This window comes from Lichenostomus cassidix, chromosome 23, assembly GCF_008360975.1.
Source record: "Lichenostomus cassidix isolate B80296 chromosome 23, HeHo_3.0, whole genome shotgun sequence".
NCBI lineage: Eukaryota > Metazoa > Chordata > Aves > Passeriformes > Meliphagidae > Lichenostomus > Lichenostomus cassidix.
In genome coordinates this window covers 4,772,428-4,842,295 of record NC_139503.1, presented here as the reverse complement: position 1 = coordinate 4,842,295, position 69,868 = coordinate 4,772,428, and the positions used below count along the sequence as shown (strand labels likewise).

Below are 69,868 nucleotides of genomic sequence, written 5' to 3'. Positions count from 1 at the left end.
TTCAGGAATCCAGCTGAAAGACTGGGTTAAAAATGGGATAAAACTGAACATTTAATCCCATTGGGATTTCAACATCATATTTCAATGTTTTCCCGAATCCCAAATCAGGAATCCAACTGAAAGATTGGGTTAAAAATGGGATAAAACTGACAATTTAATCCCATTGGGATTTCAACCTTGTATTTCCATGTTTTCCCAAATCCCAAATCACCCAGCCCCACATTTCCCTCCCTGCCAGAGGAAAGCTGGGATGAGAGCCTTTGGGATTTCTCCTATTTGGGATTTTTCCTATTTGAGATTTCTCCTATTTGGGATTTTTCCTGTTTAGGATTTTTCCTGTTTAGGATTTCTCCTGTTTAGGATTTGGGAATGAGGTGGGACTCAGCCAGAGCTCATCCTGCTGCAGATTCCCCTTGAATCCCAAAAAAACAAACGAGGACAGTTTGTTCTCAGAGTGCAGGTATGCCATGTTTGCATTTCGTCTGGAATTAATTCAGTCCTGTCTTTCAAATGCAAATAGCCAGGGAAGAAACAAGCCCAGATTTTTGGGGAATGTGTATAAATAACAGAAATAAATATATATATTTATTTATATCTTTTTTTTTTTTGGCCTTAGATAATGCAGGGAATGGGTTGTGCTGGAGAGCAGCTGTTTGCAAACCCTCAGCCCCACAACATTCCCAGGTGAACAGGACATGGAAATGTCCTTTTTCCTCATCCTTAATAAATGTGGAAAACTGGCATTGACTGGAGACAATTCTGCTGTTTACCCCCATTTTGATTTTTCCTCGTCAGCTTCCCAAAAATAAAAAAAATGCTGAGATGGAAGGGCTCAGGAATCAGGAGCCAAACATCCCAAAAATCAGGCAGGATCTGCTAATTAGTGCTTTTTGCACAGCGAGTTGGAGGCTCTTGGCTCTTCCCACTGGAGCTCACCTGGAATTCCTGGAGGCACAGCAGTGTTTCCATCCCCTTGGATGTGATATTCCATGATATTCCCATGAATATTTGGAATTTTTGGAGGCACAGCAGTGTTTCCATCCCACTGGATGTGATATTCCATGATATTCCCATGAATATTTGGAATTTTTGGAGGCACAGCAGTGTTTCCATCCCATTGGATGTGATATTCCATGATATTCCCATCAATACCTGGAATTCCTGGAGGCACAGCAGTGTTTCCATCCCATTGGATGTGATATTCCATGATATTCCCATGGATACTCATTTTTTGGGGAAACTGAGGCACAGGGAGCTGCTCCCAGCCCTCAGGTTGGGAAGCACCACTGCCTGGAACACGTTTAGGAAATTAGAAATTTTCCCTTTCATCCACCCCAAATATCCTGGGATGTCAGCAGGCTCCCACCGGGATTCCTCCTGGAATTCCCTCCTGGAAGGAATTCTGACCACCCTGGGAGTTATCCCAAATCCTGCTTTATCCCAAATCCTGCTTTATCCCAAATCCTGCTTTATCCCAAATCCTGCTTCATCCCAGGCTGATAATTGGGGTGTCCCTGAACTCATCCATCCTTCTCGAAAAACTCAGGAATTTCACATCCCAATTTTGCCTCAAGATCTTCATATCCATGGAGAATCCTCTCCTTTTTGGAGAATCCAAAAACCACCCTGTTGTGGTTTCTGTGTGGATTTCCCTTCCCCGAACTCATCCCCTAAAAATTCATGGCAGGAATTTGACCCCCTGATTCTGCCCAAGGATGTTCATATCCATGGAGAATCCTCTCCTTTGCTCCCCTGTTGTGGTTTCTGTGTGGATTTCCCTTCCCCGAACTCATCCATCCTAAAAATTCCCCGATCTCATCCCCTAAAAATTCATGGCGGGAATTTGACATCCTGATTCTGCCCAAGGATGTTCATATCCATGGAGAATCCTCTCCTTTGCTTTCCTCCCTTCGTTTGAATACTCCTGGGGCAGAACTGGAATATTCCCGGGTCAGAATCAGAATATTCCCAGATCAGGATATGAATATTCCCAGGCCAGGAAAAGAATATTCCTGGATCAGGATAAGAATATTCCTGGGTCAGAATTGGAATATTTGCAGGTCAGAATCAGAATATTCCCAGATCAGGATAAGCATATTCCCAGGCCAAGATAAGAATATTCCTGGATCAGAATCAGAATATTCCCAGGTCAGAACTGGAATATTCCTGGGTCAGAATCAGAATATTCCCAGGTCAGAACTGGAATATTCCTGGGTCAGAATCAGAATATTCCCAGGTCAGGATAAGAATATTCCCAGGTCAGAATCTTCCCAGGCTAGGATAAGAACATTCCTGGGTCAGAATTGCAATATTCCTGGGTCAGAATCAGAATATTTCCAGGTCAGAATCAGAATATTCCCAGGCCAGGATAAGAATATTCCCGGCTCAAAATCAGAATATTCCTGGGCCAGAATCAGAATATTCCCAGGTCAGAATTGGAATATTCCTTGGTCAGGATAAGAATATTCCTTGGTCAGAATCAGAATATTCCTGGCTCAGCCTTTCTCTGTGCACACAATCCCATTTGGATCACAGTGCTGATGAAGGAATTGGGATGGAAGCAAAGAGATTGAGATCAGAAAGAAAAACCCAAAACAACCCCAAACCTGCAACCCCAACCCTTCATTTTGCTGAGGATTAATTTGAGCTCAGCACCTCCTGCCCCATTCCTGGCTCCCGAAAATCAGCCTAAATCAAGATTTAGGCTCCCAAAAATCAGTTTTTCCCCTAATTCCCTCCCACCCTCTGTGTCCTTCCCGGATCCAGGGAATTCCAGCTGAATTCCCAGCCTGGGGCTCAGAGCCAAGAAAAGCTGTGAGAGTTCAGGGAGAAGCCAAAGGCTGATTCCCAACCCAACCCTGGCGCTCCAAACCTGCTCTGCAGCCAAACTTCTCACCTCAGCTCCTGGCAAAAGAGGATTTCGGGATGAAAATGAGGGGTTTTGGTGAATTTTGCTGGAAATTAAACCCTGGCTGTCCCAAATCCCAAAAGTTTTCCAGGCTACACAATAATGGGAGGTGGGCAGAGGGGAAAAGGCAGCATTTTATTGGGAAAAATTGATCCCAAATTTCTGCTCCTGTGGAGCAATTCCAGACAGTACTCCCAGGGTAGGGAATCCTATTTGGGATTTCTCCTCTTTAGGATTTCTCCTATTTGGGATTTGTCCTATTTGGGATTTCTCCTATTGAGGATTTTTTCTATTTGGGATTTCTCCTATTTGGGATTTCTCCTATTTGGGATTTCTCCTACATGGGATTTTTCCTATTTAGGATTTCTCCTATTTAGGATTTCTCCTATTTGGGATTTATCCTATTTAGGATTTCTCCTATTTAGGATTTTTTCTATTTGGGATTTCTCCTATTTGGGATTTGTCCTATTTAGGATTTCTCCTATTTGGGATTTGTCCTATTTGGGATTTCTCCTATTTAGAATTTTTTCTATTTGGGATTTCTCCTATTGAGGATTTTTTTCTATTTGGGATTTCTGCTATTTGGGATTTCTCCTATTTAGGATTTTTCCTATTTAGGATTTTTGCTATTTGGGATTTTTCCTATTTAGGATTTCTCCTATTTGGGATTTCTCCTATTTGGGATTTCTCCTATTTAGGATTTCTCCTATTTGGCATTTCTCCTATTTGGGATTTCTCCTATTTGGGATTTCTCCTATTTGGGATTTTTCCTATTTGGGATTTCTCCTATTTAGGATTTTTGCTATTTGGGATTTCTCCTATTTGGGATTTCTCCTATTTAGGATTTTTCCTATTTAGGATTTTTGCTATTTGGGATTTCTCCTATTTGGGATTTGTCCTATTTGGGATTTTTCCTCTTTAGGATTTTTCCTCTTTAGGATTTCTCCTATTTAGGATTTCTCCTATTTGGGATTTCTCCTATTTGGGATTTCTCCTATTTAGGATTTTTCCTATTTAGGATTTCTCCTATTTGGGATTTCTCCCCAAAGCCTTTCATGGTGCCTTGGATCCTTTCTGGGGCTGCAGTTAAAGACAGCATCGATAAAAAGGCAGAATTGAGGTGGAAATGACTGAAGAAAATGAGGAAATTTGGGGTTTTTAAATAAGAATTGTATCTTTTCCCACTGAGATCTGACCTGCAGCAATTAATAATTAATTAATTAATTAATAATTAATTCCACCTGCAGTGAGGCTGGGTTTGACCTTTTGGAACATCAGAAATTCCCTACGGAATAAAACCTCATCAGCTTGAACTTTCCTTCCAGCCGAGGAAGGGAAGGGAAACAACAACAAACCCACAAAACATCAAGGATTTGGTGAAGTAAAATGACTTTTTATGGCTTTATTTGGTCTTTTTCCTTTTAAAAATTCTCCCTGCAAGCAGAACCCCTGATTGGAAACAAATCCTATTTCATTTCCCTTTCCATGGGCAATTGAGTTCCATTTATTTCCCTGATTTTTTTTTTTACCAGCCTCATTTCCTTTTGGAGAGAGTTCGAGTCGTTCCTTTCCATTCCAAAAAAAACCAAAAAAAAGAGGTTCCAGTCTTTAATTCCTTCATTTGAAAATCTAATTTCATCACCTCAGAGCAGCTCCCTCTCTTATCCTCCCCAGCTGGTGAAAATATTGGAGATACAGAATTGTTCTGGGGAAGAAAAACCAGAAATAGCAATGGATTTGGAGCCAAAGTGGGGAAATTGTGGTTTTTCTGGCACAAAACCACAGCGAATCCACTTTTTTTTGGGAGGATAAACTGAAGTCAGGGAGGTTTGGGTTTCCAGTCCTGGATTTGGTGGCCTGGAAATAAATAAATAAATAACTAGCACAAATAAAAGCAAATAATGGGAAATAAACAGAAATTTGGCCCCTCAAAAGCAGATTTTTGGGATAAATTGGAGCCCTAAATCGGGGCTGTGGTGGCAGGGAAGGTCCTGATGGGGTTTGCGAGGACAAAACAGCTCCTGTCACCCTTCCAGGACCTTTGGGTCTTTGGGAATGGGATGGGGATGGGAATGGCAGGTCAGGGATCCTCCTGGAATTCCTGTGATGGGGATTTGGGATCCTCCCTGAGGTGGCAGTGGGACCTGCCAGGAGAGTCATTTTGGGGTGTTGGGGTTTGCCAGGAGTGTCATTTTGGGATTTTCCAGGAGTTTCCTCTTTGGGGTTTTGGGGTTTTCCAGGAGTGTCATTTTGGGATTTTCCAGGAGTGTGATTTCAGGGTTTTCCAGGAGTCTCCTCTTTGGGGTTTTGGAGCTCTCTAGGAATGTCTCCTTTGGGTGTTTCGAGGCTTTCCAGAAGTCTCCTCTTTGGGGTTTTGCAGTTTTCCAGAAGTGTCCCCTTGTGGGATTTTGGGGCTTTCCAGGAGTCTTCTCTTTGGGGTTTTGGGGATTTCCAGGAGTGTCATTTTGGGCTTTTCCAAGAGTCTCCTCTTGTGGAGTTTCAGGCTTTCCAGGAGTCTCCTCTAAGGGTGTTTTGGGGTTTTCCAGGAAACTCCTCTTTGGGGCTTCAGGCTTTCCTGAAGTCTCCTCTTGGGGGTTTTGGGGTTTTCCGGGAGTGTCATTTTGGTTTTTTTCTGGAGTCTCCTCTTGGGGGTTTTGGGGTTTTCCAGGAGTGTAATTTTGGGGATCTCCAGCAGGATCCCCTTGTAGGGTTTTGGGGTTTTCTGCGAGTCTTCTCTTGTGGGGTTTTGGGGTTTTCCAGGAGTCTCCTCTTGGGGGTTTTGGGGTTTTCAGGAGTGTAATTTTGGGGATCTCCAGCAATGTCCCCTTGTAGGGTTTTGGGGTTTTTTGGGAATCTCCTCTTGTGGAGTTTCGGGTTTTCCTGGAAGTTTAATTTTGGGGATCTCCAGTAGTGTCCTCTTTGGGATTTTGGGATTTTCCAGGAGTGTAGGTTTTTGGGGTTTTGGAAATCAGCTTCTCCATGGTTACCCAGGAGTGAGGAGAGAGCAGCTCAGGGATTCCCAGAATTCCCACCCTGACTCCTCAGCTTGGCAGGGGTGAAGCTCTCCCTGGCAATCAGGAATTCCTGCAGGAAAATCCTCTGGTGACACCAAACCCTCCCTGCCAGAGCTTTGGGATTTTCCTGAATCCCAGCAGGAAAATTGGGCTCCCTGATCCCAGCCCTGCAGCACATGGAGCAGGACATGGATATTTGGGATGTTTGGCACTTCCAGCCATTTCCCTGCAATCCCTGCAGGGTTTTGCAATGGGATGTGGATAGTTGGGATGTTTGGCACTTCCAACCACACTGCTGGAATTCCTGCAGGAATTTCACTGAAATTCCTCTCCCTGCCCTGTCCAGAATTCCTGCACAGCCACACCTCCCTCTGATCTAAGAGTCCAAATGACTGAGGAAAAAAAATCCCGTTTATTCATGGCACAGCTGCTTTAGAAGAACAAAACCTTTCCCCATAAGAAATTTATTCCAGGCTTTAAAAACTGAATTTCCCAAATTTTTCTTTTTAACTCAGTGCATCCAGCAGGGAAGGGAACAGAGCCAAAGGCTGGATTGGGATGCCAAGGGTTGGATAAACCCAGAGCTTTCCTCAAGTTCCAAAGGCATTGGAAAAGGAGGAATTGCCAGAATTAAATCCTTCCCAGGCTCCTGGGCTGAAATTCCAACTCTGGGGAGAAAAGCTGGAAATCAGTGCAGGGTTTTGGAGAGGCAGCAGCATCAGAGGAAACTCCCAGCTGCTGGGGCTCCTCTGGAGCTGCTCCCAAACCTATGGGAATTCCACAGAAATTCCAAATTTCCCAAGAAATCCGTGGGAACAGCCAATGGATAGGCAAGGAATGGATTTTTCATTTGGCCAAACTCCCCATCAGCCCCATCTCTGGAGCATCCCTGCTGTATCCATGGAAAACAGATGGAGTTTTCAGTGAATCTGATGGAATCTCCACTCCTTTTCCTGCTGGGTTTATACAAATCTCTTCTCCCATCATTTTCCTTGGAATTCAGGAAGGAGAGGAAGCAGCAGCTCCGTGGTTTGTTCTGCTCAGGCTGTGGAGCTGCACAAGAATGGCTCCCTGATTGCCAAATGTTTTCTGCTCTTTTCCTCCTTTTCCTCCCCTGAAATCCTAAAAAGAAATATCCAATCAACTCCACGACTGCATGGAGAAACTCTCACAGAAATCCCTTTCAAGTGTTCTGAAGAACTTCTGATCACGATTTTAAAATTCCCGGTATGAATTCCAAACTCCCTGCAATCATCGAGGATTATTTGAATGATTATTTGAATGAAACTCCCTGGGACCGCTGAGGTTTTGATCCCAAGGTTCATTTGAATGAAAATTCCTGTGATTATTGAGGTTTTTAACCCTTTCAAGTTCCATTTTAAGGAGGAATTGTTTAACTCTGGGAGAGATCCAGTCTGGGGTGACATCTCCACCCCGCCTGACTCCAGCTGGATTTTATCAGAACAATCCCTGTCCCAAAATTCCCCATCAAATCCCATTTTCTTCCATTTTCACCCTTCTGTTTTAAGCTAAAACACTAAAATGACTCAAATAAAGGTGCCACATGAGGGCTGAGTGCTCCAGTCCCACAGAATCCTTGATTTTTGCTGGAAAAACTCCTCTTGGAGTAAAACTGCCCCACGAAATGTCACCCAAATGGAGATTTTCAGGCAGCAGAGAATCTTCTGCCCGAGAAGAGTGTCAGGGTGAGCTGGGACAGGGAAGGTGGCACTGCCTGGGCAGGGAAATTCCAGCCATTTCCCCGAAATCCCTGTGGGATTTTGCAGTGGGATGTGGATATTTGGGATGTTTGGCACTTCCAGCCATTTCCCTGGAATTCCTGCAGGAACTTCACTGAAATTCCAGCCATTTCCCTAAAATCCCTGCAGGATTTTGCAGCAGAATGTGAATATCTGGGATATTTGGCACTTCCAGCCATTCTGCTGAAATTCGTGCAGGAATTTAACTGAAATTTCAGCCATTTCCCTGAAATTCCTGTGGGATTTTGCAGTGGGATGTAGACTTTTGGGATGTTTGGCACTTCCAGCCATTTCCCTGGAATCTCTGCAGGAATTTCACTGAAATTTCAGCCATTTCCCTAGAGTCCCTGTGGGATTTTGCAGTTGGATGTGGATATTTGGGATGTTTGGCACTTCCAGCCATTCTGCTGGAATTCCTGCAGGAATTTCCCTGAAATTCCAGCCATTTCCCTGAAATTCCTGTGGGATTTTGCAGTGGGACTTGGATGTTTGGGATATTTGGCACTTCCAGCCATTTTGCTGGAATCCCAGGCATAGAAATTCCAGCCATTTCCCTAAAATCCCTGCAGTATTTTGCAGCAGGACAGGGATATTTGGGATATTTGCCACTTCCAGCCATTTCCCTGGAATCCCTGCAGGAATTTCACTGAAATTCCAGCCATTTCCCTGCAATCCCTGCACAATTTTGCAGTGGGAGATGGATATTTGGGATATTTGGCACTTTAGGCCATTCCGCTGGAATCCCTGCAGGATTTTCACTGAAATTTCAGCCATTTCCCTGCAATCCTTGTGGGATTTTGCAGTGGGACTTGGATATTTGGGATATTTGGCACTTCCAGCCATTTTGCTGGAATCCCAGGCATTGAAATTCCAGCCATTTCCCTAAAATCCCTGCAGTATTTTGCAGCAGGACAGGGATATTTGGGATATTTGCCACTTCCAGCCATTTCCCTGGAATCCCTGCAGGATTTTGAACTGGGACATGGATATTTGGGATGTTTGGCACTTCCAGCCATTTCCCTGGAATCCCTGAAGGAATTTCACTGAAATCTCAGCCATTTCCCTGGAATCCCTGCTGGATTTTGCAGCGGGATGTGAATATTTGGGATGAAGGATGAGGAGAACAAAGACCAGTTCTCTGCACAAACCCCAGGGCTGCACCTGCTTTTTCCAAAACCCAAACCCAATTCCAAATCCCATCCCAAGGCCTCATTAACTCGGTGGGAGCAGGAATTTTGAGCTCAGCCCCTTAATGAGGACAGGCACAAGGGACAGCAAGATAAATCCCATTTGTTTCCAGCCAGGATGAAATTAATCTCCAGGCAGAAAATCAGCTTAAAGCTTCTCCCCGACTTCAGTTCCTCTGTAGTTCACTCCAATCAGCACTGATTGGGTTCTTGAGGGATGGAGAGAAGCTCTGGCTAATTACAGCCTCAAAAAAACCTGAACTTTGGGCCTCAGGCAGTTCTGAAATTCGGAATTAAAAAAGGAAGAAAACCAACCTGAAAGGGAAGGCTTTAAACGTGTGGTGTCTCGCAGAACCAGGCTGTCAAAACCTGGTCAAGTGAAACATTTTGATTTGATTGCTGCAGGGTTTTTTTCTCTCCCAGATATAACTCTGAGCCATACTCCGAGGTCAAATGTTTGCTCAACCTGAGGAGGTGAAACATCTCGTTTGGAAAACGGAAAAACAAAATGTTCCCGTTCTTAGATTTGTGGGTGGAGGATTTTTTGGTTTTTTTTAATTTAAATAAAACTCAGCAAAGTTGTCATGCTTTTGTGGAGAGCTCCAGCTTCTCCCTAGCTGAGTTCTGGGCTTCCAATATTTGGGTTCTTCAGCACTTTCTGTGCCTCTCTGCCCTCAAATGAGGTGAATTTGGCTCTGGGTGGGAATTTCTTGAGGTGTTTTGCCTGCTGGCCTGACCTGATCCCTGGGCTGGAACAGGACAGCATTCCCAGCATTCCCAGTCTTTCAGAGCCCAAAGGATGCTCCCAGGGCTGTGCTGGTGCTGCAGGGCTCAGAGCTGTGCTCCTGCAGCGTTTCTGGGGCTGTGGCATCATCCCTGTCCCAGCCCCTCTCAGGCACAGCCTCCCAGCCCTGAGGGGATGTAGGAAACACTCAGAGCACCCAAATCCTCCCTGTTTTGGGGCTGATGTGGTCATGGTTTGCTCAGTGATGGAGATGGAAAAGGATCCTCTCTGCCAGGCAGTTATTGATGAGTGAGGTGATGATCCAAGCTCCTCATCCAGGCTCTGCCAGCCAGGAATTGCAGAATCACTGAATCACTGAACCACTGAGTCACAGAATCACACAGAATCAGAGTCAAAGAATCACAGATTCAAAGAATCACAGAATCACAGAGTCACAGAATCACAGAATCAATCACACAGAATCACAGCATCACACAGTCACAGAATCACAAAATTACAGAATCACAAATCACAGAATCACTGAATCACAGATTCACAGAATCACAGAATCACACAGAATCACTGAATCACAGAATCACAGAGTCACACAATCACAGCATCACAGAATCACACAGAATCACAGAACCACAAATCACAGAATCACCAGGTTGGAAGAGACTTTCAAGCTCACCCAGTCCAGCCCATGCCCTAACACCACCTCAGCTAACCCATGGCACTCAGTGCCACATCCAACCTTTTGTTAAACACACCCAGGGATGGTGACTCCACCACCTCCCCAGGCAGATGATTCCAGAACTTTATCACTCTTTCAGTAAAAAACCTTTTCCTAACATCCAACTTCAATTTCCCTTGGCACAGCCTGAGACTGTGTGCTGTTGTTCTGCCTGGCAAAAGAGACCAAACCCACCTGACTACAACCATTCAGGTAGTTGTAGAGAGTGATAAGGTCTCCTCTGAATCCCAAATATCTCACATTGGACACTCTGAGTGGGAATCAGCTCCAGGCGAAGGAGCAGCAGTTTGGAACAAGCTGGGACAGTGGAAGGTGCACGGGATGGGATTTCACATCCCTTCCCACCAAAACCATTCAGTGATCCTAAGAAGCTTCCTGCTGGGAAGTTGAACCCAGCAATTAATTTCATCAGGCTTTATGGAGGTGGGAGGGATCTCCCCATTAATACCAATTCATCAGAAGCTGTGGTTTATTGATTTATCCTCCTTGGGTGAACATTGAGGGGAAACTGCTGCCTCCTGTCAGCCCAAAGGATCATCCTGTTCCTGCAGAGCTGAGTGAGGAAAGGCTGAACCAGCAGCTCCTTCCATCCAGCAGACTGAAAACAATGGATTTCATCTCTGTGAGAACTCAAATATCCTCAGGATGATTATTTCTGATCTCTGAGGAAGGCAGGAGCTGGGCAAGGGAATGGATAAAGCACAGGCAGGGAGATCCACAGGGAGGCTGTGTGGTCATCCAGCATGGCAAAGCTGATATGAAACAGAATGAAGGGATAAAGCAGGGATGAGAGCAGCCATGAATCCTGGGGTATGGAATAAAGCAGAGCCCAGCATGGGGAGAAAATGAGTAACAAACCCACAGCAGCACAGGCAGAAAGCAGAAGGAGCTGCTGGCTGAAAGTCACATCAATGGAGAGCTTCTCTTGTCCCTCCCAATTAGCAAAATGATCATTTTGGGTTTGGAGCCCTCAGAGCTCCTGGCTGCACAGAGCTGTGGGAGGGGTGGAGTTTCTTCCTCAGAAATTAATGATTTCTGACATTTGCAAATCCTCCTGTTGAATGTTGGGAGCAGCACTAAAACCCTGCCAGGCTGGGAACCTTTGGGGTTTGGACAGCAGGACAGGCTGGGGACACAGGGCAGGGACAGGACAGCAACTCCAGGAGAGCTGCAGAGGGACTGGGGACAAGGGCTGGAGGGACAGGACACAGGGAATGGCTTCCCAGTGCCAGAGGGCAGGGAGAGATGGGATCTTGGGAAGGAATTGTTCCCTGGGAGGGTGGGGAGGGGCTGGGATGGACTTGCCAGAGAAGCTGTGGCTGCCCCTGGATCCCTGGCAGTGTCCAAGGCCAGGCTGGAGCAGCCTGGGACAGTGGGAGGTGTCCCTGCCATGGCAGGGGTGGCACTGGATGGGATTTAAGGTCCTTCCCTTCCCTTCCCTTCCCTTCCCTTCCCTTCCCTTCCCTTCCCTTCCCTTCCCTTCCCTTCCCTTCCCTTCCCTTCCCTTCCCTTCCCTTCCCTTCCTGTGGATATTTTCATGGATCTGTTTATGAAATCCAGGATTTAGGGGAATACAAACCCTCACAAATCCCTGCTCCCCTCCCATGCTCACAGAGCTCCCCAAATCCATAAAACTGCACCCATCCTTTTATGACCATCCAGGGTGAAATAAAACCCTCCGATTTGGGAGTTTAGCCCTGGAGCTGTCTGGGTTGGGGTTTCTCCTGTTTCCCTGCCCTGCACACAAGGATCTCTTGGTGCTCCCAGCTCTTCCTCCCGTGAATGGGGAGCATTCAGAGCCCTCTGTAAATGAAGCCTCTATGGCCGTTCTTGCGGGGAAAACACAAAGCCGCTCTGTGTCATTTCGCTGTTAATTAGCAGAAGATAAATACCTTTCAGGTGGAGATTTTCACCAGCAGGGCTCGTGGCACACAAGCAGCATTAAAGGCTCGAGGAGAGGGCGAGAGGCAGAGGTGTGCTGGGAGCTCTGGGGCTGCATTGAGGCCTCTGCAGCAGTTGTGTTTATTTTTAAAATATGAAACAGCATTTCTCCCCCCAGGCCCCCGAGATGGAAAACACTGCAGTCAATATTTCAGGAGGAAAATATGCATTTCAAGCTCTCGCCCAGGCTGCCTGCAAGGCAAACACCCAAACCCTTCCTGGCCATGCTGTCCCCAGCCTGGCCCTGCTGCTGCTGTGCCCTTCCATGTCCTGACCCCAGGAGGGTTTCCCTCTCCTCCAACACCCTCAAACCCAGGAATCCTCACTCCAAAATTGCTGCTTTCAAACACCAAATCCCCACTTTTCTTCCACTGAGGGATAACCAGGAGATTCTCCTTGCTCCTGCTGGAGGCCAAAGGTTCAGAGTGCTCTGTGCTGGGCATTGCTGAGGTCACAGCTGGGATTTTGGGGACAGTTTTGGGCTACTCAGGACAAGGAGGACATGGAGAGTGTCCAGGGAAGGGAACAGAGCTGGGAAGAGTCTGGAGAACTCCTGAGGGAGCTGGGAAAGGGGAGAAAAGGGAGCAAAGGGGCTCAGGGGGACCTTGTGGCTCTGCACAGCTGCTGCCAGGAGGGGACAGCCGGGGGGTCAGGCTGTACTCCAGGGAACAGGGACAGGAGGAGAGGGAACAGCCTCCAATCGCCCCAGGAGAGGTTTAGGGTGGATATTTGGGAACATTTCCTCAGGGAAAGGGCTGTAAAGCACTGGATCAGGTGGAATCACAGAAGAGTCCCCATGCCTGGAATGTCCCAGCAGTGTGTGGAGGTGACCTTTGGTCAGTGGTGGTGCTGGGGACAGGAGGACTCAGTGATCCCAGAGATCTTTTCCAGATCTTTTCCAGCCTCAAGGATTCTGTGATTCCAAACATCAGGAGAAGCTCAGGAGCTGCAGTTTGTCCTCCCCAGCATGGACAGAAGGGAATTATCATCCTCATCATCACCACCCTCATCATCATCATCCTCTGCACCCAGGCAGGAGAGAAATACAGGATAAATAGGAGAGAACTTTGGTTTCCCTTCGCTTTCAAAGATTCCCCAAATTCCCCATGGTTTCCTCATTGTCCTCCTTCAGATCCTCCATTGTTTTCCAGGCAACTTTTCAAATTTTTTTGGGTTTGCAAATTCCTGGTTTGCCAATTCCCACTGACAAAATTCCTCTCTGCTGGATGCCTTCACCTTTAAAGTGCCAAATCTGCCAGCCTTGGGCCAGGAAAAGCAAAGCCCAGCTGAAGGATAAGTCCTGAAAGTACTAAAATTCAAACATCAAAACAAAAATTACAGCTGGGAGAGGTGGTAACTCCTCATTTGTCAGCAGCCAAACAACTCGGATGGAATAATCGAAATAAATGGAGATCTTTCTCCACCACAGCCCTTCCCAGGAATGTTGATCAGCTGGGAAAAGCCAGGAAAAACACCATTTGATTTTCCATGGGACAGACAGCATTTGTTCTGAGGTGGCATTTCACTCCTTCTGTTCGAATTTTAGTTTAAAACTGCATTTTGGCTTTGGATTTCCATATTTCCAACGAGCACAATTTAATATCTCGGTGTCAACTCCACAGTGCTGTGAGTCCAAATGTCAAAATCAAGATGCAGCAGCCTCTGAGGCACTGCCATGGGAATTACTCAGAAAAATGGGAAAGTTTTCTGGGGAAAAAAAAAGGGAAATCAAGGATCTCATGATGTTTCCAAACTCCCAGTGGAGCTCCAGCAGAAGGCAGGATGAGGAAATCACCTCAGGCTGGGCCAGGAGAGCTTCAGGTTGGATATGAAGAAAAATTTCATCGTGGAAATGGTTGCAAAACATTGGCACAGGATGCCCAGGGCAGTGGTGGAGTCCAATCCCTGGAATTCCTCAAAAACGTGTGGATTGGGCACTTCAGGACGTGGTTTAGTGGTGACCATGGCTGGACTTGAGGATCTTAAAGGGCTTTCCCAACCTTTATGAGACCAGGAGTTAAATATTGGATTTTTCTCTTTTTTTTTTGAAGCCCTGGAGGAAGAATTCTTCTCGGAGGGAGCCAGAGGGTGCCTGAGTCCCTCTGGAGAAGCAGCAGAGCCAGGAGAGGGTGGGAAGGGACAAGCAGCCAAATTCTGAGTTGTTTCTGTCGGTTTTTATTTCATTCTAAACAAACCCGTGAGTTGTAGTAAACACAGCCCTCCTGCCCTGCAGCCACCAGAGAACTCCAAGGTTTGACAGAATTCTCTGTCATTTTCTCCTGTTTCTGGCTTCGTTGAAGTTCCAGATGAATGTTCCAAGCTGTATTCCCAGCTCCACTTTCCACCCCCTCAGAGAAATGGTGACAAATCTCCAGTTTTGGTGTTTTACCCCAGAATGTTTCTGTTTTGGTTGGGCACAGGGCTGCAGGGATTTCTCCCAACCTCCTGCATCCCCATTTCCTGCCTTGGGAAAGCAGAAGTCCAGCAGTGGGGACAGAGCTCAGCATCCACCCAGTGATGCCAGTGTCACTGAAACTGTGGGAAAAACAAATCCCTCCAACAACATTGTTAATATCAGAGAGTCAAGGCATTACTTTATTATCTGGCCAGGATGTTGCTCTGGCCAGGATGTACCACAGAAATCATCTCATCCACACACAGCCCGGCTGTGCAGAGAGAATCATTCCATCACACATGGATTTTACTGGATTTTTCAGATATTTTATACAGTAAAAAAACACAGAAATGTATTGGGTCAGTGTTCATTGGGCCAGAGCTGAGCAAACCCCCAGGATTCAGTTTCCCATTGGATCTGAATCTCCTCACCTCTGATGTTAATTCGATTTTTCATTCTCCAATTTCCCTCTCAGTCCTTTCCTGCCCAGATGTCTTCAGCCCTGCTGCAGGTAGCTGTTTGTAGATAGCCACTGCTGGCTGCTGATGTTCTGCTGAGAGCTCTTCATCTTTTGGGTTCCTCCAGTCTGTTGATCTGTTGAGTTCATCAGACCTCACCTGGTAGAACAATGCCCTGGAGAGAAACCTAAAATTCCTTTTCCCGGGGTAAAGACAAACAGAACCCTTTGACTGAAGTTACACAAAATTTTTAAACTGCTATATTTTCCAACACCAGGGGATGCAGGAAGGACTTTAAAACCAAACAGGATCAAAGGAGCTGCTGTTTGTCCCCTCAGCTGCACAGGGCTGGCAGAAATCCTTGGGGCTGCAGCTGGAAATAGCAAAAGCTGTTTGTGGCTGGGCCTGGTTTGTGTATTTATGGGTCACGCTTGTTTCACAGGGATCACTTTTGATTGCCCACAGCTTCCCCTGGGACTGAGTTGCCTCCTGGGCACAATTCCTGCCTCTCCTGCTCACCACCTGCGAGGCTCTGCTCTTCCATCCATGCCTGGATTTCTCCACCTGTGCAATTCCTCCATCCTGGAGCCCCTGAGGTTGTTTCCATGCTAGGAATAGCTGGTGTGGCTCAAAACCTTTGGGCAGTTTTGGCTGTCACAATAGGAAAAAGGTCTAAAGATGGTGGAGAGCAGCAAAGGAGGGACAGGGAGATGGGGAAGGGTTTGGAGGAGCAGCTGAGGGCTCTTGGAATGTCCAGTTGGAGCAGAGAGCTCAGGGATCTGCAGCTCCTCCCGAGAACAGCTCTGATCTCTGCTCTGGGACAGGACAGGACAGGGAATGGCTGGAGCTGGGAACTGCCCCGGGCAGCTCAGGCTGGAGATCAGGAAAGGTTCTTCCCCCAGAGGGTGCTGGCACTGCCCAGGCTGCCCAGGGAATGGGCACAGCCTGAGGCTGCCAGAGCTGCAGGAGCCTTTGGACAGCACTGCCAGGGATGCACAGGGTGGGATTTGGGGTGTCTGGGGAAATCCATGATCCATGGGGGGTCACATTGCTGCTGCAGTCAGGACCTTTTTATTAACCTGTGCTGAGATCCTCAGCTCAGAGCATCAATTCCATGCTCTCTCTCCATCAGGGAGTTGCTGCTCCTTCCTCCTCTGCACTAAAACCCACGTGGAGCAGCACTGAGATCTTTGTGTGCTCAGCCTGCTCACACTGCCACCAATAAATCAGCTTGGAGAGGCAAAACCAGAATAACAGGGCTGTTCAAAAGGGTCTTTTCTCAGCCCCAAGCCCTGACAGGGCCATGGTGGGACTCGTGAGCAGCCAGGGCCGGGCTGGGCTGGGTTTGTTTGGGACATTGCCCAAAACCAACCCCAATTCCTGTCTGGAGCTCAGCCCTGCCCTGGCTGGGAGCTCACAATAAATCCATACATTTTATGGGGTTTGGGGCGTTTGGAGCCAGGCTCTCCCAGGGAATTCTGGAATGCTGAGCCCTGGAGATGCCCCAGGCCAGAGATGGGCTGGTTTTAGAGCTCAGCTAGACCAGACTGGGTTTAAACCAAGCCCTAGACACGCCCTGAGCACATTTGAACAGCTCCAGCTCTGTCATCAAAGTCAATTAAAACAATTTAAACAATTAAAACAATCAAGAGGCTCAGGGACTGATTAAACAGCCAAAATTCCCCATTATTGGTGGGAATTTAATCAGAGGGAGAATCCAAACCATTGGAAGAGACGGAGGAGGGGTTGGAACTGGATTTGGTAGGATCACAGTGCTGGGTTAGGAATTGAGGGAATTGCCAGCATTTCCCTTCTGGGCAGCCCCAGGTGGTGGGAGGAATGTCCCAGAGCTGTCCCACAGCATCCCAGACTCTGACAGGGAATATTTCGGGCAGGATGTGCTTTCTGAAGGGAAAAGCTGGAGCTGGTGAGAGATGAGAACAGCTCCAGCCAGGTCCTCATGGCCCCAGAGAAGTGTGGAAGGTTCTGGAGCCAACTGATCATTCCCAATTCAAAGATCATTTTTAATCTCTCCCCAGAATAAAGCAGGAGGCTGGGCTGGTCCTTGAGGCAAGAATCTGGGTTTTTCTGCAAGATTTTCTGCTGGAATTCCAGGTTAATTCCACAGTTAAACATGGGGGCAGAAAAATCATTTTCTTCTCGGGTGATTGCAGTGGTTTGTGCTTTTGGGGGTGATTTTGGGGTGTGTTTAAAAGCCCTGGAGCCACTGGGATGATGTTTGGGGTTCCCTCCCAGACTCCAGGGGTGCTGTGGAGCATCCTGGCGCCCAGAGCAAGGAGCTGAAGCAGAGAAAAAGGGAATTAGCACCCCTTGATGGGAAAAATCAGCTCAAAAATACACAACCAACATCATCCTCTTCATCCCCTGTGACAGAAATGCACTGCCAGGGAAAAGAGCAGGAGCAGCACCACATTTCTGGTTCATCCTCTGTGAATATCCCCTTGAAGTTTGCTGTTAAATATTCCCAGGAAGCCTGGTTTGTGCATGAGCCTGGAATGGTTATCACCAAGCCAAGCACACTTCATTCCCACTGAGATGTCTGAAAAGAGCAGGAAATGATCCTGAAAGGGCAGGAAATGATCCCAAAAGAGCAGGAAATGATCCCAAAAGGGCAGGAAATGATCCCAAAAGGGCAGGAAATGATCCCGAAAGGGCAGGAAATGATCCCGAAAGGGCAGGAAATGATCCCAAAAGGGCAGGAAATTATCCCAAAAGAGCAGGAAATGATCCTGAAAGGGCAGGAAATGATCCCAAAAGGGCAGTAAATGATCCCAGAAGAGCAGGAAATGATCCCAGAAGGGCAGGAAATGATCCCAAAAGGGCAGGAAATGATCCCGAAAGGGCAGTAAATGATCCTGAAAGGGCAGGAAATGATCCCAGAAGGGCAGGAAATGATCCCAGAAGGGCAGCAGGTGCTGAATTCCAGGTGCATCTGCAGGGCTGGGTCTGAGCAGAGTCCCTGGGAGCAGCAAACAGATCCCTATTGCCGCTGAGAAGGCAGAAAGAAGCAGCTTTGGAGAGGAAATTAAATGGGAAGATCAGCTTTTCCTTTGTGAGCAGCACAAACACGAGATAACCTCAGGCCAAGGTCGCAGCACCTTGAGTTTTTTGCTAACTCATTTTTTGAGGAATCAAACATTCCCTCCATCCCTCAGAACCACACACAGGTTGGAAGCCATTAACATGTTGATTTTAATTGCAACTTGCCTTCCGAGTCCCGCTAAAAGCAGGAGGGATGCAGTTTGGGGTGTGAAACGGGCAGGCTGGATGTTCTGGGTCGCTGTCACTCAGCACAAGCAGGGAAAGAGCTGCAATTCCTGGGGGATTCCTGGCTGATCCCTTGGCTTTGGGAATTCTGGCTGGCAGAGCTGCAGGGCTGGCTCACCCCAGAGGAAATCCCTTCCTTGCTCACCCCCAGTTCCACCTCCTGAAGGTGCCAGCTGGGAGAGGTGACAACAGAGCCACCCTGAGCCCAACAGCAGCCAAATTCCGGGGATGGGATCAGGGCCAGGGCTGGGAAATCAGGAACAGGGGCTTGGAAGTGCCAAGGGTGAGGTGCTGGAGTGGGATGAGGGTCCAGGGGCTGCCCAGCAGGACTGGGATAAACTGGGAATGGCCCTAAAGGGAGGATTGGGAATCTGCCAGAGTGGGATGAGGGTCCAGGGGCTGCCCAGCAGGACTGGGATTAACTGGGACTGGCACTAAAGGGAGGATTGGGAATCTGCCAGAGTGGGATGAGGGTCCAGGGGTTCCCCAGCAGGACTGGGATAAACCAGGAATGGCCCTAAAGGGAGGATTGGGAATCTGCCAGGAGGGGAGAGGGTCCAGAGGTTCCCCAGCAGGATCCAGCAGGACTGGGATAAACTGGGAATGGCCCTAAAAGGAGGATTGGGAATCTGCCAGAGTGGGATGAAGTTCCAGAGGTTCCCCAGCAGGATCCAGCAGGACTGGGACAAACTGGGAATGGCCCTAAAAGGAGGGTTGGGAATGTGCTGGGAAGGGATGAGGCTCCAGCAGCACTCGAGTCACCACCCCCCAGGCAGGGCTCAGATTGGGATGTAGGGAGGGGGAGGTTCCTTGGAAGGCAATTCCAGGGGGGAATCCTTGGAAGGCAATTCCAGAGCTTCCTCATAGGATGGCAGCACGGCCTGGAAGAGAAGAGCAGAGTTATGGGGTCATGGGGATTTGATTGGTTATGGGATCACAGGATTGGATTGGTTGTGGGATTACAGGCTTTGATCAGTAGTTATGGGGTCACAGGATTTGACTGGTTATGGGATCACAGGGTTTGATCAATGGTTATGGGGTCACGGGGATTTGATTGGTTATGGGATCACAGGGTTTGATCAGTAGGTATGGGGTCACAGGATTTGACTGGTTATGGGATCACAGGGTTTGATCAGTAGTTTTGGGGTCATGGGGATTTGATTTGTTATGGGATCACGGGTTTGATCAGTGGTAAAGGGGTCACAAGATTTGATTGGTTGTGGGATTACAGGATTTGATCAGTGGTTATGGGGTCACAGAAACCAAAGTGCATCTGGAATGAACCCCAAATTCCCCGATCAGAGATTACAGGAGATCAATTCCCATTCATCTACCAAAGCCTGAGTCTCACCTTCCCTACAAATCGACTTTGAAAGATTTTATACTGAAGTAAAATCCAAAGGCTCTAATGTAATTAAAACCTTAATTAGCACCCGGTTGGGAAATCCCTCAGACCCCAAAAAGTGGGGATAAGGATCACCAGGAGCAAATTCACTTTTCCTCACCTTTTCCACTGCCTGTGGATCCACTTGCTGCTCCTCCCTGTTGCTGGCTCTAATGTACCTAAAGCAGCTCAGGACACACTTGAACATGTAGGCCTGGAAAAGAGGGAAAGGGAAGGAAAAGGGGAAGGGAAAGGGGAAGGAAAAGGGATTTTCCCATTGCACTGCAGGTCCAAAGGGACATTTCCACCTTTGCCACCAGCGTGGGATTTTCTTGCTCTTTTCCCTGGAGGGAGAATGTTGGGATTGTGATCCCAGAGGTTGAAATCAGCCTCTCCATCCTTGACCAGGAATGTGGAAATTCCATTGTTTTGGAGCAATCAGTCCCAAACCAGTGTGGGACTGAACCCAGAAATCCAGTAAATATAAAGGGATTAATCATAAATCCCACTAAATAAAACATTGGACACCTTGGAAAGCACAATATCCCGAGGCAGGGAAGGAACTCAGCACTTTGGTGTCACAACAGAGATCCCAAAAAGTTCCTTCATCCAGCAAAACTCCATCCCTGCAATAATTCCACTGCCCTGCCAGCACCTCCTGGAGTTATGGGATGGGATGAATGGGGCTTGTCTGGGAAAAAGGGATCATTGAGGGGCTGTGGGGTGGGGAGAGAAGCAGAGTCTGTGGGAGCTGCCCTGGTAAATCAATATTTTCCTGCTCCGAGCAGTCGTGTGCCTGGTGTTTGTGTTGGCCTGGGAGTGTGCTTGGGAACAGGCGGGATTTGCAGGGAAAAAAATCCCTGAAAAACACAGGAGGTACAGATCCCAAAGCCACGGGGGGAAATCAGGGACAATGAGGGGTGTTTGTGGTGGCACAGAGACAAGGCAAAGAGAAAAGGGATGAAATGGCTGAGCTGGGAGAAATCCGGAATTCAAGGGATGAGGAGGTAAATCCAAACTTTCAGTGCCTTTTGGGAATAGTGTAAAACCCTTCCTGCTTCCAGAGCCTCTTCATCCAGAGGGAAATATGGAGCTGTCCTAAAACTGGATAGAAACCCCCACTCACCAGGAAAACAAACCCAGGAAATTGAAAAATTAAATTAAAATCAATGGCATTGATTTCGATCAGTTTTCTCTGTCCATTAAATAGCAATGATTTTGATTTTAAAGTGAATAAAAATCATAAAACAAAGGAATGCATTCCCTGATTTTGGTTTTGAAATAAATTAAGATCATACAACAGAGGAATGCATTCCCCAATTCTGATCCTGAAATAAATTAAAATCATAAAACAAAGGAATGCATTCCCCAGTTTTGATCCTGAAATAAATTAAAATCATAAAACAAAGGAATGCATTCCCTGATTTTGATCCTGGCAGGGTTTGCTGCAGTGCCAGGTTGGTGCTGCACTGCATTTAGTGCCATTTAATGATATTTAATGATATTTAATGCCATTTAATGCCATTTAATGCCATTTAATGCCCTGACCCCTGCAGGCAGAGGCTGCCTGGAGCAGAATCCATCAGCACAGAGCCATGGGAAGGCAGGGAGTGACCTTGGGCTCATCCAGCCCTAACCATTCCATGGATTTGGGATCACTTGTGGATACTCAGATCAGCCCAGGGAATCGCCTGAATGGTGCAATGCCAGCACCTCCCTGCCCTTGGAATACTTTTTTCCAAGGAATTTTGAACAGCCGATCTTGTTAGCACAGAGACAACCCTGCACTGCCAGAGGAGAGGAGAAAATTCCAACCAGGATACTCTCCTGGCACAGGAGGAGAGGAGAGGAGAGGAGAGGAGAGGAGAGGAGAGGAGAGGAGAGGAGAGGAGAGGAGAGGAGAGGAGAGGAGAGGAGAGGAGAGGGAGAGGAGAGGGAGAGGAGAGGGAGAGGAGAGGAGAGGAGAGGAGAGGAGAGGAGAGGAGAGGAGAGGAGAGGGAGAGGGAGAGGAGAGGAGAGGAGAGGAGAGGAGAGGAGAGGAGAGGAGAGGAGAGGAGAGGAGAGGAGAGGAGAGGAGAGGAGAGGAGAGGAGAGGAGAGGAGAGGAGAGGAGAGGAGAGGAGAGGAGAGGAGATTCCCAGCTGGAATTCTTTCCTGCTGGAAGGTTGAGCAGAGCAGTCAGAGGGGCAGGAACCTCTCTCTTCTCCATCTGAACCCCCTTTAGCTGAGCTCCACCCTGGGGTGGGATGCAGATCCCAATTTGGGGACAGCAGATCCCCATTTGGGGACAGCAGATCCCCATTTGGGGACAGCCAGTGTCAGTTGCCAGGGAAGCAGCAGCAAACACAGGAAGGTTGCAGTGTCAGGGCAATCACTGCTCGTGCTGCCTCATTAAACATGGTAATTTATGCAAAAATCCTGTCCAACACGATTTAAACACCACCTCGGTTTGGGGCTTCAGTGAACTGAGACCAATGTGCCCCAAATGGGCCAAGTGGCCTTTTTAGGACTGAGGAGTTTGGTGTTGCTGCAGGAACAATCCTGAAAATGGGTTTGTTGTCCATGCAAGAGGAGAGGACTGGGATTACAGGATGGAGCTCCTGATGGGATTCCTGATGGGATTCCCGATGGCTTTTTGGGGTTTTCAGCAGCTCAGGAGTCCTGGGGATTCATTATCCCTCCCATTACAACCCCAGCACAAGAAGTCCTTGCAACTCCAGCAGTTTTGTGGGAGAAGCTGTGCAAAAATTCAAATTACACCATTTTCCAGCTCGGGGAATTTCTGCCAGCTGGGGCTCAGGGTTATCTCCACTGCCACTGCACACTGCAGGCAAATATTCAAAGATATTTTAAAGCCATGGCTGAAGTGCATCCATACAAAACTCTCTACTCCACGCTGGCTTATCTGGAAGTCTCAGAATATGAAATGTTTTCCAGCTCACAAGCAGCATTTTTGCTGCGGCAGAATCTGCCCAAGCACCTGGAAAAATCTGGTTTTCTTCGTGGGGCTGAAAGCCCTCAGTGAAAAATCAGTTCTCTGAGCCACTGAAGCAATAAAAGAATAAAACTCCTCTCGCAGTGGAGCTTCCCGAGGCACCAGCAGGGTTTGGCAGCTCCTGGTTTTAATTAATTTGGGGAATATCAGTGTGGATAACTTTGCTCCCCTCAGTGGGGGCACAGCCACTCACCCCAGTGGGAATCTCCTCTGCTGCTCCATAATCTCATTTATTTTGGCCCATTCTAGCAGAGGACTTTGCTGTGTTTGCTTTCAGCCATTTCATCCCTCTGGGCAGGGGGAATTTTTGGAGATTTGGCTTTATAACTCACCTTTGAGGTGTCAGGGGAGAGATTTGGACAAACCCCACTGAGGAGCTCCCACTGTGCCCAAGGAGAGCCCAACGAGGTGGATTTGGGAGAGAATTAAAGCCAATTTTCCCAGGTGAACCTCATTCCAGCCTCTCCAGAGCCTTTACCTTGAGGAAGAGCACAGCGAGGAAGGCGATGGTGAAGGTGATCATCACTTTGGTGTATTCCTCTGCTGGCAGCTTCTGCAGGGTTGGCAGGGAGCCCTGGGGGAAAGGGACAAAGTCTCAGCCACAAATGTCCTTTTCCTCCTGCTGTTTGTGGGCAAAGCCCTGTTGAACTGAGAGCTAAAAGCATGGCTGTTTAATAAAGATGAAATGTGCTGTGTTTTCCACACAGGCAGAATCCTTTTGCTCTGCAGTTTGCATCCATCAGGTTCCTGCAAGGAACAACAAGGTGGGTTTTCAAGGAACATGAAAGCTGTCAGGCAGGAGAACACGGAAAACCCTCTTTGATGCCAAACTGAGCAGGTCTGGCTGCTCCAGAGGGGTCAGGGAAGCTTCCCAGCCATGGAATGGAATTTCCAGGAGTTGCCAGCATGGAAAAGGAGCTGAGCTGCTCAGACCTACCCCATTGTCAGCAGGCTGCAGGCTGAGGTAGGAGGGAACCTCCATGTAGGAGCTGCACAGCGTGAGGATGCTCAGGCAGAAATCCAGCAGCTGCAGAGCCAGCAGAGGCATCCTGGAATGGCCCTGCTGAGGGGACAGGACTGGGTTATAGTGGGGACAGGATTAGGTTACAGAGGGGACAGGAATGGGTTACAGTGGGGACACTATTGGGTTACACTGGGGACAGGATTGGGTTACACTGGGGACAGGACTGGGTTACACTGGGGACAGGACTGGGTTACAGTGGGGACAGTACTGGGTTACACTGGGGACAGTACTGGGTTACACTGGGGACAGGACTGGGTTACAGTGGGGACAGGACTGGGTTACAGTGGGGACAGTACTGGGTTACACTGGGGACAGGACTGGGTTACAGTGGGGACAGGACTGGGTTACACTGGGGACAGGATTGGGTTACACTGGGGACAGGACTGGGTAACAGTGGGGACACTATTGGGTTATACTGGGGACACTATTGGGTTATACTGGGGACACTATTGGGTCACCCTGGGGACACTCTTGGGTCACTCCTGTAGATGCTTCACAGGAAGTGACCCTTCATTCCAACCTCAATGATTCCATGAAGAACCACAACCCAAGGTAATGACCCTTTATTCCAACCTTCCAGGATCCTAAAGATCTTTTCCAACCTAAAGGAATCCATGAAGAACCACAGACCAAGGTAACAACCCCTTTATCCCAGCCAAAGGACTCCATGAAGAGCTACAGCCCAAAGTAACAACGCTTAATTCCATCCTAAATGATTCCATGAAGAACCAAGAACCAAGGTAGTGATCCTTTATTCCAACCTTCCAGGATCCCAAAGGTTATCTCCAACCTAAATGATTCCATGAAAAACCACAGACCAAGGTAACAACCCTTAACTCCATCCTAAATGATTTCCTGAAGAACCACAACCCAAGGTAGTGATCCTTTATCCCAACCTTCCAGGATCCCAAAGGTTAACTCCAACCTAAGTGATTCCATTAAGAACCACAGCCCAAGGTAATGACCCTTTATTCCAACCTTCCAGGGTCCTAAAGGTCTTTTCCAACCTAAAGGATTCCCTGAGGAACCACAACCCAAGGGTGTGATCCTTTATTCCATCCTAAGTGATTCCATGACAAACCACAGCCCAAGGCAGTGACCCTTTATTCCATCCTAAAGGATTCCCCAAAGAACCACAGCCCCAGCAATGCCCCTCATCCCAAACATCCCCACCTGCTGGGACACCAGCAGCCCCAGAGGAGCTGTCACCCACCGTGTGGCGCAGGGAGGACACCGAGATCATGGCTGGCACCTGGATGAAGGAGCTGAACATGGTCAGCAGGCTGAGGAGGAAATCGATGACTTGCAGGGCCAGGAAGGGGATCAGGAACTTCTCCCTCTTCTGAGGAGGGAAAGCAGAGCTGGTTATTCCCGTTCCAAGGGGGAAATGAGAGCAGCTCTCAGCACCTGGAAGGACTTCAGTGCTGCTCCAGGAATAAACCTGTCCCTGGAATGTCTGCAGCTGGTTTCAGTGCCAGCTGATCCAGAGGAAGAAAGGGCATCAACACCAATGTTTTTCACCCCTTTGGAAAATCCCTGTGAACTCTCACTCTGTGACATTGGCACTTGATCCTGTCAGCTTTCATTCTGCTGTCCCTAAAACTGACCTCTGCAGAGGGAGAACTGCGTGATTTGGGTGGTGTTTAGTACTTAGAACTCTACTAGCATCAACTTCTGGGGTTTCCACCCCAAGCCCTGCTCATTCCTCCTTCCAAACTGGGAAATGAGTCCCTGGTGTCACAGGGCAGTGACAGCTCTCTCATGTGGCCAGCACAGACCTTTCCCGTGAGAACTTTTTTCTCTTTTCTTCCTGCATTTTATAAACAAAGATAAAGTTTGGATTTTATTAAAAACAGTTTCTTGGGATGTGGCCAGTCCTGGCCAGTCAGGCCTAGGGGGAGGTTTCTGACTGACCAATCCGGGTGACCTCTGAAAAATCTATATAAGATGGAATTAAATAATAAAATTTTCTTCTGGATGCCACTTTGTACCCGGGTCTTCTTACTCTGCTAGTGGCTCAACAGCGACACTCTCACAGGACCTGCCTTGCTACAGAGCAAGGAAATGAGGCAGGAAAACATTTCTAAACCATAACATCTCCTTTTCTTCACACCCAAACAGGCTGGATGGAAATGTTGCCCAGATTTGGTAAATCTGGGTGTTTGAAGTTCTTCACAGGAGCATGAAAAACTTCTCTCCCACTCTCTCCCCACCTCTGGAATCAGATTTTTATCTGCTTTTTTTCCCCTCTGTGTGATTCTGTGATTCTGGGGGGTTCACCTGCTTTTTTGGACCACAATTCCAGTCAGCCCCATCCAAACCCTCCCTCCTGAAATGTCCTTTGTGGCGAACTCACCTTGAGCACGCCGACCAGGAGGTGGACGCTGATGACAAACAGCATCAGGATCAGCAGGAAACTGGTGGTGATATCAGCTGGAAACGACAAAGGAAAGGACAAAAGGCAATGCCACGTCACCAAAAGGTGTCCCAGCTCCATCACACCTCTGAGGGAGAGTTAAACCTGGCACAAAAAATGGTGTCTGTGGAGGAATTCATGCCATGCAGCTGAGTTCACCCTCTTTCCCCTTTTTACACCCATTTTCCATCTCTCTTTGAAGTTTCTGCATCCACCAGGCCACGCAGGTTTTGAGCTCAAGGGAACCAAGGGCTGAAATGTTCAATATCCCAGGCTGCAAAATTAATTTAAAAATAACCCTGAGAAGCTCTGGAGAAGACCTTGCTGAGCCCCATCTGGGCAGGTGGCACCAGCAGTGTCACCTCTGCCACCTCCCTCTGCTCACAGAGAGCTCATTTCAATGCCACTTCAATCCACTTCGATTGATACAAAAGGGATTTTTAATTCCTCTGCTGACTCTCCTCCAGGAATGAGCTCTGCTGACGGGAAACCTTCGGTGTGGAAAGCAGAACTTCCTCCCCCAGCACCAAGAGCCTCTTCTTTCCTCAGGGAAAATCCCTCTGGAGAGGCTGAAATGCCTTAAGGAGCCGAAAAAGCTGCTCCTGAGGTGGGAGAGAGCAGCAGGGCAGGGGTGGAATACAAGGGAATGATCCAAATGATCCAAAAACCCACTTAGCCTCCATGGGGAAAGGAGGCTTGGGATGGTGCAATCCAGGAAAAAAGGTTTTCCTCATCACCTGATAAAAACCCCAAGAGCAGGAGCTGTTCCTCCCCAGATTGCGGGAATTGAGACACAGAGGAGGAAGAAATGTCGGGAAGGAGCTGAGAATTCCCAAATCCAGCAAACCCCAAATGAAAGCAGGGGGGGCTGTGGGGAAAGGGCTTTGCCTCGTGGGGAAAATCAGGAGCCCAAAGGGCAGCTCATTCCACAGGCAGCCACTGCTGCTTCCCTTCTGCTCCCAGGGCTGCGGAAAAGCTAGAATTCCAACAACAGCCCCACCTTTGAGGAGCAGGGAGCAGAACCAAGGCTGGGATGTGGTGCACAAAGAGCTAGAGATTAATGGGAACAGCAGAAACCCTACAGAAACACAGCTGGGCAAAGGAGCCAGAGCCTGCCTTTGTGGGACTGGCCCTAAAGGAGCCAATCCCAATCCCAATCCCAATAAATCCCAAGATCCTGCAGCCTTTTCCTACAGGATCCAATCCCAATCCTATTAAAGCCCAAACTCCCAAAGCCTTTTCCTAAAGGATCCAATCCTAATAAATCCCAAACTCCCAAAGACTTTTCCTAAAGGATCCAATCCCATTAAATCCCAAACTCCCAAAGCCTTTTCCTGAAGGATCCAATCCCAGTCCCAATCCCAATCCCATTAAAGCCCAAACTCCCAGAGCCTTTTCTCTAAAGGAGGCAATCCCAATCCCAATAAATCCCAAGCTCCTGCAGCCTTTTCCTACAGGATCCAATCCCAATCCTATTAAATCCCAAACTCCCAAAGCCTTTTCCTAAAGGATCCAATCCCAGTCCCACTAAATCCCAAACTCCCAAAGCCTTTTCCCTAAAGGAAGCAATCCCAATCCCATTAAAGCCCAAACTCCCAAAGCCTTTTCTCTAAAGGAGGCAATCCCAATCCCAATAAATCCCAAGCTCCTGCAGCCTTTTCCTACAGGATCCAATCCCAATCCTATTAAAGCCCAAACTCCCAAAGCCTTTTACTAAAGGATCCAATCCCAATCCCATTAAATCCCAAACTCCCAAAGCCTTTTCCTAAAGGATCCAATCCCAATCCCAATCCCAGTCCCATTAAAGCCCAAACCCCCAAAGCCTTTTCCCAAAGGATCCAATCCCAATCCTATTAAATCCCAAGCTCCCACAGCCTTTTCCCCGATGTTTCTCCCAGCACCAACACTCTGAGTTTGCCCAGAGAGGATTTCTCTCCCCATCCTGGTGTTTCCTTGGCTCCAGGACAGCTCTGTTTTCCAGAATTTTCTCTCCCTGGGCTCCAGCCCCAGCTCTCCTGGCAGGATCCCTAATTAACTGGGCAAGTGGCCATTGCCAGCTAATTCCCAGCTGGATTTTCCAAGCAGAACTTGGATCAAACCCCCCCAGACAAAATAAAAAAGGAATAAAACCCCCCAAACACAAAGGGATGGAAAGAAAAGGAAAACTAAGGGGAAATAACCATCCACGAGCTGTGTGCCTCCTGTTTGTTCCCAGAGAACAGAGTCATCCTCTCTGCTGGCAGCAGGGATGGGTTGGTGCCACGGAGAAAAAACAACAAAAACACAACCAGAAAAATAAAATTAAAGCCAAACCAAACCAAACCAAACCAAACCAAACCAAACCAAACCAAACCAACAAAAAATAAACCCTACCAAAAAAACCCACCCCAAAAAACAAAAATGAAAAAAAACCACGCCCCCAAAAAACCCCAAAAAACCCCAAAACAACCCAAACAAACAAACAAACAAACCAAACCAAAAAACCCAGCCGAACAAAAAACCCAAACAAACAAACAGAAACCCAAACCAAACCCAAAAACAACCCAAAAAACCCCCACAAAACAGCAAAGCAAGCCTGCACAGAAAGAGGAAGGAAGCCCTTGAGGTCACACTTGCGCCAAGCTCTTGGGTTCCCGTCAGAAATGGAAAGTGAGAACACCTTTGACGGGAACGAGCCGATGGATGTTCCCTGTTCCCATGAGCTGATCCAGCCCCTCCTGGGTTATTCCCTGAGGCCATCCCAGCACAGCTCTGCAGGAAGGGGTTTGGCTTTCCAGCCTGCACTGGGGGCTGAGCTGAGCCCACGGGGATAGTTGGGAATAACGCTCCGTGGGAAAGGTGGGAAGCATGGCGCTGCTCCTTGCTCGGGCTCTGATCAGCAGGACTCACCCCAATTCCCATTTTTTCTCATTGCTGATGCCCTTCACCTTGGAGCTGAGTGATTAAAGTCCCTCCCACACCACACTGTGGCTAGCACAGGTCTTTCCTGTGAGAACATCCTCCTTGTTTTATAAACAAAGATAAAGTTTGGATGTTATTGAAACAGTGTCTCAAGATTTGGACAGTTCAGGCCTGGCCAATCAGGCCTAGGGGGAGGTTTCTGACTGACCAATCTGGGTGACCTCTGAAAAGTCTATATGTATTGAAATCAAAATAATAAACTCGCTCTTTCTTGTCACACTGAGAACCCGGGTCTTTTTCTCTGCTAGCGGCTCAACAGCGACATCACACCATTCCATGACTCTTTCCCATGAACCAAACCCTGGAGTGCTGATGTGGAACAGCCCTGGGGCATCCCAGCGGTGCCTCTTTCCTTGGAAAAACATGAATCCAGCTTTTACATTCCACCAGACAGTGCCTAGTCCTGCTCAGGTGATTTTCCCTATTTCTGACACCCACCCTGGGCACAGGAGAGTTTGGAATGTGCACAGGTCTGTCCTCAGCCTCTTTTTCTCCACACAAACTCTGGAAAAGCAGAGAACAGCAATTTTCTGTGTTTTCCCTTCTGTGGGGATGCCCAGGGCAGAGGGGGACCTTGGGTTCCTTCTTTGCTCTCCAGGGTTATCTCAACTCATGGTTTTACCCCAAAAAGTTATCGTGGTTTTACCCCAAAAAGTGACTCCAGGAAGGAAATCTCCCCTGCACTTGTTATTTCCAAACAGCTCATGTGGAATATCCTGGTTTGGCAATATTTGAGGTGAGGGCAGTTGGGTTTTTGAGGTGGCACCTCATGAGACAGCTCCAGGTCTTTGCAAGGATCTGAGCTGGATCCTCCTGTAGGAATTCAATCCTTTGGGAATTGTGAGCTGTGGAACAGCTTGGCTGCCTCTTCCAGCCACCAGTGTTCTGGAAAAACCACCAGGGGCTGGGAAAGTCCAGAAATGGGGGTTAAAGCAGGGAGGGAGGGGGTTGGTGTGGATCTGTCCAGTTGGGAGGCAGGAGATCCATAGGAATGGCTCTGTGGGAATGGTCCATGGGAATGGATCCATGGGAATGATCCATGGGAATGGATCCGTGGGAATTATCCATGGGAATGATCCATGGGAATGGCTCTGTGGGAATGGACCCATGGGAATGGATCCATAGGAATGATCCATGGGAATGACTCAGTGGGAATGATCCATGGGAATGGATCCATGGGAATGGATCCATAGGAATGGCCCCGTGGGAATGGATTCATGGGAATGGATCAGTGGGATGGATCCATGGGAATGGCTCTGTGGGAACGGATCTGTGGGAATGGATCCGTGGGAATGGCTCAGTGGGAATGGCTCAGTGGGAATGATCCATGGGAATGATCCATGGGAATGGCTCTGTGGGAATGATCCATGGGAATGGATCTATGAGAATGATCCATGGGAATGGCTCTGTGGGAATGATCCATGGGAATGGCTCTGTGGGAATGGATCCATGGGAATGGTCCCATGGGAATGGCTCCATGGCATGGAGGGATGGCACTGTCACACAGCCCACACATCCAGAGGATCAGTGTGGGATGGGATTTTTCCCACCCGAGGTCTCTGTCCGTTGAGGAGTTCTCAGACACTCCAGTGTTTCCCTGGAAATGCCCGGAATGGGAACAAAGTCAGGAGTGTGTGAGGCTGGGATGATCCACAGCTGGGAAAAGGGAGAGGCAGGGAGTCCAGGATGGCCAGGGGAATCCAGAGAGGACTCCAGAGGGAGCTGAGGTGCTGCAGAATTTGGGCTGAGGGTTCAAACTGATCCACTGAATAAAAACTCCTCTGGGCTCCACATTAAACTCCACCAAACCCACACAGCCTTGGCCTAAATCAACCCCCAAACAGAGCCTAAATCCCTTCCTGAGCTTTAACCCAGAATTCCTATTTTCTCGGGTGGAAAAGGCAGGGGGAGCAATCCCTCTGTGCTCCCAGCTGCTCCCCAGCATTCCCAGGACTCACCAATTCTGTAGTAATCCTTGTCCAGGTCCTTGCAGAAGCCTTTCCCGTTGGACACCTCCAGGGAATACTCGATCAGCAGCAGGACACTCATGACCTGGAGGACAAAGCAAAAGGCACAACTCAGGGGCCTTGGGATGAATTCCCACTGCTGAATTGATCTCCAGGGAACGTTGGATGGATGAGTCTCCAAGTGAGCCAAACAGGAAGGGTGTAAATCCTGGGAAATAGTGGGATGGAAGTTATCTGTTTATTCATGTTTTGGATTTAACTGCCAGCAGAAGGAGGATGGAGAATGGCAAAGTCAATGGGTTTTGTCTCAATGGTTTTTATCCTGGCTTTACGTTTCCAAATTGCATTTTGCTCCAGAGTAGAGGGAAATGCAATACCAATGTTCTAAAGTGTGAAAAGAAACACAAAAAGAATCAAGATCTCCCTGGAAGCGTAGCTGTGCTACTTCATTGGCAAAACCACCACTTTCCTTCTTTGATTTATTTGAGGAAAATCTCCAAATGTTCTTTTTTCACAATGAACCGGAATTATTTTCTCCAAGTTTTCCAATTTGACCATCAAATCCAGACTCCAGAGTTCATTCTATCCTGAGTTTAACAAGCTGGGAGATGGAGGCAGATCCAGAGCTGTGGGTCAGTCCAAGCCCTGAACTTCTGAATTCACAGAGGGATGAGGTGCAGGGAAAAATCCATGTCTGAGCCCAGCTTTGGGAGATCTCCATGGAATGACAGAATCACAGAAAGGTCTGGGGTGGAAGGGATGGGAAAGATCACCTCATTCCATGGCAGGGACACCTCCCACTGTCCCAGGCTGCTCCAGCCTGGCCTTGGACACTGCCAGGGATCCAGGGGCAGCCACAGCTTCTCTGTCCATCCCTGTCCATCCCTGTCCATCCCTGGGTGTCCCTGGGTGCAGGGAGGTCCCAGCAGGTCCCAGCAGTGTCCCCAGAGGAGCAGCAGGGACTGAGCTGAGCCCAGCAATTCTCCTGCACAGGAGGCACAACTTCTGCCCTGGGCAGAGCTGAGCAGAGCCCAGAGAGGGCTGCAGTGTCCTCGCTGGGATATTGCAGAGCCACATGGCCACTGCTGTGCCCTGAGCTCAGGCATGGCCCTGCTGGGCAGGGAGGTGACACCAGTGACACCCTGGGGTCCTCCCAGCCTGACCCATTCCATAATAGAAAGAAGGAAAGGAAAGGAAAGGAAAGGAAAGGAAAGGAAAGGAAAGGGAAAGGGAAAGGAAAGGAAAGGAAAGGAAAGGAAAGGAAAGGAAAGGAAAGGAAAGGAAAGGAAAGGAAAGGAAAGGAAAGGAAAGGAAAGGAGAAAGGAAAGGAAAGGAAAGGAAAGGAAAGGAAAGGAAAGGAAAGGAAAGGAAAGGAAAGGAAAGGAAAGGAAAGGAAAGGAAAGGAAAGGAAAGGAAAGGAAAGGAAAGGAAAGGAAGAAAGAGAAAAGGAAAGGAAAGGAAAGGAAAGGAAAGGAAAGGAAAGGAAAGGAAAGGAAAGGAAAGGAAAGGAAAGGAAAGGAAAGGAAAGGAAAGGGAAAGGAAAGGGAAAGGAAGGGAAGGGAAGGGAAGGGAAGGGAAGGGAAGGGAAGGGAAGGAAGGGAAGGGAAGGGAAGGGAAGGGAAGGAAAGGAAAGGAAAGGAAAGGAAAGGAAAGGAAAGGAAAGGAAAGGAAAGGAAAGGAAAGGAAAGGAAAGGAAAGGAAAGGAAAGGAAAGGAAAGGAAAGGAAAGGAAAGGAAAGGAAAGGAAAGGAAAGGAAAGGGAAAAGCAAGCAAGCCAGGCCCTATCTGCCCCCCAGATCAGCCCCAGCTCGGGCAGGGCTGACAGAACTTTTCCACCAACCTTTCACCCCAACCACCACCCCGAAAGCACCGTGGGCGAGGAGGAGGAAGCGGAACTCTGCGGTCTGAGCTCGTGTTTGCCAGCTTGGGGTGCTGGGAGCGCCTCAAAAGCAGCTGCTGCAGGGGCTGGGGCTGGGCAGGCAGCAGAGGATGAGGCTGAGTTTTCAGAGGGATCGAGGCAGAGTTTGGGCAGCAGGAATGCCCAGCCAGGGGTGCTGAGCTGCCCTGCAAAGGGAGAGAAGGCTCTGTGCTGCCCCGGGAAGGGGAAGAGGCTGGGAGTGACAGGAGCTGAGCACAGCCCCTCTCCCTGTCTGTGTGTCAGCTGCAGAAATCCTGGAAACACTTGGGAACCAAAATCCCCAACTTTCTGAGCCCCCAGCTGCAGGTGCAGCTTCCAGAAGAGCTGGGGCACTGCCAGAGTGAGCACCCACCGAGCCTCACTGCTGCCACCGAGGGGACTGGGACCTCTGTGCCAGCCCTGTGCCAGCCCTGTCCCACCCCTGTGCCACCCCTGTGCCACCCCTGTCCCTTAGAATTTCAAATTCTGTCCAGAGTCTGAATTAGAAGGAAGGACGTGTCAGGTTTTCCCTGGACCTGTGTGACACCAGCTTGTTCAAGAGCCACTCTGACATCTTCCCCTTTTTTTGCCACGCAGCAAACGAACTTTGCAATTTGCTCGCGAGCTGCCGGGAAAAGGAGGAATATCCAGAGCTCATTAGAGGAGGACACGACAAAGTTAACACGAGTTCAGCTGGATGGAACAGCATTTCAGCTCCCATGGCAGCTCTGAACGCTGTCAGGGATGAAATTGCATCGATCCAAAGTGTCCTTCCAGCTGCTGGTGTCCCCTGGGATGGGAGGGACCTCGGAATGGAGACACACAGAGAGCACACCTGCCTGCCAGGGCTCTGAGAGCTTCTGTGTTCCGATTCCCAGAGGGGTTTTGCTTCCCCTGTTGCTGCTGGGGGTCCAAGCCCTCAATTGCTAATGGGGGAAATGTGGGCAGAAATTGCTTTTTCAGGTTGCACTATGAAGGAGGCCTGAGCAAAATGGGTAAGCTGAGCCTTAAATGTCAGTTTTGTTCCTGAAAGAAAAGAGGGTGAGAGCAGGACAGCAAACCCCAGAGAGAAGGACAGCAAACCCCACAGAGCAGGACAAGAAATCCCACAGAGAAGGACAGCAAATACCATAGAGCAGGACAGCAAACCCCAGAGAGAAGGACAGCAAACCCCAGAGAGAAGGACAGCAAATCCCAGAGAGAAGGACAGCAAATCCCATAGAGAAGGACAGCAAACCCCAGAGAGCAGGACAGCAAACCCCACAGAGCAGGACAGCAAACTCCATAGCTCAGGATAGTAAATCCCATAGAAAAGGACAGAAAATCCCACAGAGCAGGACAGCAAACCCAAAAGAGCAGACCCAGAGGCTGAATTTCAATGTGAAGAAACCTCTCTGGTGTCTGCCAGACAAAAAAGAGCCCCTGGTTTCCTGGCTGCTGTTGAAATGAGCCACACAACCCAAACTGACTGCAGTCACACCAGATAAGAACAGGGCAGGAAACCCGAGCCCAGCCTGAGAGATTCAGGGGACTTTGAAGGCAAAAGTTGGTTTAAAATTTTCCGTTTTGTGTGGAAGGAATGAACTGAGCTGGGAGCAGGCAGTGATCTCCAGGCCAAGCCAGGACACCTCTGCAGCAGCTGGAGTGTGGGATCTGCCTTTATTCCTGCAGGGAATTGCCATCCAAGGGGATAAATCCTCTGCAGAGCTCTCTTTGGAAGGAGGTGGAGGAGGAGGGATGTGGTGCTTGCCCTGCACTCCCTGCTCAGCTGCTCCCACCACAGCTCCTCCCCTCAGCTCCAGCAGAAACCAAGAACTTCCCATTTCACCCAAACCAGACAATCCCCAGTTCCCTTTGCAGTGTCACAGCAGGACAAAAGCAGGTTTAAAATCGGAGATTTCACTTCCAGCTGCTCGATTCCCAGCCTCTCCCCAGCCCTGTCTTGTCTCCTCCAGCTGGAGCCTTCAGAGGACACACACTCCTCATCTCAGTGAAAAGGAGCAGACAAGGTGCAGCTGCTGCTTCCCAAGGCTCCAGTCAAGGACCAGCAGGAAATTAATTCTGTTCTTCCACAGGAGCAAACTCCCAGCCCTGGTGCTGTGTGGCTAGCACAGACTTTTCCTGTGAGAATTCTTTTCTCTCTTCTTCTTGTGTTTTTATAAACAAAGATAAAGTTTGGATGTTATTGAAACAGTGTCTCGAGATGTGGACAGTTCAGGCCTGGCCAGTCAGGCCTAGGGGGAGGTTTCTGACTGACCAATCTGGGTGACCTCTGAAAGTCTATATAAGTTGGAATTAATTAATAAAATATCTCTTTATGCCACACTGAGAACCTGAATTACTTCTCTCTGCTAGTGGTTCAACAGTGACAGTGCTGAATCTCTCTGTCAGACACCTCGAGCTCTGCTCGTGATCAACAGGACAAACTCCTCCTTGAAAGTCACCCCCAAGTCACCTCCCAGTGCCAGGTAATCACACAACTCCATCCTCTCCTCATTCCCCTCCTTCTGTAAGGAGGGAACTCCGTGGGGTTTAGTTATGGGGATAAAAATAGGGACAAGAGATCTCTAAAGATGAGTTTTAGAACGTGAGGGTTTATTGCGAAAGAGCGTGGGTGTGAGAGGCCTGCTGGGCTGCAAGACGCAGCCCAAAGCAGGCCAGAGAAAAGAGAGAGAGAGAGAGAGAGAGAGAGCAGAAAGAAGAGAGTAAAAGAGAGTAAAAAAGAGCGATTTGCTGTTTACAATGCAATAAATCATCTTCTCTGTTGAATATTCTAATTCCCTTTAACCAATCTAAGACAAGCTACAAACTCTACAGCATTTACATACAACCTGTAAGAATCATCACATTACCATACAGGGTCATGTTTCAAACCTTAAAAAACTGCCTTTTTTGGGATTTCTACCAGGCAGGCAGGGTCTGCTCTGACCTTTGGACCTGCCTGGGCAGAGGGCATTGTTCTATCAAGAAGGGGAATTACCTTCCTTGGCCATACCACTGTTCTTTAGTTACTCTACAACTCGAACCTTGTCTTCATTTCAATCTCGCTCATATATTCCATATCCTCAGCATCTTTTGCAAGGTCATCATATCTATAAGGCTTTCCTATTTCATCTTCCCCAACATCCTTCTCCTTCCCTGTCTGTCCCAGAATTCTCAGGATTTATCCCAGCTGTCCCTGAAGGGATCAGCAGTGGAGCAGAGCTGATTTGTGGGAGGACAAGGCGCTGTCACAGAGCCTGGGAGCTCATGTTTGATGGCACTGCCCTGGCCCAGCACGGCTGGGATTCATCCCTGGGCCCTGCAGCAGGGATTTATCCTGATCCAAACCCCCAGCACTGAGGGAGCAAATCAGCCAAGGGATAAATCCCCTTTCCCCTTTCCCTCCCTCTGCCCAGCTGCAGTACCAGCAGAAAGGGATGGAAGAGGCAGGGGGGAAGAAATGGGTGATATTGTGTGAAATCTTTTAAAGAAATGAGACAAAATAATCCAAGAGTACCCTGTTTTCCAAGGGAAAAGGGATGGCTCAGTTCCTGCTGCTCCAGGGAAGCAGGGAGACCATGGAATGTCCTTCCCCTGCCACAGCTGCCATCCCATGGGATATCTCAGGTCCCCCCAGTGTCCCTGTCCTGCCCAAGGAAGGTGTGAGAGCTCTGTTGTCACCCTGCAGGCCCCAAACCCTGGCTGTGCACACCCAGAGTGACACAGGATTATTTTAATAATCCAGCTGTGCAAGAAACCACATCCTGAGGGTGGCTGAAACACCTAGAGCCCCTCAGGAGCGTGGGAGAGAGGAACCTCCAGGCTCTCCTGCCCTGCCATCCCTGCCCTGAGCAGCTCCTCCACCTGCCTGGGAGCCACAGCCCTGATCCCAATGGAAACCGAAAAGAGACAGAGGGCAGCTCTGCCCCACACCCTCTGCTCATCTGCTGGAAAATACAGCAGTTTAAAATTTTTTCCTAAATTTAGTCAAAGGGTTCTGTTTGTCTTTACCCCAGGAAAAGGAATTTCAGGTTTCTCTCCAGGGCATTGTTCTAGCAGGTGAGGTCTGATGAACTCAACATATCAACAGACTGGAGGAACCCAAAAGATCAAGAGCTCTCGGCAGAACATCAGCAGCCAGCAGTGGCTATCTACAAACAGCTACCTGCAGCAGGGCTGAAGACATCTGGGCAGGAAAGGACTGAGAGGGAAATTGGAGAATGAAAAATGTAATTAACATCAGAGGTGAGGAGATTCAGATCCAATGGGAAACTGAATCCTGGGGGTTTGCTCAGCTCTGGCCCAATGAACACTGACCCAGTGCATTTCTGTGTATTTTTACTGTATAAAATATCTGAAGAATCCAGTAAAATCCATGTGTGATGGAATGATTCTCTCTGCCCAGCCGGGCTGTGTGTGGATGAGATGATTTCTGTGGTACATCCTGGCCAGAGCAACATCCTGGCCAGAGAATAAAGTAATGCCTTGACTCTCTGACATTAAAATGTTGTTGGAGGGTTTTGTTTTTCCTGCAGTTTTGGTGACACATCCAGCTCCCAAATCCCTCCAGGGACCAATTCCCACATTCCCACCCAGCAGCTCCAGCCTACCCTCAGATAGGAACTCCTGCACTAAGCAAGAAAACAGGAAGCAGAGCAAGTGTCCCTGAGCTCCAATTGGCAGAGCCAGGAATAAAAACGCCTAAAAACCCCTCCCATCCCAGCAAATTCCGCTTCTCCCTGTCCTCCACCACCTTCTTTTGTCCATCCCTCTTCCACCACTGGGTTTCCCTTTCAGGAACAGAGAACATTCCAGTGTCAGGGAGCTGGAATGATCCACAACAACCACACCTCCTGCAGAGCTCCCACCTCTCTTTTCCCATCTCCCTCTCCCTGTTCCCCTCCCAGACCCACAACTCACCATGTGGAAAACCCCCAGAGCCACCGTCGCTGTCTTGATGCTGAAGCAGCAGCATTTTGGGGGCTCAGGGGGGGTTTTGGGGGTCATTTTCGGGTCCCTCTGAGCGCTGCCGAGGTGATGAGGTCGGGTTTGCTGGCGTCCCACGGAAAGCGAAGCGAGAGCAGCTCAGCTTCCTTCCTGCTCTCTGAATGTGGGAAGTCATCTACAAAGTCACATGAGGCCTGTGGATTTGTTAATCGTGAAGAAAACAAAACTGGGGGGCTTTTGGAAGGCGCCAGGCACATCCCAGCTGGGAAATCGGAGCCCCCAGTGTCACACAGGTGTCCCCAAAGGGAAAGGAGCATCCTAAAGGAATGTCCTAAAGAAATCCTCGGGAGCAAAAGCAGGGGAACAAGAATTTCACCTTAAATCCTTCACTGCAAAATCCCTGCTGGTTATGAGGTGAAGCTTCCAAGTTCCTCCCTGTGATCCTCACATTCCCTGCCAGCCAAGGCGCCATTCCTTGGAATTCTCCTTGGAATTCTCCTTGGAATTCTCCTTGGAATGATGCTGGAGCAGCCCTGGGCTCTGCGAGGATCCAGAGGGATCTGCAGGTCCTGTCCTAGCTCCTGGCATGTGGTTTGTATCCTCAGCTCCTGGAAAGGGCAAACAGCAGGATCTGGACATGGTGGCTTTGTCCCAGGGCAGGACATCAGGGTGTCCCCCTGCCTGAGTTCACCCAAAGGTGCTCTTTGTTACAGATTTATCACCATTCTTGTTAAAAAAAAAGATTTTAATTTTCTTTCCCCACAATCTACGGGACAGGATTTCCCTCTTTAGACCCCTGTGGAGCAGATTGTTCCCAGTTTTAGGATTCCTGGGTCCCAGCAGGTAACACCTCTCCAGGAGGGAAATTCGGGGGAAATAAAAGGAGAATTGGGCAAACACTCAAATGAGCTCTTGTGCCAGCAGGGCTGCTGTCACATCCCAAAATTGCTCCCCAAAATTCCTGTTTGGTGCCTCCAGCAGTGTTCCCAGCACAGCAGGGCTGCAGCAGAGGCTCTTTTGTGTTGGTTTTTTATGGAATTAAATGCAGAGGTTCCAACTGGATGCTCCAGAAATGGAATCCAGCAGCGAATATTCCCTGATGGATCCATGGCAAAGCAAGACAGGGAAATCTCAGCAGCAGGGACAGCATGAAGCTGCAGTGCAGCCCGAGAAACAGGATTGAAAATAAGTTTATTTTTCAAAATAGATCATTTGGAGCATCTTTCCTTTAGAGCCCAGCTGCAAACACAGGCTTGGCTTTGCCTTCCCCAAATTAAACGTGTTTTCTTTCCCCAAATTAAATGTGTTTTCTTTCCAAACCTCCAAGCCAGGTTTGGGTCTGGCTGGAAGGAGGTGCAGGATGATCAGGAATTTCCTGCAGATAGGAGAAACTGGTTTGTGGTGTGAGGATAAGGCTAAGAATAATGTTTAGGAGAAATAGGGTTAAAAATAATAGTTTAAAAGGGTTAAAAATAATGTTTATTTTTCCAAGATAGATCATTTGGAGCATCTTTCCTTTACAAGCCCACTGCAAACACAGGCTTGGCTTTGCCTTCCCCACATGAAATATATATTTTTTTGTGGCTGCTTCCCCCAAGCTGGGTTTGGGTCTGGCTGGAAGGAGGTGCAGAACGATCAGGAATTTCCTGCAGATATGAAAAGCTGGTTTATGGTGTGACCCTGCTCTGCACGGCAAATATTCCTCCCCCTGCACTGCCCCTCGTCCTGGGAGAGACACACAGAGCTTTCCTTGTGTCCCTGAGCATTCCACACCCAAATTAGCCCTGGATGTGTGAAAAATATTGGAAAATGTGGCCCAGGCTGGTGCTGGGAGCATTGAGGGCACCACAGGCCTGGCAGTGCCACCCCAAAGGGACAGGGCTGAGGGAATAAATATAATAAATAAATAAAATAATGCAACATGATAGCATTATATTATATTATATTATATTATATTATATTATATTATATATTATATTATATATTATATTATATTATATTATATTATATTATATTATATTATAGAAATTCAAATGAATATAAAAATATAAATATATGTAAATATTCCAAATAAATCCAAGAACAGAAATCCAAGCTGCCAGAGCCCCTGGATTGCTCCCAGAGGTGTGAGGACAGCCACATGTCCCCTGTCCAAACCTTCCCACCCAGTTCAGCCCTGGCTTGGGGCATTTGCTGCTCTGTGGAAGGGACAAGAGGTGACAGCCTTGGCAGCAGGAGGTGGCATTGGGACACCAATCTCTGGGTCCATTCTGCCTTCCCAGATGGCGCACAGAGCTCCAGGAAATTCCCAGGTTTTTCCTGGAGCTCCCAGAACTGAGATCCTGCTTCCCTCGAGCCCAAATCCTGCTCATCCCGGGCTGGCAGTGGGAAATGTTCAGTGGGAATTGTTCAGTGGGAATTGTTCAGTGGGAATTGTTCAGTGGGAAATGTTCAGTGGGAATTGTTCAGTGGGAATTGTTCAGTGGGAAATGTTCAGTGGGAATTGTTAAACGTTCAGTGGGAAATGTTCAGTGGGAAATGTTCAGTGGGAATTGTTCAGTGGGAATTGTTCAGTGGGAAATGTTCAGTGGGAAATGTTCAGTGGGAAATGTTCAGTGGGAAACGTTCTGGCTGTCCTTCCTAATGCTCCATCTGTCCTTCCCAACTGGTTTCCCCCAACTGATTTCCCCTCCAGGAGAACCCAAACAACACCCAGAGAGCCCTGAGGAGGGAAATATTCCATTTATTGCCAGCAGGGTGAGAAATCCCTGCCGAGCTTGGCGCTGGGGCTGCCAGCACACATTCCTGCTGCCAGCCAGGGATTGGGCAGCTGCTGCTGCTGCCAGGGAAAAGGGGGAGCCTGAGGAAGGGCTGGGAAAGGGAATTCTGCTTCTGGAGAGTCCCAATGAAATGGAAGGGATTTTTCAAAACCCCACATCGATTAGCACAGGGAGTTTGATAAAAATGAGGATGCAAAGGGAGGGATGGAGGTGAGGAGATGTGCAGTTCTGGAGTCACAGGATCTGCCAGAGCCCAGCTGGAAGTGCTGGAGGGCAAAGGGGGCATGTGGGGCATGGAATGATAGGATCATGGAATGGTTTGGGTTGGGAGGAACCTTAAAGCTCATCTAGTCCCACTGCAGGGACACCTCCCACTGTCCCAGGCTGCTCCAGCCTGGCCTTGGACACTGCCAGGGATCCAGGGGCAGCCACAGCTTCTCTGGGAATTCCATCCCAGCCCCTTCCCACCCTCCCAGGGAACAATTCCTGCCCAAGATCCATCAAATCCTCTCTTTTTCAGTTTAAAGCCATTCCCTCCATCCTGTCTCTCCATGCCTTGTCCAAAGTCTCTCTCCATCATTCTCTTGGCTCCCTCATGCTCTGGAAGGCCTCAGTGAGGTCACCCTGAAGTTTCTCCTCTCCAGGCTGGACAATCCCAATCCTCCCACCCTTCCCTCCCTCCAGAGCTGCTCCAAACCTCACCTGCAGCATTTCCTGCTCACGACTGAAAATTCCCAGAGCTGGCAGCTCCAGAGCTGGCCGAAAGCCTGGGATTGATGCTGTGGGAAGACAGTGGGACAAATCCATGCTGATTTTGCATGAGAACATCGCCAGATTTTGGCATTTTAATTAACACTTTTAATGTTAAAGAGTTAAGAGGAGCCTGGCAGCTTCAGCAAGGACAGGTCCTTTTTTCCCCTCTTCAAAGAGTATTTCTCCCCAGGAGCTCCAGGGCTGCTGGAGAGCTTTTGGAGGAAAGAGAGACTCTGGATAAAGGAAAAGAAATTTTGAGTTCAAGGTGCTTTGCATGGCCTTGTGCTCACTCAATGCAGATGAAATGGATGAGGGATCCAAGGATGTGCTGCTGGAGAAGGTGAGCAGAACTTGATCTGCCACAGGAGCAGGGCTTTAATCGAGTGGCAGCAGTGGAAAACAGGAGTTCAAAGGGAAGAAAATAGATGCACTGCTTTGTGACAAAGCCACCACTAAATTCCTCCTCCCCCGCTGCCGAATCTCCCTGCTGCTCCTCCACAAAGCAAACCGTGGATTTCGCCTCATTTGCAGCACTGAGGGGCTGATGGAGATTATTGGGGTTTGTGGCAGGAGCTGCATCTCCCTCGTGTGTCCGGAGCGGAGCGCTGCACTGCCAGCTCGGGCACTCCCCAGAGTTCTGTGTGTCCCCAGGCACACCCCACAGTCTGTCCCCAGGCACACCCCACAGCTCTGTGTGTCCCCAGTCACAGTCCACAGTCTGTCCCCAAGCACACCCCATAGCTCTGTGTGTTCCCAGTCAACACCCCATAGCTCTGTCCATCCCCACTCACAGCCCACAGCTCTGTCTGTCCCCAATCACACCTCATAGCTCTGTCTGTCCCCAAGCACACCCCATAGCTCTGTCCATCTCCAAGCACACCCCACAGCACCCCATAGTCCATCCCCAGTCACACCCCACAGCTCTGTCCATCCCCAGTCACACCCCACAGCTCTGTATGTCCCCAAGCACACCCCATAGCTCTGTCCATCCCCAGTCACACCTCACAGCTGTCTGTCCCCAATCACACCCCATAGCTCTGTCCATCCCCAGTCACACCCCATAGCTCTGTCCATCCCCAGGCACACCTCACAGCTCTGTCCATCCCCAGTCACACCCCACAGTCCCTCCCCAGCCTGTCCCGTTCATCTCCTGTGGGTTCTGGAGCCTTTTCCCCCTCCCAGCTCTCCTCCCAGCGGCTCAGCCACACAGAGCAGCGACTGTTCCCTGCAGGAAAACTCCTCTGCATCCCGCGTTTTTCCCAAACCTTCCTGTTCTTTCGCATCCCTCTGCGCCGCTGCTGCTCTGAGCATCGCCCAGGGCAGCAAAGCCCTCGATCCCACGGGATGCTTTCCCGGGATGGAGGTGGGGACCGAGGGGATCTGTGTGACACTGGCGCTGTCCCCTCCCTGGCGCTGCCGGAGGAAGGACAAGAGCCTGGCATCGCCAGTCCCTCTGTTCCCTGTCCCTGTCACCCCCAGCCCCTCTGCTCCCTGTCCCTGTCACCCCCAGTCCCTCTGCCCTCCTGTCCCTGTCACCCCCAGCCCCTCTTCTCCCTGTCCCTGTCACCCCCAGCCCCTCTGCTCGCTGTCCCTGTCACCCCCAGCCCCTCTGCCCTCCTGTCCAGCTCTGCTCGGCTCCGAGCATCACTCAGGGCAGCAAAGCCCTCGATCCCACCGCGATCTCCAGCGCTGCCCTTGGCACAGAGCGGCACTGAGGGGATCTGAGTGACACCTCTCCTGTCCCCTCCCTGTCACCCCCAGCCCGTCAGCTCCGTGTTCCTGGCACCCCCAGCCCCTCTCCTCTCCTGTCCCCTCCCTGTCACCCCAGCCCCTCGGCTCTGCCCTGCCCGCTGATTGACACCTCCAGCCCGGCTGCCCAGGCTGCTCTCACTGCTCGCACTGTTCCATCCCCAGCATTCCCCCTCTCCGGGGCCCTTGCTGGTGCCCTGGCGGAGCAATGGGGCCATTGTGGGGGCTGGGGGTGGCCAGGGCCGGGCAGGGCAGGGCTGGCCATGCCCCCTCCCCAGCTCGGAGCAGCTCCTTCCCCCTGCCCCTCTCCCCTCGCTGCCCCCCCGGCCCTGGCGCGTCAGGGGCTGGCTCGGAGCCTCCGGCCAGGGCAGGTTAATACCTCGGGCCAGCGCTCTGCCCGCACTCGCAGCCCCGCACAGCCATGGCCAGGATTTGCTCTGCCCCGCTGCTCTCGCTGCTGCTGCTGCTGCACAGCCCCGGAGCCGGCGGGGCTCCTCCGCAGCCCCGCGGTGAGTGGCGAGTGGGCTGGGGAGGGACATGGGGTCTGTCTGTGCCTCCCGCCTGCCGCTGGGGAGGGGAAAGAGCGCCGGGAATATCCAGGGCAGCCGAGGAGCTGTCCCCAGGGTGTTCCCAAGGATGCTCCTGCCTCTGACGGGGACAGCAGAGGTGGCCCCAGGTCACCGTGGGGACTGCAGGAGGCCCAGGTGGGACCAGGGCTGTGCTCTGCCTTGCCTGTCCTCCCCAGCTCCGGGAGGGCTGCTCTGGCTGGGAGCTGCACCAGGAGGTGGCCAAAGGCCCTGGAGTGTCCTGGGTAAGGGGACAGGAGGTGGCCAAACCCCTGGAGTGCCCTGGGTAAGGGGACAGGAGGTGGCCAAACCCCTGGAGTGTCCTGGGTAAGGGGACAGGAGGTGGCCAAAGCCCTGGAGTGTCCTGGGTAAGGGAACAGGAGGTGGCCAAAGCCCTGGAGTGTCCTGGGTAAGGGAACAGGAGGTGGCCAAAGCCCCTGCAGTGTCCTGGGTCACTTCCCGGGCAGGAAGGGCTGGTTGGGGTTGCTGGCAACCCGACTCTCCGTGGGTTTTCTCCATCTGTCCTTGAGCAAAACCCTGCCCTGGTTGGCTCCCCGGCTGGGGAGTAGGGCAGCCAGGTGAGCTGCCTGCTCTGCAGGGGCTCCAAATCCCATCTGGAATGAGTGCCAGCCAGGGCTGGGCAGCCAGGGAGGGGCTGGAAACCCACGGATGGGCTGGACACAGCGGGAAGGGCTGGACACACAGGGAAGGGAGGATCTGCTCCTGGGGAACATCTCTGCCCTTCCCTGGGCTTCTCAGGATTTTCTCTGCCCTTCCTGAGCTCCTCAGGAGCATCTCTGCCCTTCCCTGGTCTCCAGGCAGCCTGGAGAAGTTGCTGCAGGAGAGGCAAACCTGCTCCAAGGCCAAACTGCTGGGAATTGAAGGCGTTTGGATGGTGTGAGGATTATGATGATGATGATGATGATGATGAGATGATGATGATGATGATGCTGATGATGCTGCTCCTCACTAAGCTTGAGCTGTGCAGGTGTGACAGTGACTGCAGAGCTACCTGAGGCTGAGAGATTTTGGATAAAAGGAGCCCTTTCTCCTCAGGAATTTGGGAGAGGAGGGTTCTCCGTGCTGTGGAAAGTCGGGAAATGGAACAGAGCAGGGATTGAGCTCAGCCCTGCTGGGAGAAGTCACCTCTCAAATAAACCTCTCAAATAAACCCCTTTTAGTCCTGAGTTACTGCGCTGCTTTCCTGTTGTTTTAGTGGATATGGCAAAGATGCCCTGAGAGGGATTTTCTGCTCAGTCAGGGCGTGAATTCAGCTATGCCTGAATAATTCCTAGTGTGGACAGTTTTGAAACTACATTTTATTTCTGGTTTAATTCGAGTTGTAACTAAACTGTGCTGAGTCGAGGTGTCAATCAAAGCAGTGACTGTCACCTCCTGGAGATAAGCAGGGCCTGCCCTGCAGAGCCTGACTGTGCACTGAGGCTGAAATCCCAAAAAGCTCCCATCTGCTATCCCTTCTTCACCCTTTGCTTCCCTGAAATAGACTACGCTCTCATAAAAAGAGGTTAAAAATGTTATTTAGAGCAAAATCACTGAGCAGAAATAAATAAAATGGATTTACTTCAAAATTTCTATTGGCTCCGGCTGTTCTTAGGGAAATAAAATAATTTTTTTTTGTCACTAAATCCAGGGGTGATTCATCAGCACAAAGGGCAAATTGGGATTTATTTCTGATTTTACTATTGATTGCAAGGCTTTGAGCCTTTCCCTTGACCTTCATTTCTCACCTGTAAACTGGGCACAAACAACCCCTGGAAAAGGGATTTCCAGTGCTGCAGATGGATCTCCAAGGGAGCTTTCCCTTCCTCTGCCACGAATTATGGGAGTAAAATTAAATTCGTCCATATGGGAAAAGGTTTGATTGGATTTCAGTGGGAATTAGAGCTCCTGACAAAGTGACCACTGCCTGCTTTGCTTCCACCTCCCCAGACCTCTCCGATTCAGCCTCTTTGTCTCTCAGGAAACAAACCTGATTATTTCCTTGATGGATCCATCACAGGGTATTTATTTTTATCCGTCTCAGAGACTGAAAGCTCCATTAGGTTTCACGCCGAGGACCAGCTGTAATATTTATGTCATCATTTGGAGCAGATTTGTTGGCCCAAGAGCTCCCATTTAAAAACCTGTCCACAGAAATCTCCTCGATGACAGGAACTCTCTGGGCCCCGGCTGCAGAAATCAAATATTAACAGAGCACTTGGTGCCCTGACAGAGACGTGCTAAATGAGAGGAAAAAAAATGAAAAAGAGCAGGATGCCGTAGATCTGCTGGGGAAATGGGGCAATTCATTTAGGAAATCATAAAAAACACCAGGCCTTTTTTTATGTCTCGCCGCAGCTGGAAATGAAGATGGAAAATGGCGTGAAAGTGAGAAATTAAAATAATAATAATAATAACAATCCCTCGGCTTGTTGCATTGCTGATGCCTCCTGTTTATGGCATCTCCTTTTTACTGTGGATATCCATGAGGTTTTAGAGATTAATTCCAATTTTGGGCTCCACATTTCTCTGCAGTTTCCCCTCACAGACATGAACCAGCTCTGTGCAGTGTTGTGGATTTTATTATCAGTGTCTGGCTCCTGTTGTGCTGGGGATTCATCCGAGAATGTTGTTCCCAACCCCAGCTGATTGCTGAGTGCCGTGGCTGGCTCTGGCCATGCCTGACAGAGCTCCATTCCCATTAATCCATATCCACGTGGATTGGTTATCCAGGGCTGAGATGCAATAACCTCTTTCCAGCCTTTTTGGATGCAGAAATGGGCTCAGGTTTCACCCTGAGGGTTCATCCCTCCATCCCTCCCTTCCTCTGGGCTGTCATTCCGTACCTTTATCCCTCCTTCCCTCTCTTTTCCCATCCCTCCTTCCCTCCCTTTTTCTCTTCCTCAGTGCTGTCATTCTGCAGATTTATCCCTCCTTCCCTCCATTCTTCCCTCCCTCCTTCCCTCCTTCCATGCTGTCATTCCATAACTTTATCCCTCCTTCCCTCCCTCCTTCCCTTCCTCTCTGCTGCCATTCCACACCTTTATCCTTCCCTCCTTCCCTCTATCCTTCCCTCCTTCCCTCTCTTTTTCCTTCCCTCCTTCCTTCCCTCAGTGCTGTCATTCCATGATTTTATTCCTCCTTCCCTCCCTCCCTCCCTCCTTCCATGCTGTCATTCCACACTTTATCCCTCCCTCTCTCTCTCCGTGCTGCAGCAGGTGTCTGAGGTTTCCTGCAGCCCTCAGTGATATCCTAGAGTGACTAGGGACTCCCTGCTTGTCACAAGTCCCTGTCATCCCCCAGGAACTCTGCTTTCGTACGGGTTCTCCCCTATAAAGAAAAAAAGAACATTTAAAATACTCATTAAAATGGTGTCACTGAGGCAGAGAAAGGACCAAACTTGCAGCTCCTCTCTGCTCAGTGCCGTTCTCTCCCTCCCAGGTTCCTTTTCCCTTCTTTCCCTTTGATTTCCCCTCTGTCTTTCTGTCACCAAAACTGTGGGAAAAACAAAATCCCTCCAACAACATTTTTAATGTCAGAGAGTCAAGGCATTACTTTATTATCTGGCCAGGATGTTGCTCTGGCCAGGATGTACCACAGAAATCATCTCATCCACACACAGCCTGGCTGGGCAGAGAGAATCATTCCATCACACATGGATTTTACTGGATTTTTCAGATATTTTATACAGTAAAAACACATAGAAATGTATTGGGTCAGTGTTCATTGGTCCAAGTTTTTAGTATTTGGTTTCCTATTGGACCCGGATTTCTTTGCCTCTGATGCTAATTAGGTTTTCTTTCTTATTTCTCTTTTCCCAGACCAGGTGTCCCTGACCAGCCAGGGGTGTTTTTGGAATCCATGGTCTGTTAATGACCACTGAGAGCTTTTTTCTCTTGTGTACCTCCTGTGCTACTCCCAGTCTGTTGAGAAGCTAACCTGACCAGGCCTCACCTAGAAGAAAAATGGAAACTAACTTCACTTCCCTTCCTCTAGCGCAAAGGCGAACAAACCTCAATAAAGCCGCATAAAAACCTTTTAAACCGCTATTTTTCCAACACAGGCACCCTGTGCAGGACCAAGCCCACAGACCTGGTGTTCATCATCGACAGCTCGCGCAGCGTGCGGCCACACGAGTTCGAGAAGATCAAGGTGTTCGTGTCGCAGGTGATCGAGGCGCTGGACGTGGGGCCCAACGCCACCCGCGTGGGCGTCATCAACTACGCCAGCGCCGTGCGCAGCGAGTTCTCCCTGCAGAGCCACCAGAGCAAGGCGGGGCTGCTGCAGGCCGTGCGGCGCATCCAGCCACTCTCCACGGGCACCATGACCGGCCTGGCCATCCAGTTCGCCATCAGCCGCGCCTTCAGTGCTGCTGAGGGAGGCAGGGCTGGCTCGCCCAACTTCAGGAAGGTGAGCGGCAGAGGGAAGGGTTGGGTTCCTCCAGCTTCAGGAAGGTGAGCAGGACAGGGAAGGGTTGGGTTCCTCCAGCTTCAGGAAGGTGAGCGGCAGAGGGAAGGGTTGGGTTCTTCCAGCTTCAGGAAGGTGAGCAGGAGAGGGAAGGGTTGGGTTCCTCCACCTTCAGGAAGGTGAGTGGCAGAAGGAAGGGTTGGGTTCCTCCAGCTTCAGGAAGGTGAGCAGGAGAAGGAAGGGTTGGGTTCCTCCAGCTTCAGGAAGGTGAATGGCAGCGGGAAGGGTTGGGTTCCTCCAGCTTCAGGAAGGTGAATGGCAGCGGGAAGGGTCGTGTTCCTCCAGCTTCAGGAAGGTGAATGGCAGCGGGAAGGGTTGGGTTCCTCCACCTTCAGGAAGGTGAGCAGCAGAGTTCCCTCTGGGTTTGGGTTCCTTCAGCTCCTTGCTCGTTGTGGAGTGATTGGGAAAAGCAGATGGGTGATTTTCTCTGGGCTTTGGTTGAGCAGGGACGTGCAGGGGTGAGTCGGCGCAGGTGGCAACTGGATAAACCCTCTGGGAGGGTCAAACCTCTCAATTCTTGAGAACCTCTGGGAGGTTCAAACTCCTCGATTCTTCTTGGAAACCTCTGGGAGGTGCAAACATCTCTTCTTGAAAAGCTCTGCAAAGTTCAAACCTCTCAATTCTTCTAGTAAACCTCTGGGAGGTTCAAACCTCTCAATTCTTGAGAACCTCTGGGAGGTTTAAACCCCTCAATTCTTCTTGGAAACCTCTGGGAGAGGCAAACATCTCTTCCTGAAAAGCTCTGGGAGGATCAAACCTCTCAATTCTAGAAAACCTTTGGGAAGTTCAAACCCCTCGATTCTAGAAAACCTCTGGGAGGTTAAAATATCTCAATTCTTCTTGGAAACCTCTGGGAGTTGCAAACATCTCTTCCTGAAAAGCTCTGGGAGGTTCAAACCTTTCAATCCTTGAGAACCTCTGGGAAGTTCAAACACCTCAATTCTTCTAGAAAACTTCTGGAAGGTTCAAACCTCTCAATTCCTGAAAACCTCTTGAAGGTTCAAACCTCTCTTCTGGAAAACTGCTGAAATGTTTAAACCTGTTCTGGAAAATCTTCAAGAGGTTCAAACCTCTCAATTCTTGAAAAGCTCTGGGTGATTCAAACTTCTCACTTTGAGGGGGAGAAAAGCTCTGGGAGGTTCAAACCTTTCAATTCTTGAGAACCTCTGGAAGGTTCAAACCTCTTCCAGAAAACCTCTGGGAAGTTCAAACCTCTCAATTCTTCTTGCAAGCAAAGCTCAACTTTGGGACTTGGTGAAAGAAAGTACAAAACTCATGATAACACTTCCAGTCTTAGTCTCAGCTTTTGTTCTAAATGCAGTCTGGCAATTTGCACTCAGCACTGGCCTCTCCTGTAGAGTGAAGTGACATTTCCATGGAGCTGTCAGTGAAAATGCTGGATCCTCCTCTCAGGAATCTCTTCCCCACCATTCCATAACCCCTGGAATTCTTTTCCTGCTGCCAGACAATTCCCCCAGGCCATGCTGTCCCTGTCCCCTCAGGCTGTGTGGGACAAACAATCCTGAATTTGCAGTGTCTCCCTGAAACTTCCATTCCTGCTCAGCTGGAAAAGCAGGAGAGCAGTGGGCTTTGGAATGACTTCTCTTAGACATTAAAAAAAATGGGAAAAAAGGAAAATTCCCTCTTTCCTTCCACTCTGGAGCTGATCCAAGAGGCAGAAGCACGACAAGGGGTTCAAAGGGGTCTCTGGACCATGCCCAGGTGGCTTTTCAGTGTCTCCAGGGTGGAAAAATCCACAACCCTTTGCATTTCTTGGTTCCCTGGTTATTTTTTCGCATTTTCCTGTGCCTTGAAGCGCAGCCAGTTTCCCCTTTCAGTTCAGGCTGACCCCAATCCCCTGCCTGGGAGGATGAACAGGTCATGCAGGGATTTAGGGAGGTGAAGCTTCCAGAAACACCAGACACGGTCCTTGCTCCTTCCCGCGGCAGAAATCCAGCAAATCCTTGTGCAAATCTGCTTCTCAGCATCCCAAAACATCTCACGGCGCTTTGCTCTCGCTGTGCTTTGTGCAGCAAATGTCACCCCAGGCCAGGGAAAATCACAATTTATTTCCGTGGGAGCTCCGAGAAAAACCTCTTCATACCTTCCCCAAAACCCGCGGGGAGCCCAATTACTTTCCCCTTGTTTTTTAAGGAAGAACAACAAATAAATTGGCAAATTGCTGGGTAAATCAAGGGGTTTATCCAGCTTCCTGGCTGATTCTCCTTGGAGTGCTGCTGGAAAATCACGTTCCAGGGGCATAATGAGCCATCGCTGCCTCATTAGTGGTGGAATCGCCGGCAAATGCCAGCCCGGGGCTGGGAATACCTGGGGATGCTCAGGAATCCTCGGGTGTTCGAGTTTAGCAGGAATAAATTGTGTCAGGAGAACACGGGGGATTCCTGGCTGACAGGAGGATGAGGGATCCGGGATGTGAGGAATTCCCAGGGAAAGGCGCTGGTTAAGATGAGCGCCAAGGTTTGACCTTGAGAAGCGAAATTTCAGAGTTTCCTCGGGGCGAAATTGGAGATCAGGGCAAGGTTCAGCTGTTGGAGGCAGCAGAAGCTTCAGGCTTTCTTAATTCCCCTCACATGGCTGAGCTTCTCCAGCATCCAGAGAATGCTCCTTCCCTCCAACCCTTTCCCAAACCAGACACTCACCAGCACTCAGCTTTTTCAATGACAGAGATCCTCACACTCTGAATAATTTGAAATTATTATTTGAAAACAATAATTTTAAAAAGGACATTTTATCACATTGGCTCAAGCTGGCAGGGAAGGGCAAATATCTACAGTGGGAATCCTAGGAAAAAAAAAATCAGGATTTCTGAATGGGCTAACCAGAAGTGACATTAAGATGTATCTTTTACACTCTTCCTGTCAGGCTATCCCAGAGAGCTTCCTTGCCTGGTTGGTGCTCAGTCTCACATTAATTTTCCCCACGGGGTTGCTGATTAATTCCCAACTCTGACTGTTTGCACCCAGGAATTTTGTTTTCTCCAACAGCAGTTCAGTTTTGAGTTCTTTCTGGCCGATTTCCCCACAGCCAAATTGGGAGGCTGTGGGGAAAAAATTTGATTTTTCCCATCAAATCCAGGTGGGGATGCTGCAGCTGCTCCTCTCCTCAGCATTATCTGAGCTCAGGTTTAGGTGAAGATGTTCCCTGCCCTGGAGATGGAGAGGAGCTGATAAAACACGGAGAATCTCTGGATTTTGGCAGAGAAAAGCCAGGAGGACAAGCAGCTGATGGTGGGAGCTGTTGGCAGGGTTTGATCCCTGATTTGATAACACCTTGATTTAACTATTTGATAACACCTTGATTCCCTGATTTTATAAGAGCCTTGATCCCTGATTTGATAACACCCTGATTTCATAATGGTTCCCTGATTTGATAAAGCCTCTGTCCCTGATTTAATAACACCCTGGTTCCCTGATTTGATAGTGCCTCAGTTCCCTGATTTGATAACAACCTTGATCCCTGATTTGATTCCCTGATTTGATTCCCTGATTTCATTCCCTGATTGATAATGCCTCTGTTCCTCCCTGATTTGATAAGGCCCCAATTCCCTGATTTGATCCCTGATTTGATCCCTAATTTGATCCCTGATTTGATCCCTAATTTGATAACAGTTCCCTGATTTGATCCCTGATCCGATAACACCCCGCTTCCCTGATTTGATTCCCTGATTTGATAATGTTTCCCTGGTTTGATAACACCCTGGATCCCTGATTTGATAACTCCTCAGTTCCCTGATTCGATAACATCCTGGTTCCCTGATTTGATCCCTAATTTGATCCCTGATTTGATCCCTGATTTGATCCCTGATTTGATCCCTGAGCCGATAGCACCCCGGTTCCCTGATTTGATCCCTGGTTTGATAACATCCCGGTTCCCTGATTTGATCCCTGATTTGATCCCTAATTTGATCCCTGATTTGATCCCTAATTTGATAACAGTTCCCTGATTTGATCCCTGATTCGATAACACCCCGCTTCCCTGATTTGATTCCCTGATTTGGTAATGTTTCCCTGATTTGATAACATCCTGGTTCCCTGATTTGATCCCTGATTTGATCCCTGATTTGATCCCTGATTTGATCCCTAATTTGATCCCTGATCTGATAGCACCCCAGTTCCCTGATTTGATCCCTGATCTGATCCCTGATTTGATCCCTGATCCCATAGCACCCCGGTTCCCTGCTAACCAGGTCTGAGGGGCAGCGCTGGGGGCTGCAGAGGCCGAGCAGCCTGGCTGGAGCTGAGGCTGAGCCGAGGGCTCTCTCTCCTGGCAAAAAGCTCCACTGCACGGACAGATCCACTCCTGCTCCAGGAAAACCCCGGAGCTCCTTTGGAATGTCCATTCTCCCCACACCACACACTGACCTCTGCCACAGGCAGTGCTTTTCCTTAGTTTTGCCACACTGTAAGAGAAAGGTTTGGATTTATTTAATTTTTCCCCCTTGGAAGTGCCAGTTGCAGAATTGTGATGTTCCTGGGAATTGTGATGTTCCTGGGAATTTTTAATTGTGCAGCCCTTAAGAAGTGCAGATAAACACCTGAATTTAGATTGCAAAGCCTTGAATTCTTCCTGGTTTTCCCGTGTTTTGCACAGAAGGGAAGCTCTTTCCCCATTCTGCATTCCAGCCCAAGCAGTCCCTTTGGAGTTGGCAGTGGTGGCACAATTAAACAGTTGTAAGGAAAAGGGGCAGGGGCAGAACAATTGGCAAAGAGCAGAAATTAAGGTCTTGTGACAAAGTCTCTTTCAGAAGAAAAATAGAAGAAAATGGACAAAGCATTAGCAGGACTGTGGGAGGCTTTTAGTGGTTCAGGGCTCTGTTTAATCCAAGTTCCCACTTCAACCAGCTGCCAGTTCAGTGCTGGGGTTAGCAGGGCTGGGGTTTAATCTCTGCTCGTGATGGTGGCACAGGAATCACAAATCCTGGCAGGTCCTGCCACACGGTGTGACCTCAGGCACAGCTTGTCCCCTCTCTGTCCCGTCCTTCAGCTCCTCCACGTGTCAATGGGATGAAGCCTTCATCTCATGTTTCCAGGACATTCCCTGAGATTCCATAAGTCCCTCACTGAGCTGGGCTTGTCCCAAGTGTCACCTGGGGGTTCTGAAGTTCTTTAGTTCTGCCTGACCTTGAGTTTGGGTATGAAGGATGTGACCTTTGCTTTGGTGTCCTTTGAGGGGATGTGCCAATTGTCCCCTGATGGAACCAGGCAATCCCTGGCCATTGTCCCTTGGTGGAACCAGGAAATTCCTTACAGTTTTCCCTTGATGGAACCAGGAAATTCCTTACAGTTTTCCCTTGATGGAACCAGGAAATTCCTTACAGTTTTCCCTTGATGGAACCAGGAAATTCCTTACAGTTTTCCCTTGATGGAACCAGGAAATCCCTGACAGTTTTCCCTTGGTGAAACCAGGCAATCCCTGGCAGTTTAACCTTTCCAGCTCAGAAAGAAACCAATTCCACTTAAAAAAACAATTTGTGTGATCTCCGAAGAGATGAGCTGGTGGAGTTCCCTTTCCCCTTAATTTCAGAAACGCAAAACCTTCTCCCCTAACCCAACCCATTCCACCAACCCTGGGAATATCAGTGAGGACCTCCCTGCCCACCCAACCCTGCCCTCCCCTCCTGGCACAGGTGGCCATCGTGGTGACCGACGGGCGGCCCCAGGACGGGGTGCAGGACGTGTCTGCCCGGGCCAGGGCTGCTGGCATCGAGATCTTTGCCCTGGGCGTGGGCAGGGTGGACATGGGCACGCTGAGGCAGATGGCCAGCGAGCCCCTGGACGAGCATGTGGACTACGTGGAGAGCTACAGCGCCATCGAGAAGCTGACCCACAAGTTCCAGGAGGCTTTCTGTGGTGAGTGCTGTCCTGCTGGGGCTGGGACAGGGGCAGGGACTGTCCCCTCCTGCTGGGACACAGCCAGGGCAGGCAGAGGACACCCCGAGGGAGCGGGAAAGGCAATGATCCTGGAATGGTTGGAGCTGGGAGGGAATTTAAAGTCCCCCATGGGCAGGGACACCTCCCACTGTCCCAGGTGCCTCCAAGCCCTGTCCAGCCTGGCCTTGGACACTGCCAGGGATCCAGGGGCAGCCACAGCTTCTCTGGGAATTCCATCCCTGCCCCTCCCCACCCTCCCAGGGAAGAATTTATCCCCAATATCCCATCCAGAATGAAGGCATTCTCCCTTCCCATGCCTCAGCTGTTGTCCAAGGTCATTGACCTCTGTCCTGCTGCAGAGCAGATTTCATCCTGGGACCAATCTGGGATCATACCCTGGGTCAGGGTGGGGAGGCCCTGGGCTGCTCCCTGGCTGAACCCTCTCCTCTCCTCTCCTCTCCTCTCCTCTCCTCTCCTCTCCTCTCCTCTCCTCTCCTCTCCTCTCCTCTCCTCTCCTCTCCTCTCCTCTCCTCTCCTCTCCTCTCCTCTCCTCTCCTCTCCTCTCCTCTCCTCTCCTCTCCTCTCCTCTCCTCTCCTCTCCTCTCCTCTCCTCTCCTCTCCTCAGTGGTGTCTGACCTCTGTGCCACGGGTGACCACGACTGTGAGCAGATCTGTCTCAGCACCCCAGGGACCTACAGGTGCTCCTGCAGGGATGGCTTCAGCCTCAACAGCGACGGCAGGACCTGCACAGGTACGGGAAGGTCCATCCCATGGACCCACCTGAGGGTGGGACAGGGACATGGTGCCTTTCAGCTGGTAGAAATATGAGGCAGAAGCAGCTTAAAAGGGTTTTATTTCAGTATTTTAATAGGATTCTAGGTGCACAGCTCTTCGCGGGTGGAACATGTCAAGATGCACACGCTGTATAATTCATGTACAATTTTATGGACTCTGCAATTTAGCATATCTACTTGAAATCTTATAAAGATTAAATATTTGTGAAGATTAGATACTTATTAAGAAACTTAAAAAATGAAGTAATTGTCCTCTTATTCTACTTACCCCTCCCTAAATGATGCTAGAGCTCAGTTTGCAAAATCTATTCCAGAGAAAAGGCTTCAACTGCAGTTAAAGCCTCTGTTTTTGAGATAATATAGAGCTTTTTGGCTTCTTGCTGTGAATGTTTGGTCTTTCTGCTTGCAGGACCCTAAACTGAGCTAAAATACCAAACTACAAAAATTACAAGCATGCAGGGCTAAGGGTACAAAATAGGAAAAGTAAAAAAAGTATAAAGGGGTATATAAAAGAAAAGGAAAACATCATCAGGCATCAGACAGCACTGTGACGTTCTGCTCAGAGAAGACAGAAAGGGAACTCTGCACTCACAGCCCAGAATCACCTAGAAAACATTGATTGCTGTGATCCCTTGTTGAGTTTTCACTGACTAACCCCATTTCCTCAGCAATAAATGCCGTTAGGCTGCTGTTTTCCCACCTCGTTTATTGAGATCTCTCCTGCTGTCTCCTTCTGCCCCCTTCCCCGTTTCCCCTCAGCTTGCAACGGTGGCTTGGGCTCTGCCCTGGACCTGGTGTTCCTCATCGATGGCTCCAAGAGCGTGAGGCCGGAGAACTTCGAGCTGGTGAAGAAATTCATCAACCAGATCGTGGATTCTCTGGAGGTGTCGGACAAGCAGGCCCAGGTGGGGCTGGTGCAGTACTCCAGCTCCGTGCGGCAGGAGTTCCCCCTGGGGCAGTTCAGGAACAAGAAGGACATCAAGGCGGCGGTGAAGAAAATGTCCTACATGGAGAAGGGGACGATGACAGGCCAGGCTCTGAAGTACCTGGTTGACAGCTCCTTCTCCGCCATCAACGGAGCCAGGCCTGGTGTGCCCAAGGTGGGGATTGTCTTCACCGACGGACGCTCCCAGGATTACATCTCAGACGCTGCCAAGAAAGCCAAGGACTCAGGTAGGGCTCTGGAATTCCCAGGGGCTTCTTCATCCATTGGCCCAGGCATGAAATTTTCCATGGAGATGTCTCAGGATTCTCCAGAGTCATTTTGGGGAGATATCTCCTGACTCTCCTTGCTCACAGAGAGCTTGGAGCACCTCAGGCTGGGGGTCAGGTTTGGCAAGAGCTGGTTTCAGCTCGCCTTTGTGTCTTTGGAGGTGTTTCTGCTGGGCAGGATGGAGTTCCACCCCACTGGAAAATGGGATGGGCAGGATGATGGACAGGATGATGGGCAGGATGATGGACAGGATGATGGGCAGGATGATGGGCAGGATGATGGACAGGATGATGGACAGGATGGAGTTCCTCTGCCTTGGAATGGGAAGGATGGGATGGAGTTCCACCCCTTGGGAATGGGATGGGCAGGATGGAGTTCCACCTCCTTGGAAAATGGGATAGACAGGAAGGAGTTCCTTCCCCTTAGCATGGGATGGACAGGATAGATTTCCACCCAATGGGAATGGGATGGGCAGGATGGATTTCTGCCCCCTTGCCACGGGATGCACCCAGACCCAACTGCTCCACATAAATGTGGAGCAAACTGCAAGGAGAATTTAGAATTAGGAGGTTCCAGCACCCTCCACAGTTTGGGGCAATCTGGAATGGTGGAACAAGAGGAGCTTTAAGGTCTCTCCCAACCCAGCCCAGTCTGGGATTTGTCTGGGGTTGGGAAGGAGACCCAGCCCAGCATCAGAGGCACACAGGAGACAAAAACAACAAATCCCAGGAGCTGTAGGGCCAAGTGGGGCTTGGCTGCAGCAGCCTGAAGGCTTAGAAAAGACCTGGAAAAGGCCTGGAAAAGGGAAAAAAAAGCAACAAATAACAAACAAAGCACAGACACAGATTGAGGAGGAACCCCAGGCACATTTATAAGAAAATTTCCTGAGCTCCTGCCGCTGTATGAAAAGCGCTCAGTGGCCACACACTGATGGATTTCTGCGTCTGAACCCCATGGAATATTAATGCCTCCAGAGCTGCCCCTCTGCTGACCCCTGAGCACACTGCCAGCCTCTGCCACCCCTGTGCTAAATGGATCCAGCCCCTGGGAATTCACTCAGGAACTGCTGAATCCTTCCTTTTAACTTCTCTCTCCGCCACTAGATGGGACTCAGGGCAAGCACATAACCAGAAAGGTCAGGACGCTGGTGAAAAAACAATGTTTACAAAGCGCTTTGACATCTTCTGGGGCTGTTCAGCTCCTATAAAACAAAAGGTTCTTATAAACAGTATTTATAGAATTTATTCCTCCCTGGTGATAAAACTCGGTGCCTTGTCTCTCCCTCCTCTCCTGTGCCTGCAAGGAAATCTCTTATCTGTCCATAAGTTATTGCCGTGGGATAAACAAGTGCTTCAAATGAGACTCCAAAATTGCTCAGTGAGCTGAGCTTTGGAAAAACAAACAAAGATTGGATGTAGCCAGAGACAGAGAGGCAACGAGGGGAGCAGGGAAAAGCATTCCCAGCGCTCGGGAAATGGACAAGTAGAAACAAATATTTTGGATCAGGGGTTAATTAATATCACCCAAAATGGGAAAATCGCATTTCAGCTCAATAGAAACATTTAATGCAGATCAGTCTCTCAGCAGAGCAGCACAAAACCCAAACAAGTTCTGAACTCCCAGCTGGGGTTGCTCCTGACAGACTGAGTTGAAATTTTTGAAGAGGCTCAGCTCAGTTTTGCTGAGTCTCCATTGCAGGGGGACCTTGCCACTCAGGGGCTGAGCCTATTCTGGAAACTTCCACTGTTTCCTTTGCTGTATTATCCCTTCCATACCAGTGGCATGGAGTTCCCATCACCTGTCCTTCCTTGCATCTCCAGAACGTTGTCCTTGTGGTCACAGAGCTCATTGTCTGGCAAATTCCAGTAAAGCTCTGCCTGCAAAATGACTTTGGCCTCTGATTGACCTGGCTGAAAGGAGTCTGGAGGAGTGGAGGAAGGGGGTTTGTTCCCAGTTGGGATCTGGAGATGGTTGGGATCTGGGGGTGCAGGAGATGGACAAGGATGTCCAGTCAGATCCTTGAGTGCAAATCCATCATGAAGTTCCAGACCAAAGTAGAAGAGCTCATCAATTCCTTGCAGCAGAAATATATGCTTTTCCCAAAGGATAAGGATAACTTCTGGCTGCTGTTGGCCAGAATTTGGCGGATTGGGCTGGGATTTCCAGAGGGAGCAGCGGGAAAGGTCTGTTCCTGAGGGAGGGAGTTGGGCTGGGGGTCAGGAAGGTGGGAATGAGGCACCTGGAGGGGTTGGATGTGACACTTTGGGCACCACCCCAGCTCCGTGCCGCTGACAGGATGCTGTTCCTGGCAGGATTCCGGATGTTTGCTGTGGGAGTTGGCAATGCTGTGGAGGATGAGCTGAGGGAAATCGCCTCTGAACCTGTGGCTGAGCACTACTTCTACACTGCTGACTTCAGGACCATCAGCAAGATCGGCAAGAAGCTGCAGATGAAGATCTGTGTTGGTGAGAAGGATTGGGGATGGAGGGGTTTGGTCACAGCATTTGAAGGTTGGATGGAGAAGGATTAAAATGTTCCTGAGAAGCTGCAGATGAAGATCTGTGTTGGTGAGAGGGGCTGGAGATGAGGTTTGGTCACAGCATTTGAGGACTGCAGCAGTGCAATGAAAACGCTCTTGGAGGAGCTTCAGATGATGATTTGTGCTGGTGACAGGGATTGGGGATGGAGGAGTTTGGTCACAGTGCTTGAGGGTTGGATGGAGAGGGATGAAAATGTTCCTGAGAAGCTGCAGATGAAGATCTGTGTTGGTGGGATAGACTGGAGATGAGGTTTGGTCACAGTATTTGAAGGTTTGATGGAAAATGATGAAAATACCCTTTTAGGTGGATGTTACAAAAATCTCTCTCAATGCCTGCAGTTGGCAGAACAACAGGAGGACAACAAAACACCAATATTTGGGGTGGTTGCCTGAAGCAGAGCAACCCTGACACCTCGGGGTGTCCCCTTTTCCCAAATTCCCTTCTTCCCTTTTCCTCCACCTTCCTGACCTTGTTCTTCTTCAGGAATGATGGATTGTCCTCCAGATTCCTAAAAATGGGATTTTTCCTTCCTCCTGGGGAAGTCTGAGAGGGACAATCCCCTCAGGGCTCTGTGTGTGCAGAGCCAGGCCTGCAAGGCAGAGACTCTGCCATGGCTCCTCCAAAAAGTGGGATCAATCCAGGAACAAGAGGATGGGATCTCCATGAAAACCCCAACAAATTGGGGTTTCAAATACATTTAGGCTTAAAAAAAAAAGTAAATTTCAGGGAAAAGATTTGCTTGTAAAATATCAAATTGGGTAAATAGATTACTATTTGAGTACTAAAAATGAAAAAAAAAAAGGCAAGGAAATATTTGCATTGCTCTGATTCCCAGTGCCAGTTTGGATTTCTCCACAGCTGGCTGGAAATCTTCTGTGAATCTCCAGCTTTAGTTGATTCCTGGCTGCTTTGATCCTGCTGTGTTTCGGTGCAAATGATTCCCTTCCTTTAAAAAGTCTTTTTTTTATTTCCTCCTCCCATTTGCTCACCTCAGTGTGGCCTTGGAACAACTCCTTTTCTTTCCACAGCCATCCTTTCCCTCCTGCTCCAGTCTAAGTTAATTTCCCTTGAAGAATAGATGTCAATTAGTGACACAAATCAGCACAGTGATTAATGCTCGTTGTTCCACCCCCTCAAGAACTGGAATTACCGAAGCAAAGTTCAAAGTCTTGACTCTCAGGTGGCACCAGTGCCTCCAGTTTTCATTGGATGTCACTGGGGAGGCAGAGGGTGGTTTGTGTTGGTCAGATTCCAATTTTAGGGGAAATTTGGAGGATCAGGAGCAGAACTTAATTTTCAGTTCCCTGAAAACCCAGAGAAGAATTTTCATAGCCTACATAACAAGAAAATGTGGCATTCTCTGTTCATCTGGGGTCAAGGGCAGATCAGTCAGATAATTAGAAATAATTCCATTTTGATTTCCTTCCCATCTCTGAGAAAGAAAACAAGAATTGTTCAGTTTCACCAGGCTCGGTGATTTTATTAAATCAATTTTTCTGTGCCACTCATCCTCTTGCTGTTGTGATCCACAGAGGAAGATCCGTGTGAGTGCAAATCCATCGTGAAGTTCCAGACCAAAGTAGAAGAGCTCATCAATTCCTTGCAGCAGAAATATATCCTTTGGCAGCTGCTTTTGGCCAGAATTTGGTGGATTGGGCTCGGATTTCCAGAGGGAGGAGAGGTAAAGGTCTGTTCCTGAGGGAAGGAGTTGGGTTGGGGTTTGGAAAGGTGGGAATGAGATGTCTGGGGGGTTGGATGTGACACTCAGAGCTCTGCGCTGGTGACAAGGTGGAGATTGATTAGAAGTTGGTCCTGGAGGGATTTTCCAGCCTCTGGGATTGTGGGTTCTGGGCAAATGGGTCACTGAGGCAGCTGGAATGGGAGAGCTCAGAGCAGCCAGGCTGGGGTTGGGCTGTGGACACAAAAATCCTGCAGCTGATCCATCCCAGCCCCATGATGGGATCCTTCCCACAGCAGGGAATGGTTCTGATCCATCCCAGCCCCATGATGGGATCCTTCCCACAGCAGGGAATGCTTCTGATCCATCCCAGCCCCATGATGGGATCCTTCCCACAGCAGGGAATGGTTCTGATCCATCCCAGCCCCATGATGGGATCCTTCCCACAGCAGGGAATGGTTCTGATCCATCCCAGCCCCATGATGGGATCCTTCCCACAGCAGGGAATGCTTCTGATCCATCCCAGCCCCATGATGGGATCCTTCCCACAGCAGGGAATGGTTCTGATCCATCCCAGCTCCAACATGGGATCCTTCCCACAGCAGGGAATGCCTCTGGAGCAAACATCCAACTTTGCTGAGCCATCCCAGCCCTATGGGTGGGAACATTTTTATAGGAGGGAATGCCTCTGATCCATGCCAGCTCCAATATGGGATCCTTCCCACAGCAGGGAATGGTTCTGATCCATCCCAGCTCCATGACGGGATTCTTCCCACAGCAGGGAATGCCTCCAGAGCAAAATCCAGCACTACCTGAATTCCATCATGGACTGAAGGGAAAGAGGGTTGTCTGCAGCAAAACCCCCCTGACTGCAGAGCTGGTGGACTGGATCAACCTAATGGATAGATCCATCCATCCCAAGTTCTCCCAGCTGGCCAAAACTCAGAGGTGGGAGATGAATCCTGGTGGAACTGTTCCCTGGGATCATCTCCAGCCAGGTGAGTTGGATCCCATCTGAGCTGAGCTGAGCTCTGTCCTGCTGGGCCTTTCCTAAAGCGGCTGAAAGACAAATCAGAGGCAGGAAAAACTGGGAGTTTGATTCAAACTTTTCCTCAGAAAAGGAGTTCATGGAGCCCTGGGGTGGCTCACAAGGGCAGGGGAGATGTTTCACCCCTGAGGATCAGCAGAGGAGCTAATTTTAAAAGGAACGTTCTGATTTCTTCTCACATTTCCGGGCTCTGCTGGGGCAATCACACGGGTTTGTTCCTCCTCGGAGTCAGACCAAGTGAAATCCATGAAATCTGTGATTCAGTGATGCTCAGGGCACAGGAAATCACAGCTCTCCCCCAGCCGGTGGCTCCTCCCAGGCACCTCATGACAGCAGTTAGTGAGAAGAGCAGCAAATCGCTCTGGAGCTCCAGGAAAAGCTCTCTGCTCCTCTCCTCAGCACCACGAGCTGCTGGGGTCAGGAGCTCTGTCAGCCCTGCAAACACTCCCCAGTCACTCTCCCGCTTCTCCTCCTCCTTTCCGAGGGAATTGGTGGCTGTGGGAGGATGTGTGAGTTCAGAAATCCAGAACAGGGCTGGGAATGCCACAGGGGATGGGGACAGATTGTCCCTGCTCCTGCTCCTGCTCCATCCTCACCTGTGCTGCTGGCCAGGGAGGTCTGGGATCGTGGAAATATTGACTGGTTGGGGTGGGAAGGGATTTAAATCCCACCTAGTGCCACCCCTGCCATGGCAGGGACACCTCCCACTGTCCCAGGCTGCTCCAGCCTGGCCTTGGACACTGCCAGGGATCCAGGGGCAGCCACAGCTTCTCTGGCAATTCCATCCCAGCCCCTCCCCACCCTCCCAGGGAACAATTCCTTCCCAATATCTGATCCAAATCTCTCCTCTCTCAGTTCAGACCCTTGGCCCATCATGCCCACATCAAAACTCTCTCTCCCAACATTCCCTGTCGTTTTTCCTCCTTAACTCCTCCTCACTGGAAGCTGTGGCCAAAAGGATCGAAGCCCTGGAGAACAAGATCATCTAAAATCCCAGCACAGCATTTTTTCACCTCCTTCCCAATGTGACAGAACCAGAACTGCTCCCCTTGTCAGGGAGGGCAGCTCAGCCCCAGGGCTCTGGCCAGCTTCTATTAAGGTCTAGGCTACCTGCATTTGTTTAAAAGGAAGAATTAGAGCAGTAGGGCAGACATTGTATAAAGGGCAGAGCACGGGGTGTGACTGACAGCTAGACCAGGCTCGAGTTTGCTGCATCCTATAGAGTGCTTATATTAAAAAAAAATAATAATAACTGGGAAGATTTTTTTTTTATTTAAAGCTTAATATATATAATGTGTTAATGAGTACTTGATGACGAGTTCTGTGAATCCTCTGCTGCAGCTTCTGTTTCTATGCATGAGATAATTTAATTTAAAAGTCAGAGTGACTTCGGCTCAGCTGCTGGGTGTAAAACAAATCCAAAGCTGAGCACTCGGAAATTGTCAGGAATTAGATGAGGTTTAGTCCTGATCCTGAGTGTGCTCTGCAGGCAGGGGGACAGGCTGCTCCTGCCCTGGGGTTCATCCAGAGCTGGTGTAGGGTAAGGGGAAAGCTTTCCAGGGAACGGGGCAGAGAATGGGGGAAAGATTTCCCAGCAGGGAATGGGGCAGAAAACAGGAAAAGATTTCCAGGGAATGGGGCAGAGAATGGGAAAAGCTTTCCCAGCAGGGAATGAGGCAGAAAACAGGAAAAGATTTCCCAGCAGGGAATGGGGCAGAGAACAGGAAAAGCTTTCCCAGCAGGGAATGAGGCAGAGAATGGGAAGATTTTCCAGCAGTGTCCCAGGGCCCTGAGCTGAGCCTGCTCTGGGTGACACCAACAGTGTCCCTGTGACCCTCTATGGCCCTGAGTGCCACCAGCCAGCTGTGCCCAGCTGTGTCCCCACACCCTCAGCTGGAGCTGCAGTCCATGACCCCGGGAATGCTGCTGGAGCTGCCCTGGAAGCAGAGAATTCCCTGGATCCCCCAGAGGCTCCCTGGCTCACCCCACACCTCGAGGCACCTGCAGAGCTCACCTCTCGGACTGTTCCTGGATTCCCAGCCCCGGGAATGTGGGTTGGGAGCACCTCGGGCTGCCTGTCCCCTGCAGCTGTACCTCCCCATGGATCCCCACGGCGATGGAGGAGCTTTGTGGGGTTTTTATGGGGTTTTTATGGGGTTTTACTTTTGTATCAAAATATTTATACGCGAGACGACGCGGGGAAAGCTTTCGGGGGTGACTCGGCTTGGTCAGAAGTGTCACCAGAGCAGATGTGGTGTGTTTTTTGGGGGGAATATTAAAAGTTTGCTGGAAATCTGAGGAGCAGACCGTGTCCTTTGTGCGAGGGCTGAGGTGGTTGCCTGACAACTGCACCTCTCCAAAGGCTCGTTAGGAGCAGGAAATCATCTCCTGTCACATCCTCTTATCTCGGGGAAGGGAAGAAATGAGTCCTGGGGAGAAAGGCAGGTTCTGCTCTCCGAACAAAGCTTCTTCTGCGGTGAAAAATCGTTTCTTTCACTCCTGGAGACGCAGGGATGAGTCAAGAGTTGAGTCAAGGGCTGCAGCAGCTCTTGATGGCAAAGGCTCACCCTCCCTCAAATCCTGAATATCCCAAATCCAGGGGAACTCCTCTGTGGCTAGCACAGACCTTTCCCGTGAGAATTCTTGTTGCTGTTGAGCCGCTAGCAGAGAAGAGGACCCCAGTTCTCAGCGTAGCAAGAAAAAGCATTTATTATTTTGATTTCCATATATATGTAGACTTTTCAGAGGTCACCCAGATTGGTCAGCCAGAAACCTCCCCCTAGGCCTGATTGGCCAGACCTGAACTGTCCAAGTCTCGAGACACTGTTTCAAAAACATCCAAACTTTATCTTTGTTTATAAAACACAGCAAAATGCTCTCACGAGAAAGACCTGTGCTAGCCACAAATTCTTTTCTCTCTTCTTCCTGTGTTTGGGGGATTAAACCTCCAAATGTTAATGGACAGAAGTTCCTTTAGGTCTTGAGGCAAAGTAATTTATAAAATATTTTTGTCCAATCAAGACACAGGTTCCTTTAGGTTTTCAGGCATGATAATCTATATGATGTTGTCCCACCAAGACCCAAGTTCCTTTGGAATTTTAGGCAAAACAATTTATATATCATTGTCCCACCAAGCCCCAAGTCCCTTTAGATTTTCTGATAAAATTATTTATAAAATGTTATTATATTTATATAAATATATAAATATAAATATTTAAATATTTAAATATAAATATATATAATTTTATTGATATAAATAATTATATAAAATTATTTATAAAATGTCCCACCAAGTCCCACATTCTTTTAGGTCCTCTAGTAATATAATTTATAAATGACTGTCCTTTGGCCATGGAAAAAAACCCTTTTCCCTTGTCTCCTCTGGGCACTGCAGCCATGGCAAGCTTCACCCTCTTCCCTCTGGGGAACCAATTCCCTGCTGAGGTCGCTGATATCATAACAGAGCCATTAGTAATCCAATTAAAAAGTGCTTTCAATGAAAGGCAGGCCTGGAGCTGGCTGCTCCCATCTCCAGCAGCAATTTGTAACACTCACACCCGCTAATTGCTGCTAATGAACGGGTAGGGAGCACGCCAGGCATTAGGATGATTTTCCTCCAGGCGACATCAGGAACCTGGCTGGGGCTGGAGGAATTTAATATTCCTCGGGAAAAGCAGTGGAATTCCTCTTTCGGGCTCTCTGGGGTAATTCAGCCATCAGGCAGTTTAAGGTGCTGCTCGATTTATGTTGTGCAAGTTATTATTTCTCGTTTTATGCTCGGCTTGGGGAGGAACTTCAGCGAGGCTGAGAACATTCCTGTTGTAATTCCAGCCAGGAATCCTCGCTGAGGATCACAGCTCTGCCCAGAAATGGGAAGTGGCTTTAAGCTGCAAGCAGTCATTTGGATTTATTTGGTTTTTAATCACTGCTCGGGGCAGGAATTGCTCGGTGGGGTTTGCAGTTGTGGTGTTTGCTGCTCAAACCATCATGAACGGCATGGATTTGATAAAAACACCTATAAATGGGAACAGCTCTCTGCCCTCAGGGGTTCTTGGGGGATTCTGGTGGGTTTTCCCTCTGCTGGGTGGAGGACGTGAATCCCAGGAATTCAGAGTATCCTGTAGGGATGGGCAGGAAGGAGGAATTGTCACCCTGGAGAGCAAGGGCTGTCCTGAGGCAGGTGGTGGCAGGGGACACAGGGGACACAGGGGACACAGGGGACACAGGGGACACAGGGGACACAGGGGGACACAGGGGGACACAGGGGACACAGGGGGACACAGGGGACACGGGACGTTCCAGCTGAGTGATGAAGTTTTACCTCCCAGAGGATCCTCAGCCCTGCCAGGTCTCCATCCTAGGTGGTGAGAGCTGTCCTGTCCCACACAGAGTTCTTGGGGTGGCAGGGATGTCCCTGGGGTGGCAGTAATGTCACCAGGGCCACAGAAGGGATATCCATGAGGTCACGGCAGTGATGGTCCCTGAGGTGGCAGGGATGTCCCTAAGGTCACAACAGGAATGTCCCTGAGGTCACGGCAGGGATGTCACCAGGGTCACAGCAGGGATGTCCCTGAGGTCACAGAAGGGATGTCCCTGAGGTCACAGAAGGGATGTCCCCATGGTTACAGCAGGGATGTCACCAGGGTCACAGCAGAGATGTCCCTGAGGTGGCAAGGATGACCCCAGGGTCACAGCAGGGATGTCCCTGGGGTCACAGCAGGGATGTCCCCATGACCTCCTGATGACCTAGTTCCCACTCTGGAGAGAGGGACAAGCAGGAAATGGGAACCCCAAATGGGAATTCCCCACTGAGCTGGGAATGGGAATTTGGCTCCACAGCCAAATGGGAATTTGGATCCATCCCAGTGGTTCCAGCTGGATCCTGGGCCAGACCTGCCTGGAATCTCAGAACTCTGCTGTTGGACCTTCCAGAACAGCAGAAAATGAATAATTCCCTTTCCCAGGGGAAATCACTCCCTGTCCTTTCCTGCACCTTCAGCACAATCACCTGGATTTGGGATTTTATCTCTGTGCCCATAAATTAGCCATGCCGCCTCAGCAGCTAATTGGAAGAAAGTTAATTACTGATAGCAAGGTCTGCTTTGGGAAATGAAGGATTAATTTCAAATCTGTGCAGGGGAGATCTTGATAGCAGCAGGTGGAAGGGAAGATTTAAGGTGGAGGTCAAGAGAGGTGGAAGTGGAAGTATTTCTGGAGCTGAAGTGCAACCTTTGGGGCAGAGGTGGAAAATCCTAAACCCCACAGAGCATTCCTAGGGCAGAGGTGACAAACTCTCAGCCCCACAAAGCATTCCCTAGGGCAGAGGTGACAAATCCTCAACCCCACAGAGCATTTCCTCCTGGTAAGAACTGAACAAAGTGAGAGAGCTCAGGGAGCAGGCAGAGTGACAGCAGGATGGGTTTGTCACATGCCCAGGAGCTGCTCCAGAGTGGCACTGGGGGCTCAGAGGGCAGCTGTGCTCCTCACCCTCTGTGGGGTCGTTTGGGACACATTTATTTTCCCAAGCCCTGCAGTTTGTCCATATTCCAGTCTGTTCTGGAGAGATCCATCAATTTCTATCTTATTAGGGATAAGAAAGTTGTTTTGCCCTGGCACAGAGCAGCTCTGGCTGCCCCTGGAGCCCTGGAAGTGTCCCAGGCCAGGCTGGATGGGGTTTGGAGCAGCCTGGGATAGGGGAAGGTGTCCCTGCCGTGGGACAAGAGGTGTCCCTTGTCACCAGAGGAGCTGTGCCAGGCTCTGCTCCCAGGGCTCATCCCACCCCACACCCCACCGGATGGAGCCTGGCGGGGCTGGCACAGCTTTGGGTGAGCTCTGCCCCATGGCAAGACACACAGAACCCCAAAAAAACCCCAGAAAAACCCCAAACAAGACCCCTGTGGGATGTCCCTGGGGACACAGCCAGGGGGGAAGGAGAGGGGAGCAGCCACAGCTGGGATTCCACAGCTGGAATTTATTCCAAAACTGGGATTTATTCCAAAGATGGGATTCCAAAGCTGGGAATTCCACAGCTGGGATTCCAAATCTGGAATTTCAAAACTGGGAATTGCAAATCTGGAATTCCAAAGCTGGCATTCCAAAGAAGGAATTCCAAATCTGGGATTCCAAAGCTAGGATTCAAAAGCTGGCATTCCAAAGCTGGCATTCCGAATCAATCTGGGATTCCAAATCAATCTGGGATTCCAAATCTGGAATTCCAAATATGGGATTTATTCCAAATCTGGAATTCCAAAGCTGGGATTCCAAAGCTGGCATTCCAAATCTAGGATTCCAAATCTGAAATTCCAAAGCTAGGATTCGAAAGCTGAAATTCCAAATCTGGCATTCCAAATCTGGCATTCCAAAGCTGGCATTCCAAGCCGGGCTCCGGGCGGGCAGCGCGGCTGGAACGCAGGTTTGCTCTCCCCGGGCTGCTCTGCACTTGTCGCCGCGGTCACTAGATGTCCCCACGTGAATACAAATGACAGTGACATCCCCACAGCCAGCCAGGCTCCTGTCCTCTCGCTGCCGGGAACTCACGGGGACATCCTGAGCCTCCTGTCCCTGGCACCGGAGTGACATCGGGCTGGGCTGAGCTCTGCGGCCAACACAGCGGAATAAATGCAGGAGTGAAGGGATAAATCGGATTGAATAAATAAATAAAGAGGAATAAATAAATAAATAAATAAATCGGAATAGATGGATCGGAATACATAAATAAATAAATAAGTCGGAATCAATCAATCCATTGAAATAAGTAAATAAATAAATAAAGCTGAACAAATAAATAGATAAAAAGAGGGGAATAAATAAGTGAATAAATCGGAATAAATAAATAAAGGAGTCGGAATAAATAAGCACATAATGCGGGATAAATCAATCAATCAATCAATCGAAATATGTAAAGAAAGAAAGAAAGAAAGTGGACCAAATAAATAAACAAATAAAGTGGAATAAATCAATCGAAATAAATAAATAAATGAATAAAGCCGAACAAATAAATAAACAAATAAATAAACCTGAATAAACGCATCAACAAATAAGTCGGAATGAATCAATAAATAAATAAATCGGAATGAATAAATAAATAAACCAAGCGGCACAAATAAATAAATAAATAAATAAATAATTGAAAGAAGTGGGATAAATAAATAAATAACTGACTCAACCAGCTCCTGCAGGAGCTCAGGAAGAGCCTGGATGTGGCACTTCTGCCATGCCTGAGGACAAACAGATCCCAAGGACCTGTCCCAACCCGGTGGATTCCATGATCCTGTGATAACCACGGCTGCCTGCTGCATTAATTACCGTTAATTAAGCCCGAGGTGATCAGCGCTGGCTGATGGCTGTCCAGGGAGGGGAAGGATAGCCCAGGAGGGATGTGAGTTCCCCAGGTTTGGGGGCTGCACTGGAGGCAGGAACCAGGATGGATGGGGAAAGGCTGGGAGGGAGGGAGAGAGAGGAACTGAACTGCAGGGGCTGGGCAAGGTTTGCCTGCATGTGACAGTTTCAAGGCTCAGGGGCTAAGGTTTGCCTGCATGTGACAATTCCAAGGCTCAGGGGCTAAGGTTTGCCTGCATGTGACAATTCCATGGCTTGGGGTCGAGTTTTGGCTGGATGTGACAATTCCAGAGCTCAGGGGCTCAGGTTTGGCTGGATGTGACAATTCCATGGCTTGGGGTCCAGTTTTGCCTGGATGTGACAATTCCACGGTTTAAGGTCCAGTTTTGCCTGCATGTGACAATTCCATGGTTTAAGGTCCAGGTTTGGCTGGATGTGACAATTCCATGGCTCAGGGTGCAGCAGTGGGATATTGACATGAATTCCCTTTATTCTTTATTCCCCAGGGAGAGGCGAGTGGGGATTTCGCCCAGAGCTGATGGATCCTCAGGCTCTGCCCTCCCCATTCCTGCTGGGACTGCTGCTCTCATTCCCCCAGAGGAGAGGGAGCTCAGATTTCCCAGGAAACAGGCTCCTTGTAGGGGCAGAGGTGATCCCATGGGAAATCTCTTTGGGATTGCTGACCTTCAGGCTCAGGGTTCATCCCCTCTCCACTGTGACAAGTCAAAATCCTCCCAGTTTTGTCACACGATGTCCCCAGGGCACGTTTTGCTTCTTGCTCCCTCCAAAGAGAGCTCAGGGCAGTGGGACAAGGCTGTGGGACAAGGCTGATCCCATAAAATATCTGGGAACTGCATGGAAAACCCCAAAGCTGCTGTAGGAGCAGCTCATGATCTGTTAACTCCAAACCCTCCTGATCCACCCAGAAATCCCAGACAATCCTGGAGCTGCTGTGGCCAAGGAGAGCTCAGCTCAGCATCCCAGTGGAGAACTGGGAATTGGGATTGGGAATTGGGATTGGGAATTGGGATTGGGAATTGGGATTGGGAAC

At 49.4% G+C, this 69,868-nt stretch overlaps 2 protein-coding genes across 4 annotated transcripts; one reads left to right on the top strand and one right to left on the bottom strand.

The window, feature by feature from the left end:
* Positions 1-18,330: 18,330 nt before the first annotated feature.
* Positions 18,331-38,159, bottom strand: LAPTM5 (lysosomal protein transmembrane 5). Of its 3 annotated transcripts, XM_085081012.1 has the most exons (9): positions 37,974-38,159; positions 31,167-31,260; positions 26,188-26,264; positions 25,045-25,173; positions 23,745-23,870; positions 23,286-23,381; positions 19,935-20,027; positions 19,170-19,310; positions 18,331-18,984 (listed from the first exon to the last, which is right to left on the bottom strand). In XM_085081012.1, the coding sequence occupies exons 1-8, from the start codon at positions 38,058-38,060 to the stop codon at positions 19,209-19,211; spliced, it is 804 nt and encodes a 267-aa protein (XP_084937138.1). In that variant the 5' UTR covers positions 38,061-38,159; the 3' UTR covers positions 18,331-18,984; positions 19,170-19,208. The 3 variants fall into 3 exon arrangements, with proteins under 3 accessions (XP_084937138.1, XP_084937137.1, XP_084937139.1); XM_085081011.1 differs by having other exon boundaries at positions 18,331-19,310; XM_085081013.1 differs by having other exon boundaries at positions 18,331-19,310; positions 23,745-23,867; positions 37,974-38,156.
* A 5,544-nt stretch (positions 38,160-43,703) lies between these two features.
* Positions 43,704-62,828, top strand: MATN1 (matrilin 1). Its single transcript, XM_085081351.1, has 8 exons — positions 43,704-43,791; positions 47,912-48,258; positions 53,963-54,185; positions 54,832-54,957; positions 55,760-56,173; positions 58,526-58,678; positions 60,286-60,366; positions 62,419-62,828. The coding sequence occupies exons 1-8, from the start codon at positions 43,704-43,706 to the stop codon at positions 62,466-62,468; spliced, it is 1,482 nt and encodes a 493-aa protein (XP_084937477.1). The 3' UTR covers positions 62,469-62,828.
* The last annotated feature ends 7,040 nt before the right edge of the window (positions 62,829-69,868 follow it).

What these genes read in the sequence shown, in the direction of transcription:
- LAPTM5 (XM_085081011.1), bottom strand. Translation starts at nt 38,060, where the DNA reads ATGACCCCCAAAACCCCCCCTGAGCCCCCAAAATGCTGCTGCTTCAGC. An exon ending in CAAGGATTACTACAGAATTG is followed by an intron (nt 26,265 to 31,166) that starts GTGAGTCCTGGG and finishes TGTCGTTTCCAG; the next exon opens with CTGATATCACCACCAGTTTC. An exon ending in TGCAGCCTGCTGACAATGGG is followed by an intron (nt 23,382 to 23,744) that starts GTAGGTCTGAGC and finishes CCTTTCCCCCAG; the next exon opens with GGCTCCCTGCCAACCCTGCA.
- MATN1 (XM_085081351.1), top strand. Translation starts at nt 43,704, where the DNA reads ATGGCCAGGATTTGCTCTGCCCCGCTGCTCTCGCTGCTGCTGCTGCTG. An exon ending in GGCTCCTCCGCAGCCCCGCG is followed by an intron (nt 43,792 to 47,911) that starts GTGAGTGGCGAG and finishes TTTCCAACACAG; the next exon opens with GCACCCTGTGCAGGACCAAG. An exon ending in GCAGATGAAGATCTGTGTTG is followed by an intron (nt 58,679 to 60,285) that starts GTGAGAAGGATT and finishes TGTGATCCACAG; the next exon opens with AGGAAGATCCGTGTGAGTGC.